Here is a 71,772-nt window from a genome sequence, read left to right on the forward strand (position 1 = left end):
TGCTGTTGTCCTGTCCACATGATCATGGTCACCTTTTGAGCACATGTCCTGGAAAGGTGAAGGTGAGGGAAGGTAGAGGTGAGGGAACGTGAGGGTGAGGGAAGGTGAGGGTGAGGGTGAGGGAAGGTGAGGGAAGGTGAAGGTGACTTTCTCACTATACCCCATCAGTTCGGTTCTGTCTCACTGAAACACCCTGAGGAGTTTAGTTGGACATTACAAGCTCGCTTTAAAGTAGGTTTAGAAGTGAGGAGACATAGCGAAACAACTAGGACTCTGGAGGAATAATGTGGGAGCTTCTGGCCCAGGCCAGAGTCACCTGACACAGCAGGCGATGCCACCGGCAGCAGTCCTGGCTCAGGGACAGACCAGTGTGTTTGTGGGCTGCATTCAGGCCAGGAGCAGTGTAGGGACGTAGGAAGGCAGGAAGGAGCAGGGCTGGGAGCTGGGTGCCTACGATGCCACATAAAAACTAAAGCCAGGCATATGCAGTATGTACTTGTAAGATTTAAACTCACGATGGGGACATTCTGGGGAACGTTGAATTATTGGCATACCTTAGCAAGCCAGCCAGAAGGTGTACAGAAGATGGACAGGCTTCCGTCACTGTATTTGACTGGGACACACCAACACATAGCAGGCAAAAGCCAGCACTCTTACCTAAAAGGGACATGTGTCATACTCAGCTGGGCTCTGGCTCTGCTGAGAGGTCTCCATGGCCAGCTTGCAGCGCTAGGCAGGAGGGTTGGTTTGGCAGCAGTCCCCGGAGGCTGCCGGGTGACTGCTGTGTGTTTGCCAGGCAGTGCTTGTGGCTGATGCCTCTGTGGGCCTGTCTGAGGGTCAGGAGCACGCAGCCTCCAGCACTGAGGGTCTGGCTCTTGTCTCCCCGCAGCAGTCCGCCCTCATCGTCCAGGGGCCCCAGGAAGTGAAGAAGCGGGAGCTGGTATTCCTCCAGTTCCGCCTGAACCAGAGCGACGAGGACTTCAGTGCCATCGACTATCTCCTCTTCTCCTCCTTCCGGGAGTTCATGCAAAGGTGGCTGCTCAGAGTTCACGGGGCCGCACCGTGCCCTGCCTAGCACATGGCCACGTGGAAATGGAGGGGTGAGGGCAGGGAAGGGGAGTAGAGCTGGCCTAGCACAGGAAGTGCCCTCAGATCCCAGTGCCCATTACACTGACTGCAGCTAAGCAGGCGTGCCTCTGCACCCGGGCTGCTGAGGAGCAGAGGTGCTGCCTTCCACATGGCCCGTGAGCCTTCTTGCCTGCAGAACACTGCCAGCTGACACCTCCTATTGGCTCCCAACACCGGGCTGCATTGCAGTGCCATCTCCAAGGCCTAAAACACTTGGTGGAATAGGAGCCTTCCTGCCTGCCCCTGCCTAGTCTTGCTGAGCAGAAGGCTCCATTTTTGTGGTGTAGGAAGATACATCACAGTGGCAGTGTGGTGACAGTCCAGCTGAAGAGAAAGTGACACACCACTGCCTCTGCTTTCCCTCCACCTGGGACCTCCTCGCCAGCACTTTCCCTGCTGATAGGGTCTGTCATTTCCCTCCTGGAAGCCGTCAGAGGCTTGTCACCCCGGGCCACTTTAGTCAGGTCCCTAGCACGGCACTGCTGCATTGGTGTGTTTATTCTTTAACAGGTTCACACACGTATATAATGCATTTTGGTCATTGTCACTCTCACCCTCCCCTGATCCCCATCCCACCCCACCGAAACCCGTATTCTTTCCAACGAGTCTCCTACCTACTTTCGTGTCTTTTTCTGTGTGGAAGACGGTTTAATTAGAGTTGCCTGCATGAGCAGGGGTGGGACTGCAGTGGTTACACCACTGAAGGAAATGACAGCCTCTCTGCCATCAGCCAATGATGGCTAATGGTCCCCAGGATGAAGTGTTGATAGGCAGCACTGCAGTGATGTCAGAGAGGTCTTGTTGCATATGACGTCATCTTCTGGGTCTTGCGTTCCTCCTGTCCCCTCTTCTGCAATGCTCGATGTCCCCTGACCCTTCAGGTAGGCTGTGTCACAGCTGTCCCTTTTAGGGCCAAGCACTGGTTTTGAGTAGGATGTTACTGTAGCCCAGGCTCTGCCACCTCAGCCTCCCAGGTGCTGGGCTGACTGGTGTGCACCTCTGCGGGGCTCTGGCCTGCGGTTTGCAGTCGTTCGTTCCTGCTTTTCTCTGGCTGCATGTACAGCTCCCATGGGATGCTCTTCCCAAGTGAGGCCGAGCTCACCGAGGAGTACGGCAAGCCACGCTTCAGGGATCATGTGGGTGACTAAGCTGCAGGAAGGGACACTGTGGGAAAGCGGATGGTGTGCCCATCGTGGAGGTGGGGGCTGGGGGCAGGAATCATGCCACTGCCCTCCTACCGGTGGAACTGTCTGGAAGCTAAATGGAGGTGTGGACGGGTTGGCCTTTGCTCTTGGTGCTGGCTAACAAACATGGTGGGCAGGCAGATCTGAGGGAACAGGGAGTCCACAGCACCCTGACTGTACCAGAAAAGGTTAGCAGCTTGAGACGGGACTAGAGTTTGCTTTGGCCACATTAGGCTCCAGCTGTCAGGCCTGGATTAACCTGGACCTCCCTTCCTCCTCTCTCTCCTCCAAGCCCGGACAAGGCGGGCTTCATGCAGGCCTGTGAGAGTGCCTACTCCAGCTGGAAGTTCTCCGGAGGCTTCCGCACCTGGGTCAAGATGTCACTGGTGAAGACCAAAGAGGAGGACGGGCGAGAAGCTGTTGAGTTCCGCCAAGAGGTAATGGCGCTGCTTCCTTGACACAGGTGATCTCTACACTTGAGTCTGGGGTGGATGGAGACCTCGAGGGAGAGGGGCTTTCAGGTGGGACCCAAGGACCAGGAGGCTCTCAGTAGCCCCTGTGAAGGCTTCCTGCGCCTGAGGCCTTCCAGCAGTACACTGTTCTTCACAGAGCCATCCCTGTGCCTCATAGAAGCACAGCGTTTCCTAATGCTGCCATGGATTGTTGCAGATGAGAGGACACCGGGCACAGCAGGGGTGTGATGACCTGTTAGGATGCAGGAGAGCATGAGCTCATCAGAAAGCTTTTGGTTCCCTGGCCGGAGCCAGATGCTGGGTGTTGAGGCAGGAGGATTGCTGGGCATCTATTCCTGTGATCTCGGAAGACTGAAAAGGCAGGGCTGCGGGGATGGAAAGGGGTGTGGCGTGCTTCCCTGGGAGTGCTGCCGTGTCACAGCAGGCTTCCGGAGCGTCCACTGCTCTCCCTATGCACGTAGGGCCCTGTACCTGGGTCTAGCCACGGGGACAGGATTTTTCCTGCCTTAGGTGGTAACCACCCCTGAAAACAAGACTACGACAACTGCCTGGCCCCACAAAGGCTTGAGGTGTCCTTGGTCACCTCACTCATTGGCAGCCCTGCAATGAATCTCAGAATCACCTTCCTGTAGCCAATGCGAGCGTCAGGTGGCCCCGTGCCGCTGCAGCCTGTCTTCCGTCCATTGTGTGCCGCAGCTTCTGTGACAGTTGACTGGCTGATCCTATCATGACCGCTTACTGAATGTTTATAGAGTTGCTGGTATGGAGTGGAGGCTACGTTTTGTCCCTGAGTTCTAGCTTGGCCTTTCATTGTGTTGGATGCCTTCTGTAGTGGACTGAGTGTGGCTCACGTATGAGTCCAGACACCCGATGGCAGAGTTCAGTGACAGTTGAAGCTACTCAGGCATCGTGGTCCTTTTTATCCCTAAGAACTGAGGCAGCCGCAGTGAAGTCCTGGCTCTTGTACAAGTTGAAAGGTCTTGTACATGAGGCTGGACTTTCCCTCCAGAAGATGCTTCTAGGAGAGCCGAGGCTGAGTCTCTGCCTGCTCTTGTTTCCCGGGCCCAGGCAAAGGAGGGCCCAGAGTGGTAACTCTTCTGTTCTGCACCCAGACCAGCGTGGTTAATTACATTGACCAGAGGCCTGCCGCTGACAGGAGCACTCAGTTGTTCTTTGTGGTCTTCGAGTGGAAAGATCCCTTCATCCAGAAGGTCCAGGATGTAAGTACTGCTAAGAGTGGCCTTCCTCATATTAGCCCAGGGCGCCTCAAGGTGACCACGACAGTGGGGAAGAGATTCTAAATCTCAGACACGGGCACTTCAGATCCCAGGATCGAGTCTACGGTGTGGCCATATTTTGCTGCCACCCATGACCCTGAAGATTGGCCCAGGCTTTGTGTGAGAGGTGGGTGAAGGCTTGAAGCTTACTAACACGACTAGGGTGAAAGGGAATGATTTGTAGCTGTGTGTGCTCTGGTTTTCTTTAACGTGAGCCATCTGTCATGAGAGGCTGCTTATGGGCCAAGTAGGCAGGCAGAGGTGATGTGAATTATAACGTGGCAAGGGAGTGCCTTTGACGGGCCCATGCCAGGTGTGCCCCCGAGTAATGCACCATGCTACAGACCTGGTGTGAAGGAGGGTTATTGAGGAGCAGAGGGGAGTGTGATCCCGGGGAAGGGGTAGAGGCGGCAAGTGGACATGTAGACAGACAGACAGACCGACAGGAGCAGGAGCATGAGGGCAGGGCACTCTGAACAGAGACAGCTGCGGTCGGGGTTGGGCCTTTTATCCAGCACTCACACACCTATCGCACCCGGCAGCAGGTTATGACATAAGCAGTTGCCAGGTTCCTGCAGGCATGGCAGCAGGATTGCGCATAGGCTAACAGGAGGTGTGGCCATTGTGCCTATGTGAATGTGGACTCACCCTGTCTCAGACCCCACCCCACCGAACCAGGCTGACAAGTGGGTTGTTGTTGTTTCTCTTTAAACCACATGGGGGGGAGGTTTCCAAATGTGGGAGCTCTGCCTAAGGGAGTAGACTCCATGGGAGAGAGCGTGTCTAGCACACACAAGGCCTGCAGTCCATCTGTGAGCACCGCAGAGAGATAAGAGTGTTGAAACAAGGATTGCGCTCGTGCCTTAGAGCATTAGCAGACAGTAAAGAGGCGTCAGAGCTCTGTGGGATCAACAACTCTGTTAAAGGAAAAGTGTTTTGGCTGAGTGGATGACAAAGGGAGGGTTAGGACAACGTCCCAGCAGGGGAAGAAGGAGACAGCTCAAAGCCTAGGTAGTGATGACAAAGAGACACCTGGCTCTTTCACCTGCCCGAGTGCGTGCCTGTGGGCCCGTGTGTGTCTGTGTGTATGCAGGTGAATGTGTGCACGTGTGTGTATGGCTTGGGCAGCTGGGAACATTTAAGTCTGAGCAGAAGCCTTGTCTTTCTGTTGGCTCCACAACCTGAGACAGTGTGTCAAGGTTGATGCCAACCAACAACCTCGTTTTTTGTCTGTCCCCAGATAATCACGGCCAACCCTTGGAACACCATAGCCCTTCTCTGTGGGGCTTTCCTGGCGTTATTTAAAGCAGCAGAGTTTGCCAAACTTAGTGTGAAATGGATGATCAAAATCAGGAAGCGATACCTCAAAAGAAGAGGCCAGGCGACAAACCATATAAGCTGAGGTCCCCGAGCCCAGTGCTCTGGACTGCCAGAGCCTCACCCTCACGTTGACGAGCCACCAGCAATCCTGAACTCACTTGAAAGGCTGTTGCAGCCTGCCACACTGGGTGGGCAAAGCTGGCCCAGGAAGAGGCTGTTCTGAGCCCAGAGGGAAGCACCCAGGAGATAACCCGACACTTATTTAAGTACTTAAATTATTAACGGATTATTTAGAGAACTGCATAGTGTTTTGGAGAGGCTCGCAGAAGGCGGCTTCTTCCTGTTTGTTCATTAAATAGTGACGTTCCAGGTTAAGGCTCCTCCTTCACCTTAGTGGTTGGTTAGTTGGTTTGTTTTTCAAGTGGATTGATACGCGCTGTATACAAAGTTCTTTTATGCCATCTACTGTTACTTAACAAGAACATGTCAGAGCCTAGATCAGGCTTTTCTTAAATGTAGCCTTGGTGGAACCTCTGTGTAGACTAGCCTGCCTCTGCCTTCCCACTGCTGGGAATAAAAGCCTCCACAGCCACCCCAAGCCTTACCTGAGACTTTAGAGGCTCTGGAAACCAGTGACTACATTCCTGATGCACTAGAAGCTCTAGCACAGGTGTATACAGTAGGCACCTACTTAGTATTTGATTTCATTAACAGGTAAATAAAGTTGAGCTAATACAAAAGGAACACAAAAGGAATGAGTGTGCATACCCAGTAACCCGACAGGCACCAATACTGGACTCACTGGTGCTAGGACCACCAAACCCAAAAGGTAGCATGAGACTGGACTGACTGCTCGAAGGCTCTGACCCCTGAGGTAAGCTGGGCACTGAGGGCAGAGGCACATCACACTATGAATAAGCTGGTCACGGTCCTCAAGGGAGCAGCTCTGTGTGACTGAATAGCAGCGGCCCTGGAATGCCCACTGCTTGAACAGGAAGCAAAATACAAGCCACTGTTCTGCAAGGAAGCATTTCCAAGAGTCATGGAGGCCGCTGTGCTTGTGTTTAGTTGAAACCATGTTACGGTCTCGCAGCCCTCCACAGACCTGTTGCTGTCATAGATTAAGAGACAGCTTTTCCTCTGGGCTATTTTAATTAAAGCTAGCTTTAATGTCAAACCTGTCCTAGAGTACAGAGGGACATGAAGCCGGAGATTTGATGAAAAGAATTGTTTAAGCGCCTAGATTAATCCATGGACCACAAGCACCCCAATTCTAGTGAGAACACACCCACAAGTTGCAATAGTCTTCTGTGACTATCTTCCAGATATAAAAGAGCAGATGACGTAAGGCAAAATACAAACATAGACTTTATTAAATGCTGCTCAATCCCCAGTGAAGATCTTTCATTATAAAACAGTTTTCCACACAACTGCAAGGCAAGAGGTTGGAATGGTACTGATAACATGATGTGAGAAATACCTGACCCGGTAAGAACACACAGGGCTTCTACACAGTCAGTTCAGAGGACGCCTACTGCGTTTCCTTGCAATAAAGCCAGGCAGTGAGCGCTAGCAATCTGCATCACACCGTGGGACTCAGAGCCTCCACCCTGCAAGCAGGCCTCGGGCAGGTGGGTAGGGGACTGGGAAGGCCCTGCCTCCCACCTTGGAGAGGAATGAAGGGGAGGTGAGCCTGGGGTCCACCTGCCCGTGTCACTCTGTCCTCGCTCTGGGGTGCTGTTGCTGATGGAGGTATTCCGCCGGAACGGTCACAATTTTGGTTTGCTTTCCCTCAGCTTTAATACTTTGTGCTTCAGAAGCCTGGAAACAAAACCCAGAGGATGGCAGTATGTTTAACGAGGCTGGGCCTTTATCCCGCCACCTCTCCAGGAGAGGAGGCAAAGGGAAGGGCGACACCTCAGTTTATCTTACGAAGGTTCTTTCCTCAGATGTAACCAAGGTCTGCAGCAGTGTGAAAAGCACATAGTAAAAGGGCAATGTGCAGAGGACGACTTGATCTGTGTGCAGCACAATCAGTGTTCAAGTCGTGATTTCGTCACTCCCACAATCACCTCACTCAGAACACGGACGATAACGTGACATAATAGATGACTAGACAGAGTTTACAATATACTGTGGCCATGATACAGCACAGGGCTATGTGTAGTCCATATTTCTTTTGCTTACGCTTGCCAGGAGAAGCTGGCCTCCTAATTGTTATACTGATGAGGTCTGCTTTGAGGCGTACAGAGCTGCCGGCGGCAGAGGGGGCAGCCCGCCTTTACTTGGCAGCTGTACCGCTGAGGATGCTGTGCATGTTGTAAGCACTGTTCTGCTTCTCTAGAGCCTTCTTCAGCTTCAGCTCCTCCAGCTTCTTCCATAACTCCTCACGCTCCAACTCTCTCTTTTTCTCTCTGTAGAGAAACCAGCAGTTTTAATGGGGAGCTTGCTGGCAGCTTACTGGGCAATGAGCGTTTTGTCTCCTGTGGTTGCAGGTTTATGTGACACCCGTGGCACCGACTTTGCAAAGTCGCTAGAGTGGCTGTAGGTCAGCTACAGTAACACGTAGGAGGGACAGGCAGAAGTCCCACCTGTCAGTTTATGTTCCAACTCTGATCTTCAAAACTAAGTGAGGAATGTGGGCACGAACATGGGCTTTTATTTCTACATCTGTCTTTGAAGATGTGGTCCATCTACAGGTCCCCACCACACGCCTCTTTCTGCCATCTGAACTCTGTAACTCTGTGAGGTTTTTGTTTGTTTGACAGAGGGGTCTCCACTACATAGTCCCGGCCTTACAGTCAGATACCTGACTGGCGGCCGAAGCTGTTACCACGATGCTGATGACAGCCCTGGAGCCGTCGAGCTCTCAGGAGCCAGTGTGGACAGAGCGGTTTGTGTACATTACAGTGGACATGCTACCAGACACTGAAACCTTACAGCCCGGCATGAGATCAGTGGAAGACCACAGTCTAAGATGTTTATACAAACACCAGGATTACTTTACTGGGCAGTGGTGTTAATGCTCAGAGGCTCTCAAGTTATAGTGCCTAAGGCATTCACCATAGCAACACTAGGAGACAGAGTAACAGCCAAATATCAGGACGCATCACGTACCTCTGTCTTTCGGCTTTGTAGGAACTAGTAAGGTCATCAAAAAGTTTGCCGTTCATCTCCATCAGGGTTTTCAGCACGTTGTACACAAGTGCCACAATAGTCCTGAAAGAGAGACGCCCGTCCTGGGTTAGAGGCCAGCAACGCCGTCACCGGGCCGGTGTCAGCTGAGCACAGAATGATGACAGATGACGTAACTACAGTACAAAAACTGGCCACACGTGCCAGGTGGGAGCAGGTCTGTTCTGAAGTTCACTCCCTATGTTATGCTTAGGCTTAACGCTAAGAATATTCTGATTCTGTTCATTGGTGTTCTGTTGTATCATCTTAGGACATAGGTAGCAAGATAAATGTCACAGAAGTTACAATGCGTGAATCCACATTTCTCTATGGTCCTCAGCTCCCAGCACCAGGTGCTAGCTAGCTCGGCCACATGATGGTCCCACAGTGGCACTGGGCCCCATGTTGGTGAGGCCCTTTGCTGAGGAACATCCACAAACAACTTAGTAAGTGGAGATTAGTAACATCTAAAACTGTGACCGTTGACCTACAGTACAGGTTACAAATGGTTAAAAAAGAAACAAAAGTAATACACAAAGCACATGAGAATTGGGCATGCTGGCACATAGCTATAATCCCAGCACTGAAGCAGAGGCAAGAGACTGAGTTCAAGGCTAGCCCGAGCTATTTATAGGTTAAAGTTAAAAAAACAACAAAAGCTTACTGGTTCCAGTGTTCTTTGGAAATTTTATACAAACTGGCAAACATAATTGGCAGGATTTTATCAATATTCTCTTCAATCAAACTAAGAATATATTCATTGTTCCAGAAGTACAGTGCTCTTTCTGCAACCTACAAAAGACATCAGAAATGTCAGAATCCACAGGGGACAAGGACGGTACGGAATCAGAACGCCACAGAGGCAGGAGTTGGTACCTGGAAGTGAGAACTGGAAACACACTTGGATATCTGCTTAAAAAGTGGCTCCTCAATTTTTTTGAATTGTGTCGGTTCAATGACATCTAAGATTTCTTCAATTTCTCCTAAGAACATCACCTAGGTTTTAAAAACAAGTTCTTTAAAAAAAAAAAAAAAAAAGATTTACAGACGACACTAATTTAGAAGCTGTAAGGACAGGTGGAGCTGCACCTCAGGAAGTGGCTGAGGCTCCGCTGTGCGGACCCACCCCCTCCTCCCACTCTGGAGCAGGCCAGGATCATTTGTTTTTTATTAAAACCCACCTCTTTCTGACTGCATGTTTTTGGCCAAAATTTTAGCAGCCCTCTGATCACCTACAAAAAAAACAAAGTTTAGGATGAACAGTTGGGTGTGGCAGTGCATGCTTATAACCCTAGTACTTGGGCTGAGGCAGGATTCCAAGTTCTAGACCAGCCTGGGACACAGCCAGACCCTGTCTCACTACACTGTGTAGTTAATCTCAAGATATTTTAACTGATTCTGAAGTAAAGCACTCAGTACATAAAAATTCCTACTTGGCTTTAGACTTAGGCGTGGGACATACCAGACGCAGCTAGAGATACTGGACGCGGATGAGCAGGCAAGTCTCTGGTTTTCATGAGAGACCAGCATAAGTGAACACAGCCTGATGGTGTGAGGGAGGGAGGTTGACAAGAGAAGGGTTTTGTTTTCCAAAGACTGTATAATGTGTGTGTGTGAGGGGGTAACCTTGAATTTCTGATCCTTCTGTGTGTCTGCCTGGCTTAGGAAGTGCTGGGGACTGAATCGGAGCCCTGTGCACGTTCGGCCAGCAGTCCACCCGCTGAGCTCAAGCCTGTAAGGGGGCAGTCGGGGCAGTCTAGACAGGTAATTCTCACCATCTCAACTGAGAAGTACACATTTTAAAAGGCAGAGTTCCGGAATTCTTTCATGACTGACAAAATCAAGGTACAATGAAACTTTAAAAAGAGACCATATATTTCAACAGTTAAAGAGATCTTACTAGTCCCAGTACATTTACCAGGGTTAGCTTACTAAATTAGTAGCACACTAACACAAAACCTAGAAATGCCAGGATTGGCCAACTCAATAGGTTAAAAGGAAAAACAGAACTAAACCTTAAAAGCTCCGCCCCACCAGGGCTGCCAATAGGTGTGCATCGCATGGATTTGCTATGTTAATCAGAGTGCTTGTCTTTCTTGTGCATCCCTGAGTGAATTCTGACGTGACTTTAACGTGTGTTGTCAATACAGTAACTACTTTCCGAATGAGAGATGAATACCACGCCTGTACATTTCCAAGCACCCCTAGGGTTGCCTGAAATAGATGAGTTAAAGTGCTTAGATTTAAAGTGCTTAGAAAGCATTCTGGCAAAGCACTCCCTTTACTTAAGGTTACAGTGGTTTGTGTAGTTGGGTGAGCTCAAAATCGCAGCATTTAGGAGGCTGAGGCAGGAGGATCACAGTCCAGACTAAATACAGTTCTAAATCAGGGCTAAGGGTTCATTACGCCCCTCAGCCTTCTGTTCTCACCCGATCTCATCTCAATAACTAATTATTATCCCTCACTCTTCTAAGACTGTAACCCAGTTTGCCAAAGGCGAGGAAACATTTTCAATCTTTCTGCGTTTTATTTCTGAACGTAAACTCCAGGGAATGGTTCTCGGATGCCAGGTGTTCTTACTACAGGTGACAACCATCCTCCAGTGATGATGGCCGCGGCACATCAATCCCCCCATGCATGCTCCCTTCCCAGGCTCCCAGAAGCTGCTTCTACTGTGTGACAACTGACTACACAGGCTGAGGTGAACTGCCATGCTCAGACACTTACAGGCTCCGTCAGCGTTGTGTCTTTCTCCAGGAACTGCACAACGCAGTACGCCAGCTAAAGGGCAGAGGAGGTTTAAGAGGTGTCAGTCAAGGAGCATTTAGGGATAACGGGATCTTAACACACCCGTTTGGTGTAGTGCTCACCTACACTTGCAGAGCATACAGATGTCACCCTCTAACGTTCAAGTCACCACGACCCTTCTAACCGGACCTTAGCCGCGTTCTACATCTGCGTGAGGCCATTCAGTCTAGGCCCTGGACCTGAATACGTTTCTCTATCTAACTTGTAACTGCACTAATAGTACATGAAACAAACCCATAATAAAAAAAAATTGCCAAAACAGATTCCGTAATTATACATGAAACTAGCAACTTCACATCTCTCAAATTCTTGGCCTTTATATTTGTTACTGGAAACACTCATTTCATTTGCAATATTTCTGAAATTTACCTGAGCATGAAACAAAGCCAATCCTTTTGCAGTATGCATAGGAATAAGAACCTTCATTAGAAATTGCTTATGTTCTGCTTTCAGTGGCAATGCAAAGCCATTGATGATACTGGAGGGAAGAAAAGGCAGGGGAAGGGTTAAGTAGTCACTTTGTTTCCAAAAGTTACACTATCTACAGCTGGTGGGGAAAGGCATCTGGTCATGCTGGAGTTGTAAGGCAGGCTGCTGTGGAGCTCTGTCCCTCCAGGCAGTGTGTAATTTGACACCTGCAGACTGTCACCTTAGTTCTGCATTGCTGCCTTTAATTTTCCTCCCTAAAGCAACAGGAGAGTTTGTCTCAATGCTATTAGAATTCCCGACGTGTACAGTGCTAAGTGGGGAGTTTCTCCTACACTTTTGAATAATATGGAATTAAGATAATTCTATCATTGCCTCTGTGTAATGAACAGAAAGGTAATGTGCGCATAAAACCACTAACTGCTGGATTAGGAATGGCCTATCAATACTGGGTAAGACTGAACTTTTGATGAAATGACAATGGCCATCTCTTCCCAGCTAGGAGTTAGGAGGAGCTTCCCCGGGCAAGGCCCCCTACACTACAGTGGTTTATGTGCCAAGGCCCTGAAGTCGTCTTACGCTGTGTTCGGTAGCATTGTGCTCTGAACTCTAAAACGGGAGCTCACTTCTTCAGCTCCAGCTAGTTAGTACATAAAACATTCATTCTGTAACTTAACTCTTAACAAATAACAAACGCCTACCTTCCTAGTATCTCAAGGAGTTCAGCCACACCGTTGAAATGTTCTGTTTCATATATAAACCTGAAATTGAAATAAAAGACAGGCAAGAAGGTGAAGAAAGCAGACCGAAGGGCGCAGGAGAAGGTGAAGGAAGCAGGCCGAAGGGCGCAGGAGAAGGTGAAGGAAGCAGGCCAAAGGGCGCAGGAGAAGGTGAAGGAAGCAGGCCAAAGGGCGCAGGAGAAGCAGGCACTGACTGACTGGTTTTCTCTGGAACTGTTTAGCCCTGAGGAATTTTGTTCACATCAGTCTTTGTTTTGAGACAGGGTCTCACAAATACCAAACTCTCTTCAAGCTTACGCCGTAGGCAATCTTGACCTTTTTTGACCCTGCTGGCATTACAGGTGTGTGCTACCACAGCACCAAACGAGCTGTACCCCAGCTCAGATTCACAGCAATAACAACAGAAGATCTATTTCCCTGAGACTTATGCTAACATTTGCCCCGTGAGAATAACAGTGTCGTTTCACCTGGATTATGTTTTACTTAATATATAAGAAAGATGTATGGCTTAAAGAGACCCTTTCAAAGTAGGAAACCACTACCCACAAAAATCCAAGGGAAATGGTCCATTTTTTCAATTGTTCAGAATTTTTCTGGACTGTAAATGACAGAAAGCTATCTAGTTGTGTACCCCCATGCCTTCCTTGAAAGCACATGGCAGCATGAGGTGGGGCTGACCGGGGGCTGCAGTGGACGAGGAGGTGGAGCAGACAGCCGCCACTCATCGCCCATGCCAGCCTAGTTTCCTACCGTCAATTAATTACGAAAAGGAAAACAAACCTGGAAGCACAGTAATTAATGTGAAATCTGATGTGATGCAAATGTCTCACAAGTGTTTAAATCATAGTCCCATATGGATTTTAATTAGCTTTGTCAGAAAAAAGAGAAGAAAACATGTCTACAGGTATTAGCTTGAATAATGGTTGTTTTAAAAAAAAAAACAAACAAAAACAGAAAAACCAAAAAACAAAACTCAAAGTTTTTTAGTAAATTTTTCTTTCAGCTCAAATACAGCATTACATCACCTATCAAATACCACTGCTGACCTGACAAAGGAGGTCACAGGCATCTACAATGGCCAGGTCACCCAGGAACCATTCCTTCTGTAGCTCAGGAGGGCGGCCCCACGCCATCTGCTCGCGGTGCCCTGGGACCTCGGCTCTTGCTGGAGTTCTCGGGGGTTCTTAAATGGTCTCATTCCCTCTCTAAGTCTAGCTGGACTCAGGGTTAAGTTTATGAATATGAATAAAAAGTGAGTAAGGAAAATGAAAGAAGCTTGTTTAAAGAGGAGGCACGAGGGGGAAAGGGCCCTCAACAGTGAGCTCACCTGAGGAAAATGTTGTTGATTTGCTTTCGGATGAACGCTCTCAGTCCGAGGAACTTCCCATAAACCCGGTGCAGCACGGTCTTCAGGAAGTCCCGCTCGCGTGGATCCTCACTATCAAAAAGCTCCAGGAGCTTTAACAAAAATCTGACAAATTACTTTTAAAAAATAATCGAGCTAAAATCGCTCTTTTTTTCTAATTTTCTTTGTAGGAGTACCTATGAAATCTTTAGCATTTTTCCTAAATATTCTGCCTTTTTTTTTAGCAAAGTTTTATCTCTGCTAAATAAATGAAACTAAGAAGAGCATGAATATTTTTACAAAATTCATCTTTATACAGTCTTTGTATCATTGTAAAGACTATAAACACTTTAAAAAATAAGATGTTTTTAACCTTCTAGTGACTTTAACATTCCTTCCTAACATAATTTTTAGTGCTACAATGTTTAACGTTTTTTGATAGCAAGCTAAAAACTTGATTATTTATATTTGAGACAGGGACTCATTATGTGGCCCACACTGGCCTTGAACTTGCAATCCCCCTGCCTCTGCCTCCTGAGTACTGGTCTTTGGAGGCCAGCCTGATCTACACAGTGCCTTCTGAAGCCACATGGTGAGACTGTCTCAAACAAAAGCCCACGTGCAAATCTAGCCTAAACTGGATACTGGGTACATACAGGGAAGACGACGTGCTCTGGGCCTCACCAGATGCCCCTCTTTCTTCACTTTGTCTTTAATTATGTGGGATTTGAGGTACTAAGTCACATTCATGCCCCCCAAACAAGCTACTTCCTTGTGGTTTGTACTCATTCATTTTTGCTAGGTTAAGGTATCCTGTGAGGCTCTAGCCAAAAATACCCAGAAAGCACTTGTCCAAATTATCAATTAGAAATGGCTAGGCTTCTCATTTTAGCCTTAACTCGTTTACTTGAAAGGTGACTTTGTTCAAAGTAGATTTATCTCAAAGGGGCACTAAAGCTCAAGAGCGGTTGCTAGCTGAGGTTCAAATCTAGACGTATTTTGAAATACTGGAGTTAAATAAACCTAATTAGAAATACAGTTGTACCAGGAAACCTACTTTTTCTGGCTCTGTTGCCCTCAAACTGTTTTGTTTGTTTGTTTGATTTTTCCTTCAAACTGGTTTTAAGAGTAATTCAAGTCAAGGTCAGAGGGTCTAGTTCAGTGGTTCTCGACTCCTTTTGAGTTACATATTTACATTATGATTTATAACAGTAGCAAAATTACCAATATAAGTACAATAAAATAATTTTATGGCCAGGGGCCACTACAGCATGAGGAACATTATTAAAGGGTCACAGCACTAGGAAGGGTGACACTGCTCTAGTTCAGACCCAGACTGTGCCGTTTACTAGCTACGTGGCACTGGATGTGGGTGCTCTCTATGACACATCCAAATGACAGGTCCATGGCACAAAAAACAGTGAGTTTTCTTTGGAGATTCTCTGATTTGAACATAGATTTAAATTATGCAGATTTTCCCTCCCAAACTCTAACAAAAATCCTATTCTTCTGAGTTTTTTTTAACACTTTGAAAGGCTGAGAATTCTCATACAGCGGTTTTTAGAAACACCTCAGAGGCTCTCGGCTTTGGGCAGTGCACAGAACTGTTGGAATCAGCCTTGGCTTCCTAGATACTTTGGGTTCCCGTTGGACCAGGTTTCTCCCTGCTCCCCGAAGAAGAGCCCAGCAGCAAGGACCCCCTCATATGCCGTCACCTGAAACAGTTTAACCTGTGTGGCTTCAGGGGGCCTGAGCACATTCCACGGGTGACCCATACAAGAAAGTAAACGGGTTTCACCTGAAATAGCCCCAAGGACCCCATTTACACTGGACCAGTTTTATTCCTGTCTGTTGTACTGTTAACATCTGGTCTTGTGTAGTTTACAAAGAGCTCCTGAAGGGATAGGCAGGCAGTGTTCGCCATGTATGAGCCAGGAACAGCTCTACATAGGTGGAACCTTTATCACCCAGGACACGCAACAGTGGTCTGAAAGGTCTTCATAATGGAGTTTAATTGCACCCCCGGCATCAAGTTCCTAACAATGCTTACATACCGATAGTGGCTTTAAAAGAGAAAATGGATACAGAATTGTCCATTTTACAGTTCTGCTTAGGGCCAGACAATTTCAAATGACTAAAAAGAGACTGTTAAACTGTCTTTAACGGATCTGGACAATAAAAACAAAGTAATCGCACGTTAATTCTAGAAACCGAGGTAATACCAGTTTCTGAAAACCAAGAAGGCATTTCATGTGCTTAATTACCTCCTCTCCTTAAAGGCCCCTTTTTATTTTACCTGTGACTTAAAGAACTGGATGGGGTAGGGCCTGTGGTGCTACCAGGGAGGGGACGACAGGCAACTGTGTCCAGGTGCTAGAAGTCCAGGCAGGCATACACAGCTCCAAGTCACAATGGCTAAAACATGTCAGGTTCAAAGACTTACACATTTTAAACAGAAGGTTCACCCGTAGATTAAATGGTTACCCCAAACTTTGAGGAACTGCAGAAACTCAACTTCTGAAAGCTACTTGAGAGAGAGAGAGAGAGAGAGAGAGAGAGCACAAGAGAGAGAGAGAGAGAGAGAGAGAGAGAGAGAGAGAGAGAGAGAGAGAGAGAGAGAGAGCGTACTCGTGTGCAGTCAGAAGATAGCACCTGATTAACAGGTTTTTATGAGCTGCCCTGTGTGGATGCTGAGAACTGAATCCAGACTCTGGAAAAGCAGCAAATGCTTTTGACCCAAGTCATCCTGCCAACCCCTGGGACTTGCTTCTATTCTGTTTGTCAAGAATAATTACTAAGTACTTTTAAATGACTACTGTAACAACGACTATTAACAAGCAGGTGCTAAGACACAAACATCTGAGATCTAAGAGGCCCTTACCTGTTGTACAAACTTCTGATCAATGTATCGCTTTGCAATACTGGGCTGGAAATCAGGACTCTCCAAGAATCTCAAGAAGAATTCATACACCAACTGTGTAAGAGAGTAAATAAAAGCAAGGCGATGCTATAGTACCCTGAATTACAGTTCCTGTAAAAACACACCTTTTTTACCAGTCTGAGTTGGTAATTCTTTCTTTTCTTTTGTTTCTGGTTTTGTTATTGGTGGGTTTTTTGTTTGTTTGTTTGTTGTTGTTTTTTGAGACAGGGTTTCTCTGTGCTATTTTGGCTGACCTGAACTTGATTGTAGACCAGGCTGGCCTCAAACTCACAGTGCTAGGATTAAAGGCATGGGCCACCACGCCCAGCTTTTTTTTTTTTTTAAAGACAGGGTTTCTCTTTGTAACAGCCCTGGCTGTCCTAGACTCACTCTGTAGACCAGGCTAGCCTTGAACTCACAGTAATTCACCTGCCTCTGCCTCCAAAGTGCTGGGATTAAAGGTGTACACCACCACATCAAGTTGGTAATTGCTTCTAAAAATAAAGTTTTAATGACCCTTATAGTTTAACTCCTGGTTGGCTTTTTATCAACTTGACACAAGTTGATATCTGTGAAGAGAAAGTCAACTGATAAAATGCTTAATGACCAATGTGTGCCGTCTCTGGGCTGGAGGCCCTGGGGTATGTAAGAAAGCAAACCGAACAAGCCAGAAAGTAGTGTTTCCCTATGGCGTTGGCTTCAGTTCCTGTCTCCAGTCCGCAAGCCCTGACACAGCCTGGGTAGGCTGTGATGTGACCCCCTGACACAGCCTGGGTAGGCTGTGATGTGACCTCTCCTCTCAGACTGTTCTTGGTCATGGTGTTCATCCCAACAGCAGAGGTCCTAACCGCGCAGTCTCCTGAGCCACAGTCTGCATCACTCACTGAACCATCTAGAACCAATCAGAACGCCTATGTTCCTTCTTCCTAGAGCACTGCCAGCCCACCTCAACTTCACCCAGGCTCCCTTAAGCACAGACTCAGAATGAGAGGTGGCAGTGTGGCTAGAACAACTTTGACCAGGGTGGGGTCTGGCAAGGTGGCTCAGCAGGCAACAGGGCTTGCCGCCAACTGCTGACCCATGCATTGGAAGGTGAAAACAAAACCGAACTCCCACAGGCTGTCCCTCTGACCTCCACATGTGCACACACGCACACACTCACAAATAAATGTAAGGAAAGAGCATGGAAAGTGAAATTAGAGCAGTACACCTGGAGAGTAAGGAACCAAACTACACAAGCACGGGCTTGTGGAAGGAACGATTGTGTACCAGAGCAGGTGTGAGCGTGGGTCTTGTATCAAGAAGCTGGACAGCTCACAGCTAACAACGGCCTCGAACCCCAGCTTCAGGGACCCGATGCCCTCTTCTGGCCTCTGTGGGCACCTGTACTACTCTCACACACACACCCCCACGACCCATCCTTAAAAAAAAAAAATGCTAAACAGGTGTGGCGGTCCACTTGTAGTCCCAGCACTTGGGAGGCAGAGGCAGATGGATCTCTGTGAGTTCAAAGCTTGGTGAACTCACAGAGTGAGCTCCAGGCCAACCAAGGCTACCAAGTGAGACCCTGTCTCCCAAAAAAGTTTAACTCCACCTTTACCCATGTAGGTGCAGGGAGCAATGTTTATTTGATCGAGGGATACCTAAGTTTTACTGTCAATTATGCATTAAGCACACAATAAGAATTTTGCATTGGGGCACAAACACACCGAAACACGGGCCTGGGATGCTCCAGAGAGTTAAACTGCGCAGCTCTGCTGATGGCATGACTCATTTGGCGCCTGCTCTCAGGCAGGGCACTGGGTGGGCTATGTGTATGGGGAGCAGGGATAAGCATCACGCAGCTCCAAACGCTCATCCGACCATCCAGGGAAGTGAGGTGGACAGACGCGAAGCTGCAGATGGAGTGCAGGAGACATCTGATGGACAGCTCTACAGTGAAGGATCAAGTCAAGGAAGGTTGAGAGGGACAGGGAACTTGAGCCTTGCATTCCTCTTAGGAAGATCGCTTTTGTAGAAGGGCCACTGTGTGTCTTGCGATGGAGACGATGCAGGGTTAAGGGTGGGTGTGTGGAATCACAGCCTTGGCTCTCCCTGCAGCTCCCAGTACTACCCACTCTCTTAAGCATTCTATCAAATAACTTCGCAGAGAAACAGCGTATCCCTCAGACTTACCTGACATCAAGCCCAGGCCTCAGATTCCCAAACCAATATATGGTTGGGCACTGTACTGTTCATAAACTGTATATGGCTTATTTTTTAGTTGTATTATTATTTTATGTCTGTCTGTGCACCGAGGAGGCCAGGAGAGAGAGAGAGAGCGCATCATGTCTCCCTGGAACCGGAGCTGGGACTCACACTCGGGTCCTCTGAAGAGCAGCTGCTGTCAACTCTTAGGTACTGAGCCGTCTCTCCAGATGCCTAATTTCTTAAATTGATTTTTATCCACATAATTTCCCCGACAACAATGCGCACAAAGTGACTAGTCCAGGTTAGCAAATCCCTGCTGCCAGGAGCTAATTCAGCAGCGCTGAGGAGATGACAAAGGTTATTTGTACCCACTGAATGAGTGTGACAAGCAGAGGAAGAAAACACGGGCTACAGACCTGACAATCTTCAAAATGTCACAGTAAGATCGTGCTTCTATGAAATGAAGCTTGCTCCCAGAGCCACTCTGTCACCTCTTCTCCTACATTATTTCTTCCTAGACCTATCACACCTGACCAAGGATGCTTATTTGATCACTATTCTGGGTGTACACGATAAAGCATATAGTTATTAGGGTGTCGGGGTTGCTTAGTGGTCCTTCACTCCTGATGCTGGAAACACACACACAGAAGCATGATGAGTATTTACCAACTGTATGAAGTCACGGTTGACGAGAGTGCTCCCAAGCAGTTACTGAAGTTTGTCACTATGTCAAACTTCACAGCCTAAAGACTAGAGGTACATAAAAGCAAAGGACTTGAGGGTAATCTTCTGTGCTACTCAGTCTTTTGGAGAAAATGTCACACAGAGCCCAGGCTGGCCTTGAATGCAAAACATAACTTATAATGACCATGAACTGTGGATGGCTCCACCCTTGTCTCCTGAGTGCTGGGGGATAGGGATCCACCCCTACAGCCAATTGATTTGGGGCTCCATGCACACTAGGCACGCTTATGCACTCTACCAAGTGGGCTACCGTCCAGCTCCACTATGTTACTCAGTTCTGAACATGCCTTTCCTAAGGTAGCCCAATAAAATTTAAAAGTTCTGTTCTTCATCACTAAAAAGGTACAAGTCCACCAGAAAACAGTACAAACACTAAAGAATCTGAAAGTAAGACCTATATTAAGAAGCTAAGGAGGACCAGAGAGATGGCTCAGTGGTTTTGGCTCTTCTTCCAAAGGTCCTGAGTTCAGTTCCCAGCAACCACATGGTGGCTCACAACACTACATGTTTAGAACATTGCCTGTGCACAGTGAGCAGCAATAGAAACCCAATTTTCTTCTCTTTTCAAAAAAGATTTATTTATTATGTATACAGTATTCTGTCTGCATGTATGACTACACACCAGAAGAGGGCACCAGATCTCATTACAGATGGTTGTCAGCTAGGTTTTAAAATGTAACAGTCAAGCCTGGGGGTGGTAGCATATGCCTTTAATCCCAGCACTCTGGAGGATGAGGCAGGTGTATCGCCGTGAGTTCTAGAACAGCCAGGGCTACACAGAGAAATCCTATCTTGAAAAAAAAAAAGTAATTGTTTTTCTGTGGGATAAGCTGAGGTGTACCTGTGGGAAACTGAAGTGAAGCTGCCTGTTAGAAAGTTAATTTGGGACTGAGAGATGGCTCAGGGGTTAAAGGCACTATCTGCTCTTCCAGATGGTCCTGAGTTCAATTCCCAGCAACCACATGGTGGCTCACAACCATCTGTAATTAGATCTGGTGCCCTCTTCTGGCCTGATGGCACACATGCAAGCATAATACTGTATAAACAATTTAAAAAATATATATAAAAATGTAAAATTTTAATTACATTTATTTATGTGTGCATACATGCTGAGCACGCTACAGCACACTCAACATATTTTTTTTTTTACAATGTGTGGAGCTCAGAAGAGCACCTGGAGTCATTTTTTTCTTCTTCCACCATGTGGATCTGTACTCAGGAGCCCATTTTAGAATTACATTTGTGTGTGTGTGTGTGTGTATGTGTGTTGCGTTGTGTACTCAGAGGACAACTTGTGGGTAGGTTCTCTCTCTTCACCACAAGGGTTACGGGACTGAACATAGGTCACTGGGCTTTACAGCATGTGCTTTTATCTTGCTGAGCAATCACACCAGCCTCGAAATCCTATCTTGATAGCAACTGCCATCTCCTAAAACACTAGGAATCATTTTCTGTCAGGGAATGTAAAAGGAGCCTCAAGTTATACAAGTGAAAAATGGAAAACACATTGTTTACTTGGCTGAGTTTCTTATGTTAATTTCTATGAGTATATAAAAATATCCTGATGGAAAATCTTTCCTTTTGAAATTTCGAAAACTGAAGGTCTTTTCCAAAGACTACCCAACTACACATAATAAAAAAGGAGCGACATCTTGCATGGGCAACAAAAGCATGAGAATCCCATGCTTTAAAAACTCCCCCATTATTAAACATAAAACCACTAATGGTATACCAACTCTAGCAGAAAATTTCAGACGAATTTGTGCTCAAATCTATTAAAAAATAACTCAAGGGTCTGGCGTGGTGGTGCGTACCTTTCATCCTGGCACGCAGGAGGCATGAAGCAGGCAGATTTCTATGAGTTGAAGGCCAGACCAGTCAACATAGGCAGCTTTAGAGAGAACCTACCTTAGAACACAACAACACAACAGTGAATCCAGCACCTCCAACTAAATGCTGTTTGTAAAAGACACACTTTAGATTCAAAGAAACAAAGAGTAAACAGTAGCCAAAAGTGGAATGGCTGGATTAATAAGAGACAACCTAACTTCAAAAGGACAGAGGACATTGTATAATGGTAGGTCCACCCACAAGGGAGACATAAACACACGCACCTATCAACCAGGTGCAAAACACATGAAGTAAAAACTCAGAAAGTTCAGCATCTGGAGATCATCACCTGTCTTTCGATGAACAGACTAGACCAGCAAGTAATGGAAGACTTGACATTATAAATCAGCTAGGTCCGGCAGACTGCATGGCCCAGGCCACCCCGCCATACATGGACCCTTGACAAGCGCAAGCACAAGTGTAACCTTCTCCAGGCATACTGCACACCACCACAACCTCTACAAAAACTACAGTCGGGCTGGAGAGATGGCTCAGAGGTTAAGAGCACTCACTGGCTGCTCTTCCAGAGGTCCTGAGTTCAATTCCCAGCAACCACATGGTAGCTCACAACCGTTTATACTGGACTCTGATGCCCTCTTCTGGCCTGATGGCAGAATGCTGTATAAATAAATAAATAAATCTTAAAAAAAACAACAAAACTACAGTCATAGAATGCAGAGTTTCTAAACAATGACAATCACATGGGAGACTAGAAAATATTTTTAGATAAATAAAGAAACACAAACATCTTATGTAAAATAAATGTTCAAACAAAACTTACATACGAATGTGTTAACAGCACAAGCTGTAACAGCCAAAAAGGTAAAAATCCACAACTTTAACATTGAATAACTGATAAATGGATTTTTAAAAAGTATACATCCACAACTATAATATTATTTAGCCATAAAGAGTAATGACATGGATGAATCTTGAAAATACTATACAAAGTAAAGGACCTGACATGAACAGCCACAAATTATGATTCCATGTATATGAAATATCCAACTAGGTGAGTAAATCTACAGATAGAAAACAAATTTGTTTTTAACATTTGTTTTGAGCTATGCAATGGGAGACAGAACTGACAAGATTGTATCCACCTGTGATGAAGGTTCTGGAGCCCGCAGTGACGGCCCTTACACAGTTCTCTGATGAATCTAATGCCACCAAGTAGTATTTTATCTTAATGTGGGCGTTTGGTTTCTGGTTTTTTTTTTTTTTTTTTTTTTTTTTTTTGAGACAGGCTTTCTCTGTGTAGCCTTGGACTTGCTTTGTAGGCCAGGCTGTTCTGGAACTCACAGAGCTCTGCCTGCCTTTGCCTCCCCAAGTGCTAAGATTACAGGCATGCACCATTGAGCCTGGCAATGTAGGCTTTATTTTATCATAATCAAAACATTACTCATAGCTGGGCATGGTGGCACGCCTTTAATCTCAGCATTCAGCAGGTGGATTGCTGTGAGTTCAAAGCTTGCCTGGCCCATACAGTGAGTTCCACTCCAGCCAGAGCTACACAGACTGTCTCAAAACAACAAAACACTACTTTTAGAAAACAAAATAATGCTAAGAAAGTATATTCAAAACAAACAAAAAAAATTGCATGTATTTATTTTGTGTGTTTGTGAGTGTGTGTGGGGGAGAGGGTGCATGTGTCACACCTTGTGTCTGAAGGTCAGATGACAACTTTCAGGAATCAGTTCTCTCCTTCCACCGTTTGGTCCTAGGACTGAGCTAGGGTCATCAGGCTTGGCAGCATGTGCCCTTACCCACTGCAACACCTCAGCAGCCATTTTTTTTTGGGTGACAGGTCTTGAAACTCATGACCTTCCTGCCTCAGCCTCCCGAGGGCTGAGGCTACAGCCATGTGACAACATGTGCAGATGAAAACCCTGAGTGTCAGCAGATACTGACGCGAGGACGCATACTACTCACACAGCGCATACCTGTATGTGAGGCCAAGAGGCCTCAAGTGTGGGCTCATCCTCCTCTGGGTCAAAATCTGGATTATCACTTGGAGGAAGGGTGCGGAAGATGTTAGCACTGATCTGAAAAGAGAGTGAGCTTGGAGTCATGTTCTCTGTTGTGTAACTGAATCCAACAGTGAAAACTAAAACATTCTGACACCATATTTTACAGGAAAAAACAAAACCCAAAATGATACAGGTATATACATTTAGCTCAGGTCTATGAATCTCCTCAAGATATGAAGGGCAGGTGTCTCTCTCTCTCTCTCTCAACCAACTTCCTTAGATCCCTGAGCGCCTGATGATTGCAGATAACCTCCAAATACTGACATTACTAGCTGTTCTTTCAAGTTCTGCCTCAAATAAAGGGTGAGGGAAGGGAAGAGGCAGGCAGTCATGGGTGCGAGGCCAAGGGACCAGCTTCGCCTGCTTTGAGTCTGATCGTCCTACAATGCTCCCGAATGCTACCCCCGCCATGTTCTACACCTACAACAGGAACACGCTTCCGTCTTATAGTTGTACAACTTCAGGAGATGGTTCAACTCTAGGTTTTAATACTTTGGGATCTGAGACTTTGAAGGCACAAATCACTCTGAAACAAGGAAGTGCTTGGAGATTCATTTTAGAGTAGTGAAATATGGTGTTTAGCATTTCCTCCTTTGTGTCATCTGTGTCAGCCAGGACCTATGTATACACGCCCTTTTCTCTCCAGCAAAGGCTACACCGTGGTCCCAACCCACAAGTCTTTTTGTTTTTTAGAACTCGCTATGTATGCCAGACTGGTTTCACTCACAGAGATATGGCTGCCTTTGAGGACAGCCTGGGCTACAAAGCGAGTCTAGGACAGCCAAAGCTACACAGAGAGACCCTGTCTTAAAGAGAGAAGGGGGTGGTGTGTGTGCACCACCATGCCCAGCTCAGCTCTCAAAACCAAGTTTAAAGGTAAAGCCAGTAACTGATGGGCACCAGCTTCACAAACAGCAGGATGTCTCCTACTTGCCACTAGTAACATGAAAAATTAACCTTACAGCCACCAATAAAATACCCTGTAGCAAATGTCCAGAAAGCATGTCAAAGACTAAGCTGACCAGATGTCCCAAGAGATAGCACCAGAAATAAACAAAATGGGGGAAACATCTTTTCACTTGTATAAAGAGATTAAATGCCAGAATAATATAGAGAGAATTACAGAGTAACCAATATATCAATATTATAAAACAGTATCTTCCACTGGAATTTCAAAATTCCTCAATAAAAACCACTGGAAATCAGTTAGCAGATGACAATAACCTTTACTCTTAAGATTTTAATAATAAAATAAAAACAGGAAGTTCATCAGCATTTACTATTACATTCCCTCTTACTATCTGTGTGGGTTTAGGAAGCTAATTTTATTCTAATAGTCTCTCTATAACCAATCTTTAAAAACAAACAACAACAACAACAAAACCCCACTAAGGCGTTAATTTCTGTTCTTAGAAATACAACACAAATTCCTAAGTTCCTCTGACAGGCCTTCAAATGTGATACAAAGAAAACTCAACTAATTTATTAGGGCCAAATCTGTCTTTCCTAATACCCACTTTACTCTTGCATGTATCAGGCTGTTTGTTCCTCTGTCCTGGTGTAGCTTATGGTCTGGGTGAAGAGGACGTTAGACCACTAACAGCATCGTCCTAATGAAGGAGGAGGTTAGACCACTCGTGGTCTTATCCTAAACAACCTCCCTGCAGCAGAGATGCCAATGATTTATTTTTTTCACATGAATTATCCTGTAACTTATCTACACCGGCTGAGTGCTCCTCGCCTGAAATGCTTGGAGCAGGACCTAAAACGAGGCACCTAGGCATCTAAGCATGAAGCTCGTTTGTGTCATGAGAGCCTTACACATACAATGTAAAGGCAATTATAGTTGATGTTTTTAGTGCTCTAAATTTTTTCATTTCTGGCTTCTGATAAGGAGGCGTGATGGGAAGTACTACTTAACTCCGTATAGACTGTGAGTTATGCTGTTGTAACCTACACACATATAAGACACAACATAAAAATGTCCTGAGCAGGATTTCTCCCTTAACCGGTGCCTACATGTGTTTCTTTCCCTTCATTTCTCTGCCCTTTACAATTCCCAGTGACTACTCGTTGACATTACCTATTATCTGCATAAACTTGAGTTTACATAGTTGTTTTTTTTTTTTTTAAAGATTTTAGTCTTAGTTACATGCATGTGTTTGTGTGCAGACATGGTGCCCCTAAGTGCAGGTGCCACAGGCCAGAGGCACCCTCCTGCAGCTGGAGCTCTGTACAGGCAGTGAGCTACAGATATGGGTGTTGGGAACCGAGTTCCAATACAAGGACAGCATGCTTGCGCCTGCATCTTTCTCCTAAGTTTAAGATCTGCACTATCCGATATGGTATCCGAGAGCCCCAATAACTGCTAATTTCTCAGACTCCTATAATCAATGGCCACATCAATAAGATAAAAGTGAGCTTCTCTCCCCCTTCCTTTTGAGACAGAATCTCACAAGGCCACCCTGGCTGGCCTGGCCGACCTAACGCCGCCCGCCTGGCCCCAGTGGGATGTTTCCAAGAACGCTCTTGGTGCAGTCACTGTGCATACACCTCAGATCTTTGAACTTACATAAATCTGAGGAATAGAAATCTGGAGGCTTACCATTTTTACTATATCAGAATACGCTGATTCAACAATTACACCACGATTAGTTGAAACATACTCAACCAGTTCATTCAGTGTTGCTCTTTTAATCTCTTTGCTCTTCAAGTCTGACACAGAGTCCATGAAATCAAACAGCACGCAGCACTGCTGCAGCTTCTGGCAGAAAAGCTCTTGCTGCTCATTTGAAGTGGCATCTGTGAACAGAAAGAGACAGACTCTGAACAAACTAGCTTCAACAGTACTTTTGGGTTTGGTTTTTGTTTTTCCGAGACAGGGTCTCTCTGTGTAGCCCTGGCTGTCCTGGACTCACTGTGTAGACCAGGCTGGCCTCGAACTCAGAGACACCCGCCTGCCTCTGCCTCCCGAGTGCTGGGATTAAAGGCGTGCACTACTTTTGGTTTTTTAAAATATAATTTTGTAGAGGTTATATGCATGTGTACAGTCTTCTAGGTGACTGGGTGGTAAACCTATACCTATAATCCTATACTGGGCTGTTCCTGCTGCCCATAACTAGTCACTGAATGTTACTGATTCTAACACACCTTTCTTGTGGCCACAATTATTTTAGATGCTTATCTAGAGTCCAACCACAACAGGCTAATCACTCATTTCTGACTTATTATCTAAGCTACTTAAAAGGTTAAAACTTTCCTAAAAGAATCATACTATCACTGTCTGTAAGATCCTCGCGGCCTTAGCAAATGAAGCCTCTCTGCCTTGTGTGGAAGGGCAGCTGCCTGCCCAGCCCCTCCCAGCGCCCTTGGGGCTCCTTAAAGCACACTTGCTTCCTAAGCCCAGAATCCCTGCTCCCCACTTTACTGTCTTGGAGACTCTACTCACTGGTTCCAGGTTGGCCTAAGTCCTTAGTTGGGAGTCTTCCTAGTAGGACCGAAACTAAACTGGTTGGTTAATCCACCTTTACCCTACATTGTTTTAGGTGTATTTCTCTGCTGCAGTATTTTTTGTATCATACTGTAATTATTTCTTGTATTTTAATATTCCTAATCCTTGAGGTTCCCCAAAGCAGGAATCAAGTGTTCTCTCATTAAGCCTATTTCTTCCTCTCTTCTCTCTAATGCATAGAGCCTGGCACATAAAAGACACTTAATAAATATTTACCTTTTGCTTGTTACAAAAACAAGGTACATTACACTGATCCTAATGAATGTATTACATCTTTTTGTTCTTAGCATTAAAAAATTCCAACATTTAAACTCTGGACTTTCACATCTACCAACAGGGACCTCCTGTAGCTTACTTATCTCAGTCTCCTGAACTACTCAGGTTAAATTCCTAAGATCACATAGCTAAAACCTGGTACTTAGGCTCATAATACGTAAAATTATTTCTCCATTCCAAAACCAGAACCTGAACCTATTTTATATAAATATACAGAAAAGATCTTAAAAGAGATTTAAATCTCACGACAGGTATCTGCATGTGAGCGAGTGTGCACATGTGTGAGTGTACGCGTAGGGCCAAGGCTGACATCAGACATCTTTCTCAATTTCTACCTTGTTGTTGTTTTGGCTTTTTGAGACAGGGTTTCTCTGTGTAGCCCTGGCTGACCTGCACTCGCTTTGTAGACCAGGCTGGCCTCAAACTCACAGAGACCCGCCTGCCTCTGCCTCCCAAGTGCTGGGACTAAAGGCGTGCGCCACCACCACCTGGCTTCTACCTTGTTTTTAAAGTCAGGAGTTGAGCCTGGAACTTGCCAATTTGTCCAGCTGTCTGGCCAGCAAGCTCCAGGACACCCCCGCACCCCTGTCTCTGCCTCCTCCACGTTGGGACTGCAGGTGCCTGACTTCTTTTGTGGGTACTGGAGATTCAACTCAGTCCTGATGACTACAGGGCCCATCCTGAGCCATCTCCCCAGGCCCCATGCTTCTTCACTACGGCAGAGTGTGGATGTAAGAAAGACTGACAGCATTTACAAGCCTTCTAGAGTGAATGATGAAAATTACAAACTAAACTTTGTATTTGCTGTAACAGCCACTTGTGGCCGCGCCCCTGAAAGCTCCTGAGACAGTTCTACACCCACGGAAATTCATCACTTGCTCTATCACTGAGCCACATGGGCCTCTGTGACATGAAGCTGAGGGACAGTAAGTAATATTTTTACTTCTATTTTGATAGTCAGTTTTTTTTTTTTTTTAAACTCAGTCACCTTTTATGGAGCTACTCTGAAGTGGGCGTATTTTAACATACCTTCTTTTTTTAATGGATCATTAAATTTTCAGCCCTTTATGGTAAGTGTCTGTGCTCTGGAATGAGGCATTATTACCCTGTGGTGAGAATGAAACAGATCCGACAACACACACACAGCCAGCAGTCAGGCCAAGCACCCTTGCTCGTCCCAAAACCCCAGCAGGTGTTCAGCAGGAGAAGCTGCTCCAGCTCTGCTAATTTGATGACATCTGAACAGCCTTTTAGAAAATCTTTTGGAGTTTCTTGTTAAATGGTTAATTTCAATTAATAAATGACATTTCCTAACACTGGCACCAAATTCCTTTGTTTAAACATTAGAAGATAAGATACCTTTGCTTTTGTAAACTCTCTAAGCATGTTAAGCTTTTCCGAATTACGCACACCACACAGCTGTCCCACTCTAAGAACCTTTCTCAACTCACACAAAGCCCTCACAGTTCTCTCCATGGCTCATTTCTTTTCAAAAATACTTACATCCTCCAAATATTGCTAGCTTTATTTTATCTTCTCTCAAGCAGACAGCGTGTCTGTATTACACTTTAATCTTCTGTGCGTATGTGACCCTGGAGACTGAGCACAAGGAGTCACACATGCCAGACAAGGGCTCTTCCACTGAGCTACGTCCCAGGCCTCGCAGGGCATCTTTACGTTTATATAAACCCCGTAATGATGATTTGAGGATGACAGGTGCCACCTTTAGAAGCTGACAGTTCTAACTGTCTTAAAATAGCATTGAGCATTTTTCTCCCTGAAGCTGAAACGAACACAAACTCATGCTTTACGCTCCTCCACATGTGATCACTACCCTCGAGCAAGCCCTGTTCTCTCCTTCCTCACACTTCCACACGTGAGACCAGTCCTCCTCCTCCTCCTCCTCCTCTTCTTCAAAAGCCATGTCTCCCACTCAAAACCTTAGCTAGTAGTGGCTCACTCCTTTAATCCCTAGAGTCAGAGGCAGGACAATGTCTAACAGAGGCCAGCCTCTGTTTAATCTATTATAATGCTATTTATCTATTTCAAATGGTGCTATGGTTTGAAAATGCAATGCTCTCCACAAGGCCCAGCTGGTTGGTGGCACTTTCGTGGACGATGGACACTTCTGAAGGTGGGCCTAGCTGGAAGAACTAGGGCCAGGGGCCACGCCTCTGAAAATTGTAACAGCTTCCTGTCCACCCCACCACCATACCTTTCTGTTCCACCCAAGCTTATAAAAAAATAATATCCTTCCTTTATTTGTATCAGGTGTTTTTGTCAGAGCAATGAAAAACACTCAGCACACTGATGAATATTAATCACTTCAAAACACATCACTGAACCCTGCACATATAAGCGAAGAGTATTTAAAACAACAGGCTCTATGGTTTGAGTCTGAACTGTCCCCACTGGCTCATGTGGTCCATAGCTGCTGGAGCTGTGGAACCTTTGGAGCATGGGAAGATGGCAGAGGTAGGTGACTGGGCTTGTGGCAGGTATACTGCTTCTGCAGGCACAGGGTCCCACTGCCGTGCCTGCCTGCCTGGCTGTGGCAGACCAATTCCCTGAAGCCATGGGCCACAACATTTTCTCCCTTAAACTGTTCTGCCGCGTATCTTTGACACAGTGATGAGCACAGTTTACTGACACCCTAGTGAACTCCACTTAATGATAAAATGAAACCAATCCCACATAAGCCCGCAGCAGTATTCAGATCTCCATCAAGTATCCACCAAGGAGCGATTCAGAACTAATGCACGTATACAACACAGTCAATAATTTCAACGCCGTAAGGTTTTCATGTAACCCAGGGAAGAATATTATATAATGGCCTGTGATATCAAACTGTACTCGTCTTCATTAACACCCTCAGAGCTTAGGCTATTGTAAAGGAGCCTTCTAGAAACTATCACTAAGTCACCAATAAGAAAGGACTGTATGGGGCTGGAGAGATGGCTCAGAGGTTAGTGACACTGGCTGCACTTCCAGAGGTCCTGAGTTCAATTCCCAGCAACCACACGGTGGCTCGCAGCCATCTGTAATGAGATCAGGTGCGCTCTTCCGATGTGCAGGAGTACATGCAGACAGAACACTGTACACTTAATAAAAATGAATAAATTTTAAAAAGAAAGGAAGGAAGGAAGGAAGGAAGAGAAATGCCGTCCTAGAGTAGTGTATGGACTGTTACCAACTGGATAGTAATGCCATTCTGCTGCGTCAGAGCTACAGCCCAGCACTGTGTCACTGCATCACTGCACTGTACTTGGACCCTCAGCTGTAAAGCAGGATGTACTTTATTTCACACCAGTCTATAGTTTAAAAGTTTGAAAGGCACCATTCCACCATACTGTAAAAAGCTACAATGTCAGGGGCTGGGGTCTGGCAGAAGACCCACTACCAAGTGTGAGGTGCTGGACTTCACCTCTAGTTACACCAAACTAAAAATACCATCAAGCCTAAGATGATGCAGTAAACCAGTAATGAAGCTGAGATTCAAACCACCTAGAACGCAGAGAGAATGACACTATTGACGGAGTACCCAGTGTTCCTTTAAAACAGTGGTTCTCAACCTGTGCCTCAACCCCTCTGGAGATAAAATGACCCTTACACAGGGGCTGCCTAAGACTATAGGAAAACACATCATAGTGGTGAAATCTCAGTTATGACGTAGCAATGGGGATAATTTTATGGTTGGAGTCACCACAACATGAGGAGCTGTATCAAAGCGTCGCCACTAGGTAGGTTGAGGACCACTGGATACAAACAAGGAACCAAGACTTGCCTAGCTGGCGCCCTCTTCTACTTTCATGTCACATGTATCCAGCATGTGTCCCATTACCTCATTTTACCCCACCTTTCGGAACTCTGCCCTTCCATGGTCTCTCATGGCTTTCTCTCTCTCCCCCCCACCCCCAGCCCCTCTTAACTCTGGGCTCTGCATAAGAGTAAAACAAGTGGTCACTGGCTTTCTGATACTGGCTTGTTTCTCTCAATGATTTGCAGTCCCTTTCACTCTTCTGCCCATGCCGCGGCTTCCCTTGTTCTTTATAGCTATGTGATGGCTGATCTTCACTGCCAATCCTAACTGAGCCAATTAAAACTCAAGTAGCCGAACACACCTATGAAGGACTGTCCATGATTGGATCACCTGAGCTCGAAAGAATACCCAAAATCTGTGCCACAGCTTCTGGTGGCAAACTACAAAAAGGTGTACGGAAGAAGGAAGTGTTTGCTTTTCGTGTGCTTGCCCTCGCTCTAGCTGGCAAGTTCATTTACCCTGCTGCTGCTGCTGCTGCTGCTGCTGCTGCTGCCGCCGCTGCCACCGAGGCACTCGCTCCCTTGCTAGTGTTACAACTCCCTCCAGGGATGAACGTCAGCCTTGTGAAGTCAGCCTTGTGAACAGAACCATCACCAGACTCTTGGCCTTTCCTTCACTGTTGGACTAGCCGGGCCACAGCATGTATGCCACACGCCAATGTGATAAATTTCCTTCTAATATAGATTCATTTCCAGTTCTGTTTCTCTATAGAACCCAAATACAAGGTGAATAATTCTCCATTGTGTATGTGCCACCACCCTTGAAAGACATCTAGGCTGGGTTCGTTTCCCTGCTATTGTGACTGGTGTAGCAGCACTAAGCGCAGGTGTGTACGTTATCTCTGCAATATGCTGATTAGAGTCCTTTGGGTATACACTAAGAGTGGAAGAGCTGGGGTACAGGACAGGTCTATTTTCAGTTATTAGAGAAACTCCCACACTGATTTCCACAGTGGCTGCACACACAGGCCTTCCCACCAGCAGGGCCTTGGTGGCATTGTCGTCAAAAGCTTTAATTTGCATTTTCCTGATGGCTAAGGAAGGCTGCTCAGCACCTTTAAAGCACCACTGGCCTTCTTATATCTTCTATCGAGAACTATCTATTTGGCTATTAAATGTCCATTTACTGCCTGGATGACTTGTGTGTTTAACTTGTGCAGCTCCTTCTGTATTTGGACAAATCTCCATTCTGATGAACACACAGCCACGATTTATTTCTCCCTGTTCAGTAAGCTGTCTCTGGAATTGTTTCCTTTGCTATGGAGAAGCTTGATTTAATGTAATTCCAATTTGCCAACTCTCAATGCTATTTCCTTGCTCCTGGAATCCTTTCCAGCACCCCTTTGCCTGTGATATGCCATGAAGTACCTTATTTCCAGCAATTTCGAAGTCAAGTTTACTAACTTAAGGCCCCTAATCCATCCTGAGTTGGTCACAGTGCAGCATGGCAGGTATGGATCAGGGCCCATCCCTTCACCTGTGGAATCTAATTTTTCTGGCTGTTGTTAAGGAGGCTGTCTTTTCCTCAGTTCTTATTCTTTAAGTCTTTGTCAACAGCCAAGGGCAGTCGTGCTTTACACTTTTACTATGGGCAAAAGGCCAAGAAATGATTGTCATTAAGGAAGAATCTCCCCAGCATGAATCTTACATGGTCAATGTACATTATTCTAACTATATATTTTAGAATTCAATTTGCCAATATTTAATTAAAGATTTTTCAATTTACGTTCATAAGAAAAATGGCTCTGTAATTTTACTTTCTAGTAATGTAATGTTCTTTCTTAATTCAGAATCAATTAAATAGACATTTTTATTTCTTCTTGTGTCATTTTTAGAAAACTATTTACTTCAAGGAATTTTCCCATATCCTCTAAGATTTCAAATATAACTGTATAATTTTGTACCTGAAAGCTATAATATCCTAATTATTACTATAAAACAAGTTAAAATTGTACTAAAGTCAAAGACCAACCTCCAAGAAGACAAGGGTAAGAATTCCTCAGACGCACCCGCTTCCCCCAAAGTTCAGTTTAAAACAACCATTTAGCTGAGTACAGTGGCTCATGCCTGTAATTCCAGAACTTGAGAGGCTGAGCAGTGGAATCACCAGATGTTAAAGGCTAGCCTTGTCTACATGGCTACATCCATGACAGTCAGGGCTACTCAGAAAGACTCTTTTCCAAAATAAATAAAGTTTTAAAATAAACAATAAAACACAATTTAAAGACTGGTGTGAAACTGAATAGACCCAAGGGCAAACACCAAGTCAGGAAACACCTAAGAATGTTTATGAAAACTCAGGGCAGTAGCTCAGTGGAAAAGCACTCACCTAATATAAACAAGGCCTTGGTTTTGACCCCCACACAAATAATTTACAAAAACTTACTAAACAGAACCTGAACTAAGATAGCTCCTTTCCCCATCACTCAGCTAGGCAGGAACTCTACTCAAGAACGGGCGGCTCCCTCTCTGTGAGGCTTCCTGACAGCCTTCTTCAGGTAAGGAGCAGACAGTGACTCTACTCCTCAGTTCTACCAAGTGCAGTAGAGATGAGGACTCCTTCCTTATGCCACTGATACTACAGAGACTGTCCTTGTGGGCAGCAGCACTAAGAACATGGCCCCGTCACCCTGCTGCTGGCCTCGTATGCAAGCTGAAAGACTGCAGGCTATACCCACCTACACATACACTTAGCTCCTCACCCAAAGGACCCTTTAGCTTACAGGTGCTCTCAGAACAGCAGGGGCTGTGACGGCAGAGAATGATAGAGATTTCTAGATTCACCAAGCGCGTGAGGTAATCCTAGGCCCACTCATTTTCAGGAGAGATCTGTAAAGGGGGCAGCTTGGAGGAGCCGTTTGTGAACAAGATCACTGACTTAAATCTCTTAAAGCCTGAATTGGATTGGAATAGATCAACTGTGCCCTGTAGCATTGCTGAAGACAACTGTGCAGTCAGACGGAAAAGAGTGGAACTTAGAGAAATGAGGGTCAGTTCAGGCCAGCAGGGGGGCTCATCCAAGAACAGGCTTCTGCAAGTTATCCTCCGACCCCCACATGCATTTTTTTTTACCTAGGTGTCCATGCACTGCCATATGAACACGCAACAAACAAAGGTAAATTGAAAAACCAAAGGAAGGGCAAAATCAAGAAGATCCATAAACTACGGACTCAGTGCAGTGAAAATACTTAAATTTAGACAAGGACAGCATCTTGAAAATACCAAGATAAAAACAGTTATCTACGGGAGGTAAGATTAATAGTTGAGTTACCAACCAAGAACACAAAGGCCAGAATATACAATCATATTCGAAGTCTCAAAACACTGGACCAAAAATCCTATACCCAGTAAAGCTATCTTTAAAAAGAAAAGTAAAAATAAAGATGTCAGATAGAAACTGAGTGGTGAGAACATTCCATAGCTGACTCTGATGGTGGCACACACCTGTGACTGCATTAAAACCGACTCAATCGTGGGAAGAGGTGGGGTCTCACATATCCAAGCTGGCCTCAAATCTGGTGTGCAGCCAGGGATGACCCTGAACTCCTGATCTTCCTGCCTTAAACCTCCAGGTACCAGGATTACAAGCACACTGCACTGCAGCAATCTGTTTTCTGCAGCCCTGGTTATGTGAACGTAGGTTGTAAATACAAGGCAAGCACTCTACCAACTGAGCCCTGTAAATCTTCAGCCCTGTAAATTTTTTCCTAACAAGGCTGGGGTTTTTTTGTTTTGGTTTGGTTTAGTTTTGGTTTTTCAAGACAAAGCTTCTCTGTGTAGCCTTGGCTGTCATAGACTTGCTTTGTAGACCAGGCTGGCCTCGAACTCACAGTGATCCGCCTGCCTCTGCCTCCCAAGTGCTGGGATTAAAGGCGTGTGCCACCACGCCCGGCTAAGGCTGTTTTTAAAATGTATTCCAGTTCTAGTCTCTCAAATGCTTCCCTGTCAAATAACCTAGCATCACTGAGTGCTGCTAACAATTTAAAGATCAACTGTGGTGATGTCTTTGTCGTATAAATTTCAGTCCACCACAAACATATACAGAACACATGCTTAGATCTCTTTCTTTTATATTTATAAAACATTAATATTTATAATAAGTTGGATTCAATAAAATTTTGTAAAGATCCATAAACAAGAACCCCCAAATCAACAAACAAAATAAAGATATAATAAAAAAATGTATGAATATGGCTACATAGGATTAGTTTGTAGAACAGTTTGCCAAACTCTTAAAAATTAATACAGTGAAGATGGGTGTGGTGGTAACAGCCTTTAATCCCAGCACAAAGGAGGCAGAGGCAGGCTGATCTCTGTGAGTTCAAGGCTAGCCTGGTCTACAGAATGAGTTTCAGGACAGCCAGAGCAAATAGTGAGAACCTGTCTCAAAAAAACCAAAACCAAAATGAATAAATAAATAAATAACTGCAGTGATTTGATTTGGAATTGGCCCTAAAGCATAGGATTGCTATTGCTATCTCAAACACATCGCAGCACAAAGTCTAGTCTGTTTTTGTTTTGTTTTGATTTGGTTTTGGCTTTTTTGAGACAGGGTTTCTCTCTGTAGCTCTGCTGTTCTGGACTTGCTTTGTAGACCAGGCTGGCCTGGAACTCACAGAATCTGCCTGCGTCTGCCTCCCAAGTGCTGGGACTAAAGGAGTGCGCCACCACTGCTCAGCTAGTCTGTGTTCTTACTTCTCAAGGTTTCAAACACCAAATTGAAGAACACTGGGATTTGGATTGGTTTTTTTGTGGGGTTTTTTTGTTTTGTTTGGTTTGGTTTGTTTTTTTTCCTCTCGTAAATTGCTTACCGAGTATGACTTTTACAGACAGTGGGTGCGTTAACAGTAACTGTGGAGATGAACAGCCAGAGCCACCAACAGTGTGGTGAAACGTGTGGCCCTTCCCAAAGCCTTGCAGCTGGCAGATATGAGCCCATGCATCTCTGTGCTTGTGGGCTAGTGCAGTGACCTACTGGGCGTCAGGATCTCTTCTGATGGATTTATGTAATGGGCCAATGCAGATAATCTCCAAGTATTTATATTTGGAATAGTCACCAGCGCAGTGAATTCAGGACTCTCAAAGAGTCACAAAGGCACCCAGCTCCCTCCTCAGCAACAGACTGAGGGCTTCAGGCAAACTTTAGTTGGTCAACACCATGATGGACACATCTGCTCTAAGTTACACCCTTAGGAACTGGGCAATCCTTACATGGCATAACCTTGCTTGGCCTTGTATCCCAGTCTGTGAACTTCATCAGGCTGGGTGGGTGGGGAGCCCTCCCTGTGTGGCACAGACAGCTGTCAGTGTGGCCAGCAGTGGACCCTCAGAAGACAGTGCACAGCACCATACTGCTTCTTCCTCCTTAGCTCCTGGATGTGTTTGTCTCAGCTCACCTGATGGCTGTGGCCAGACAGAAAGGACCAGTGACGTTTGAACAGCCTGCCTTAAAGCTTTCCTCTTCTTCATCATCAATGTGAGAAACCTGGGCACAACCAAGTTATCCCAACCTTTTCATTTGTTAGTGCTATGTTTAATAACAAGTATTTGAAAGAGCAGGTATAATTTGTAGTAAGATACTTTTATAAAACATAACCCCAATTATTGCTGCTCATTTATTTGAAATCTAAAGTAACACCTCATATTGGATTCATGCTACAAATTATAGAACGAGTGCAGTGTCATAGCAACCCAGCACCACCATTCAGTAGCACGCTAAGGATGTGGTCCAGAATTCTAATTTAAGGGACTGACACAGGATATAGGACATGTAGCTTTTTGGCAGTGCCCAAGAACATTATAACTAAGAGCTTACACTAGTTTTTATCTAAAACTAAAGATCAGGCTATAGTAAGGAAACAATGGAAATATTTATATTTATTAACAAATTACTCAGCCATACTATAAGTATGACTTAGTTAGAAGTCTATATTTCATTACAACTGAAAATGGAGAGAAAAGTATAGACACCACACTTTAGGAAACATTCACTGGGTTTTTTTGTTGCTTTTTCAAGACAGGGTTTCTCTGTGTAGCCTTAGCTATCCTGGACTCACTTTGTGAACCAGGATGGCCTCGAACTCACAGCGATCCTCCTGCCTCTGCTTCTTCCACCCCTCCCCACAATGCTGGGATGACAGGAATGTGTCACCAATGCCCAGTGTCAGTCTGATATATGTGTATTAAGATTAACCATTACAATACTAACTAAAAATTAACTGTAAGATGGGTAGGGTGGCATATACTCATAATTTTGATATTTTGAAAGTTTAGGCAGGAGAACTGAGAGCTCCAGGCTACATAATCCAGTCAAGAAAGAGAGGAAAGAAGGAGTCGAGAAGAGGAGGGCATGAGGGAAGCTAATTATACATTACCTTTTGAATTTTAACTATCACTTCTGATAAAGCAGTGACAACAAAAATGAGCTACTAGATGCTGCTTGCTGAAAACTGTCTCTTGGGAGAATAAATGAAAAACTTGTGTCATCTTAATCTCATTTGAATATGAAACCTGCTACTCCTAAAACAATAGAGTATGGGACTTGTAAGGAAGAAATGTTAAATGGATCTTTACAAACGGAATGGAAGGCTAAGGAAGCTATAGCTACTCCACTTGAACAGCTGTGAGGAAATCTAGCTCAAGCTAATCCCTGCACAGGTCTTAAGAAACACCTGCTGTGCTCACCTTCTTAGCAGGTGCTCAAATCTGCAGCAGGGCCCCAGCTCCACACAGGTTCCACTTCCTTCTCCATCACAGACTGGCTCTGCACAATGGCTGGGAGTAGAAACCTAAGGATACTTCATCAACTTTCTTTTTAAAATATGATGGATTTAACTGGATTTTCTAATAGATCTATATAAACTCTTGAAACAAGACTCTTAAGAAACAGTATTCATAATAGTTACTGATTCTCATTCAATCCTCAACACTACAAAAACCCTGAAAATTACAGAAGAAACTATTTCTGAGCCAGAGAGGTAGCTTAGCAGGTAAAGACACGGGTAAGCCTGACCACTTGAGTTGCATCCCCAGAAACAACACAGTAGGACCATCTTTCACAAATCGCCTTTTGACCTCTGTATGTTTGCCAAAGCATGCCTGTGTGAGTGCACACATGTGCATACAGACATGTTAGTGAGGAGGTAAATAAAAATGTAAAAAAGAAACTTCCTTTTAGTATGTGGAATTTACTATTTATTAGCATTTACTTATTTTACATTGGGTATCCGGTCTCAGGGCACGGGGTGAGACAACCTCAAATGCAGGCCACTTTCAATAGCCCATAACCAATGCTTCAAATGACCCACCCAATTCAGCATTTCTAGAAATACATAATTTACTGATTCAGTTCAGAATTCTTTCCTTTCAGAAAAATCATGCTGTTTCTAGCACTCTCCAACGTTAAAGGACGGGGTGAGCAGCCTACAGTTAACCTGTCCCACTGACAGCAACATGTAGAGTGTTAAATGAGAGGTCTGCTCTGAATGAGTTGTTTTGTTTTTAATAACCTACAAGCTCTCTTTTAAACGCCACATGAAAAATTGAAGTAGTTCTAAGAATGATACTTCTCACTGAGTATTCTTTAAATGAGCTTATTTCAGAAAACAATGAAAACTGAGACTCGTGACTCACACCAAGTACTATATCCTAAAATCACCATTACTGCTCTGGAACTAAACCTTTCCCAGTGTGTGCAGGGTCCTCCAGGTGATGACAGAAACACCAGCCATCCCCAGCACCAAGCACCAACTCCATCCCTGGCCACGCAGGCTGCTGCAGCTAAGCAAAGCTAAGCTGCTTTCCCGTGCCCCACTGCATGGCAAGAATTTCCCAGGAAGGAAACAGGACTTCAAACTGACCTAGAAGCACATCTGTTTCAGGTGCTACTCCAGCTGCGCCCACACTCACGTTAGGGCTTGCCCACTAACTGCAGGCACAGATATATCTGAATATGTCATCTCCTCTAGAAACCTTAGGAGACTGAAACTAGTGAAGTGTTTGACGAATTCTCCTAATTATGTTTATATGCCCGTCTCAGTTATCTCATCCCACTTTACTTCAAGCTTTCAAGTTGGGGGGAACCAACAGGAAAGACAGCGCTGTGTTAATTTTCTTAGTGTAAGAAAATTCCAGTACCCTACACACAGCATCTCCAAAAGACAGGTAAAGTAAGCAGCCCTAGTTCCTGACCGTCTGGGACAAGACATCCAAGCTACCACTTTTAGCTCATTGTAACTTTGAGTGTCGGTAACTCGGATTACAAATCTAGCTATGTCACAACTGTGCTGCACCATTAACAATTACCTTACTATCAGGACTCATTCATAAAGCACTCGTCCTCAATTATTTTTAGAACAAGTGTTCGGTTACTTAAGGGCAGTGAAGACAGGGTAAATGTTCACTCATGGCCCAGCAGCTTTCTTGGAAAGCTCTCAAGCACAGTCTTTCTCTTGCACAGACAGAAAACAAGGTGCTCAATTTTACTTTAAGGCAGCCAACATACACCTTCAGTTTTCACTACAGAGGAGGAATTAACAACCGAGAAGATTGAACCGTAAGTAAGTGACCAGCAAAGAATACAACCTACCTTAGGGTTTGGTTTCTAAGGTGTTGGTCTTTCTGCACCTTGCTCGGTTACTGTGGTGGTTTGAATGAGAATTTGGAATATCCACTGCTCAACTGGTGGGACTGGGAGGTGTGGCCTTGTTGAAGGATGATGTCACTGGTGGTGGGATTGGGAGGTGTGGCCTTGTTGAAGGATGATGTCACTGGTGGTGGGATTGGGAGGTGTGGCCTTGTTGAAGGATCATGTCACTGGGGGTGGCCTTTGAGTTTCTAAAGCCCATGCTATTCACAGAGAGTTCTCTCTCTCCTCCTCCCCTCCCCCCACCCCATCTCCTAGTTGTAGATGAGATGTAGGCTCTAGCTACTGCTCCAGCCCCCTGCCTGCCTGCTGCCATGCTCATAGACACTATGCTTATGAACTTTTACTCTCTCAAGCTACGATTTCCCAACAAACCTCTATAAGCTACTGTGTTCATGGTGTCTCTTCATGGCAACAGAAAAACAACTAAGACAGTCATAAAACACAAAATCGTTAACTGTAACATGATATAAAACGTTTTTCTTTAAGGTGACCTAATAGCTTTTGCCTCATTACTGCACTCAGCAAGCTCTAAATGCTGTGTAGGAAGACACAGGTGTCAGCCAGATTTCAAAGCACGGTAGTCAAAAGGCACAAAGCAGGCAGCACTGTGACTTACGCACGCACCTCCTTCTCCCAGCATCTCCCTCTGCTCACAGCCTGCACTACACACACACACACACATCCAGCTATGGACACGTCCTTCATAAGCAGACCTGGGAGTCTTAGCAGGCTACTGAAGGCAAAATAACACATGTAACTGTTCAGTAGTCACAGAAACGTCCTAAGGACACTGCTGGTTCAAATACACAGGCTGGTGAGATGGGTCCGTGGCACAGGCACTGGCCTCTGAGTCTACTGCTGCCCTGCATTCCATCCTGAGGACACACCTGCTAGAGAGAACCAACTCCTTCAAGCTGTCCTCTGACCTTCACACATGCATGAGTGTGCATGCATGCACAAAAACAGGTGTATCCAAGAAACCCAAAGGCCCTTTTGATATTTAGAACTGTATTTTCAAAAAGATCTCAAATTCAAAGTTTATAAAATAAAATGGGATTTTCCCTCCCTATTTGGTTCCTTTTCCAGAACACGCAGTACTGCTGATCACCCAAGTGTCCAGGACAAAGCTCACCTCGAGGACCTGTCCTTCACTTTCTACCTCTGCACACTCTCCTTAGTAACAAGTCCTGTCTGTAAGGTACTTCAGGGAAACCCCTTCCCAGGTCTGGAGCGGCCATGCTGGATGGAGCCTTACCTAGCCTGTTAGGAACATCCTCCTGACAGCCTGTTAGGAACATCCTCCTGACAGCCTGTTAGGAACATCCTCCTGACAGCCTGTTAGAAACATCCTCCTGACAGCCTGTTAGAAACATCCTCCTGACAGCCTGTTGTGCTACAATCCACTCTCCCTTCTGCAGTACGATATGTATGTTTTAAAGCTTTTGCTGTATGTGTACAGGTGTTTTTGCCTGCATGTTTGTCTGTACATCACTATATGCCTGGTGCCTGCGGATGCCAGAAGAGTATGGCAGGTCCTCTGGAGCTGGAGTTAAGAACTGTTAGCAGATATGAACCCTGGATCCTGAGGAAGAGCAGCCAGTAATCCTAACCACTGAACCATCTCTCTAGCCTGTTTTAAATGAATATATATTTACACATATATGTACACACACACACACACACCATACTCTATGAGTTATCCTTTCTTAATTAGACAATTTCCACTTAATCTTTACCCCACAGGAGTCTCACATTTAGTTTATCAACCCTCTGAAATGCCCACAAAACAACCAATGATGTCAGAAGGAAGACTGCCTAAAGCACGGAAATATTTAGTTCTTACCAAGCAACTTTTCTGCTGATACTTGCTCTACCTACCCAGTTTTTAAGCCTCCCCTGCCCTGCTGCCTGGTCCCACGCACGCTGTCTCTCTAGACACTGGTGCGTCCGGCTTCTTCTCATACTAGGTTTCTACTGAGCAGCAGTTTCAACTTTCACTGCCTCAAATGCCACTAACAAGCTGGAGACTCCCAAATTACTACCATATGCACACGTACTCAGCTCTAGGCCCAAGCTAACTTTCTAACAGGCAGCTTCACTTCAATTTCCCGCAGATATACTTCAACGTAATCCCACAGAAGAACAATTACTTTTTAAAGCCTAGCATGGTGGCTCACACCTGTAATTTCAGCCCTTAGGAAGGCTGAGGCAGATTGGCATGAGTTTAAGGCTAGCCTGAACTATAGTCTAACCCTATCTTAAAAAAAAAGATTAGCCAGGCATAGTGATACACACCTTTAAAGCCAGCGCTCAGGAGGCAGAGGCAGGCAGATCACTGTGAGTTCAAGGCTAGCCTTGTCTACAAAGTAAGTCCACGACAGCCAAGGTTACACAGAGAAGCCTTGTCTCCAAAAACAGAAACAAAAACAAAAACAAATTTAAAGCACCACCAACAAAAGCAACAATGATATTTGTCTCGCTGTTTTTGCTGGGTGAGGTGGCACATACCTGTAATTTTAACACTCAAACAGCTAAGCAAGGCAGGATTGTTGAGTCTGAGGCTAACCTGGGCTACCTACTGACAAACGCCAGCTGTTATTATATACCTAGTTGTTCAACTAAAAGCTTCATCACTCATGAGCCAGGCGCAATGGCGCACTCCTGTAATCCCTGCACTTGGGGAAACAGAGGCAGGCGGATCTCTGTGCGTTCCAGGCCAGCCTGGGCTACAAAGCAAGTCCAGGACAGCCAAAGCTACACAGAGAAACCCTGTTCAAAAAAGAAAAACCTGCATTATTCTTGACTTCCTTTCACTTAGTCCTCAGTTTGAGGTACCACTCCATCGCCATTTACGAAGGCGATGTTCGCCATCTTGTGCCCAGATGCCGACATTAGCATCCTTATTTCCATGCCCTGCTCCTCACAACAGGGTTAGGGTTAGGTATAAACGCAGTATAATGCCTGTGCTCACCGTTTACCATAACTTCTTAAGTAAAACCCAGGTCCTAACTGCTGCTCCAGAGTCCCCTATGGCCGCACGAAGGCTGGCGACCTCAGCTGCTGGCCTAACACCTTCTAGCCTTTTAGGTCTCAGTTGATCTCTCTCTCCAGGAAGTTTTCTTTCTCCTTTAACAAAATTTAGGCAGGGCCTCTCTCACACTTCTGCGATATCATGACACTTAGCGAACTCCTCCCTCTCTCTCTCTCTCTCTCTCTCTCTCTCTCTCTCTCTCTCAGACTCTGATGAAATGAATAGTAGAATGCTATTTATTTGGAACACAAGTGAAATCAATTCCCAAAGGAGGCTCAGGAGAATGACTCCTGAGGCCTTCCTGTTCAGTCCTGGAGGGCTCAACCAGAGACCTCACAGCGGCTTAGAGGAGGTGAATTAGCTTGGCTGCTACTCCAGGTGTCTGACCCCAAGAAACCTCTTGCATTCAGTATCCACGTTAGAAATAGGTTCGCTTAGATCCTGTGAGCCTACATAGTTAGCAAACTACGAAAATGACAGTCATGATCAAAACAACCTTGTGTGTGTATGTGTGTGTATACATACACATATGTGTGTGTGTGTGTGTGTGTGTATATATATATATATATATTTATTTATTTCCCCTCCCCCCGGTTTTTCGAGACAGGGTTTCTCGGTGTAGCCTTGGCTGTCCTGGACTCGCTCTGTAGACCAGGCTGGCCTTGAACTCACAGTGATCCACCTGCCTCTGCCTCCCAAGTGCTGGGATTAAAGTTAAAGGCGTGCGCCACCATGCCTGGCTCAAACCTTGTATATTTCTTTAAGGAAATGTGAATCAAAATGATAGGATTTCTAAAAGTCATTCTTACCCAGAAAAGCTCACAAAAACAAATTCTTCAGGGACAAGTTCAAAAAGAAACACATGAAAAATAGTCTTGAAACTGCTATTACTCAATTATCCTACTCACACAAGTAGAGTCTGCTTTACATGGATCCAGCCTGTCATGTCAAACTTTCAGCAATTAGGTTTCTTGTTATGCAATAATGCACTAAAAGTAATTATACATGAGTCTGTTTCTTTTTACTTCCTTCAAAGACATCCTCATAAATTAAGACTGCAGCTCAAATTTTAAGATTAATGTAAACTAGCTGGGCATGGTCATGCAGGCCTGTAATCCCATGAGTTCAAGGCCAGTCTGGGCTACACAGTAGAGAGTCTGAGGTCAGCCCAGGCTACACAGTGAGATCCTACCACAAGAGAAAAAAATTGTAAAATGTAAGTATAAACTATGCCTGTTTATCCAATTTTAAATACATGTAAGCCCATATCTGAGTCAACCCTACACTGCTTTTCCACACAACTGGAGAGGATTGCTTTCCTAGAACAGTGTTAGTTCACACTGTCAAAATGCAATAGCAAGCACTTTTGTTTTAATCCGGCATTTACTGTGCTCACTTCAGCAGCCCATATACTAAAACAAGACCCAAGCCAAACCCGTATTTACTTTTTACTATCAAAGTACTAAGAAATCAGACCTCATTTACTTAGCCCGAACTGTTTTAGGTATAAATATGTTCAAACAAAAAGCAAACAAAAGAGACTAGATCTCTGATAGTCAATACTGAACATAGGAAGACAACCAAGGGGAAACTTATCAAAACAGCAACCGTGTCTACATGACATTTATTATACTGTACTTGGTAGTATGGGTTTTGAAAAAATAAAATGACATCCACTTTGCAAAACAGTTATTTGCCATATCATTCTGGAGAGAAAAGTACCACATATCAACTGAATATTCACCCCCAACAATCAACAAATGCTAGCAGCATTAAAGTGGTTAGCAGAAAGGCTAAAGGCAAATTAGGAAGGCGGATCAAAAGTGGCTCTGGAGTATCACTGCTTTGTTTCACAAAAAGCCATGGCCAAGATTAAGTTAAACATCAACAGGAAAAATGCACTGGAGGAAAACACTTGATGCAAATAAATATAAGGGGAGGGGGCTGCAGTTGGGATATTACATGAATATGGTTAAATTCAACAGTTTGCCTTCCCATTACTTTTTTTTTTTTAAAGACAGGTCCACTACGCAGTCTTGGTTGGCCTGGAATCTGCTCAAACTCAGAGATCTGTCTGACGTTAGAGTGGCAGGACTGAGAGTGTGCAGAACCATTACGTTTTATTCGGTATAGCAGGTACAAATATTAGGCTAAGATCTTCAAGAAATAGAAGACATCGTTTGGATACTCCAAAGTGACTGGTATCACCACCTGATGATGGGTGATCGATCCTGAAGGATGGGTTGACGCTAAGCCAGCCTCTGTCACGTGTTCTCAATTCTTGCCTACTCAACCTCAGCTCTAAAAACATCTGATCACCTGGTACTGAGTGACAACAGTTGGGCTTTCATTTAGATAATAAAGCAAAGTCTCTAAAAGAATCAATCATCTCGTCACACGGAAACTCCAGGGAAGCACCGGTCAGCCAGCCATAGGGGGCAGCAGAGATAAGAGAGTGAACCGTGAACTCCAGAAGGTGAAGTGAGCAGGAAATGTTAGTGGCCTGAGATGAGAGTAAAGAGTATCAGAAAGACAAACCTTCAGCTAAGGAGTTAAACCAGCAGCCCCGTGGATGCTCACTCGGAACTGCACATGAGAATCACCCTGTGAGTCTTTAAAATCAACAGGCCAAGATTCTACCTTAGAGGAACTACACAATGTAGCACAGAGTATCAACTCTTAAAGACAGAAGTAAGTAGACTCTACCCCACATGCTACAATGTTAAAAGCTACATTAGAAAACAAAAACAAAGCAAAACAAGAACAACAACAAAAAACCCCTATTATTTCCCACATGGTATTACTTTGTCTCTAGATTCCAAGCGACGATAACCAGTAATCGCATAGGCGTTAAAGGGCTAGCCCACAGCAATGCGGAGTCATCACTGAGCAGGGAGACAACTCAAATCTGCTATTTACAGGACACACTGCTCTATCTCCCCAATAGTCTCACCAACTTGCCTGGTGTATTTTCCTAGATTATCACTTTACTCAATTAGATGCTTCGAAAAACAATCCAAAATTAGATGAAGAAACATGACCAAAAAAATGAAAAAACATGACCAAAATAATGAGGTGGAGGGGAGATATGGCTCTAAATAGGAATTAGTCTTCAAGGATAAAAGATTTCTTCATGTGGAGACCAGCACTACACACTTTAGTGATTCCTAAGTATATCCTTAAAAAGCAAAATAATAATGATAATGATGATGATTATTTCTAGAAGGGCTATGATAATAGTCAGAAAAAAGTCTCAAAATAACTAAAATGTTACAGCCAGTTGAAAACATTTAACTTATTCTGATGAATTTCAACTTTACCTTAGAGATTGTGTTTGGATGAATAATAACTTGTGAATATCCATGAACCTTAAAAGCTAAATGCTAAGTGTGCCTCTCCCCAAATTAAAAAAAAAAGAAACAAACAAACAAATAAAAACCCCATTATGTCACAATTCACTCAGAAGACCAGATACAAGATGACAAAACAAGCTCACACATTTCCCCCACTGGGAAGCTAGCTCCTTGCAGCAACTTTCTGGCCTCAGCTCTCCAGAGATCAACAATGAAACTTAAGGATTCTCAGAAAATTCTTTACCTCATCTTTTTTTTTTAATTATTCACTTATTTATTTCAGTGTGTATGGGTGTATGTCTGTGTACCACTAGTGTGCCTAGTGTCCTCAGTCAGAGGAGGGCATTGACTCTCCCAGAACTGTTGTTACAGACAGTTGTGAACCACCATGTGGGCACTGGGATCAGAACCTGTGTCCTCTGGAAGAAGAGCCAGAGCTCTTAAACACTGAGCCATCTCTCCAGCCCCTCTGTCTCTGCCTCATCTTAAGAGGAATCCAATTTCAAAACCAGTTTCTGTTTACTGACTGTGTATTCGAGGAGAAACACGTGCCTGTAGAGTCATAATGACTAATTTGATTCCTCTTCTTGGTTAAAAGAAGTCATTGCTACAAGCTGGGGAGAGGGCGCCTAGGCTAAAAGCATGTCCATCCCCAGAGGATCTGAGGCCAGTTCCCAGCACCTCTGTCAGAGCTGCTCACAACCACGTCCAGCTGCAGGGCATCGAGCACCTCTGGCCTCTACAAACACCTGTACTCACGTGTACACACACACAATTAAAAAGAAGACTCTAGGAACGCTTGGATTCAAGTACTGCGAATAATCCTTCGTTTAAAAATACCTTAATCTGGATCTCAAACACAAAAGAGAATGGGAGCTAGCATTCTTTGCTTAATTTTAGGCACTTAAATTATTTCATTTAATCCCTCCAGTCCTGGGAGATAGTATTATTCCCACTATACAGATAAGGAAAATAACTCGGAAAAATCAAGACCTTACTTTCACCCTGGACCACCACCAGTGACCTGACTCGCTAAGCTGTACTACTTCAACGTAGTGTAAAATGAGTTTGCAGCAGAGCTCCTGACATTTGACCAGAACCCCACAATCACATGAAGCACCCCCCAAACAGCAGGTCGGGAACTAACCTGTTGAAGCCTCAACTTTTCAACAGAAAGGTACCAGTGTCACCTGAAGAAAGATGTTTGTGAAAACACACTGAGCCCTACACTGTTGAAGGACGGCATAACAGCATCACCACAGTAGGCATGGAAAGGCAGAAACAAGGGTTAACGCCACACAGTTTTAGCTTGTTCCAGCTGTCACGGGCAATACTAGTTTATGCTGTTTTGCTTTAAGATAATTATTTAAAATACTAAGCTGTTATATACACATAAGGGGCCACCTATTTCACCAAGCCAATCCTTCCAGAAACTTAAACCAAAATAGGCTAAATACACTGAAAGACTACCTAGTTTAAATAACAAGTTTCCTAATTGTTCATTATCAAATAACAAGTTTTAGGCAGAAAAGTTACAACCTACGTGAACATAAGTTTCAAGGCCAGAAGCAATGATTCACATGTAACGTTCCTAGCTTTATTTTCTACTATCTACCTCTCAGGGGAAGTTAGTATTTATTTTTATCATCTTCAGCATTAAAAATCATGCAACCCACTCACCTACATGACTTTGCAAAAATAGACTGAAAAGGCTGGATTGTTTTGTTAATCCTTACTCACAGTCTGCTTTTAAGAAAACTACTGGCACCTTTCCAGTTTAGATCCATGTAGACAGAGTGTAAAGTAAACAGGCTGATACAAATACCTGAAAGACCCTGGATGCCCACAGATATCTGAAGCACTCCACAGTAAGACTGTATGTACTTCAGAACAAGAAGGAAAATTCTCTTTCACACTAAAAGGTTTCCTCTGCTGTTGTTTTTACTGAGCCCACAAATTGAGGGGAGGGAGGAGGAAGGAGAATACAACTGACAGAAAACAAAAAACAAAATAAAACAGGCATCTAGGGCTCTGCCAAAGAACTAAGTAAGCAACTCAATTAAAACAAAAAGACAAACAAACAAAACAAACCACTTTTCAAACATTTTGACAACTTGAATAAAACTGGTTTTTCCTATGTGAGGGTTTTATTTCCAAGTAAAAAGTTTATTTCCTCGATTGAATCTGCACCAGTTTGTCATGGCAAATACCTTATGAGGAACGGATATGTGCAAATGCCTAAAATTAATATAGTTTCATTTTTTTTACTTCTGACCAAACTCAGCCCATAAAAACAATTATGACATCTGCAGCTTCTTGAACCAAACACCCTGTAACTTAGAATCTGATTATCAACTCTATGATCTTGTGTCAGTTGTAAAAGCAAAATCTTTCAAAGCTACATCTCATGAGACTAACCAGATGTTTAAAGTTCAGTTAGGTAAGAGGGCAAAGTGCAGCACTAAGAACAAGAATAACTCACAGTAGCAAATTAAATATGGAAGAAAAATGCTAGTATCAAGACTTCAAACTGAAAATTAACAAGACAAATTAATGAAAAACAATCAAGGTATAAAATAACTTCTAATTAAGTATGAAAACCTAATCTCTGAGTAGCAACTCACTACTCTAACAGGTAGGATAGGGTTATTTTATGGCTGTTGCTGCACTCCACTGACGGTGCTGTGTCAATTTTAACAATTCTAGTATATTAAAGGACAGCCAAGTAATAAATGAGATCACATGCACCAAACACACATAAACTCTTTTCAAAGGTCCGTTTGATTCTAGCTGTGGTATGTATGTCCTTGATTCAGAAGCACCCCAAGAGGCACATGTAGGGTCCAAATGGGGTTCCAAAGCTGTTGCTGGTCAACTTTTGATTTTATCTGGGATTTTTTCTACCCTCCTTGCCAAACTAAGTCAAGATTCATAGACTCAAAAACAAATCAGAACCAGATTGGCCTTGAAAGGGATGCTGGATCTTTGTCAAACGAATTGAAAAAAATCTGCTGATCATGTATCTGTTTTGGCATGACCCTTTAATTTCTTGGCCTTGTAAATCATCTCTAGATTTCTATCAGGCTACAAGAATTTCTAATATCTAGGAACATAATCATCTCTTCCATAACAACACCTAGTTCATTCGATGCAAAGATGTAAAATTATTAAATCAAAAGCCAGTAATTCTCATAGAACAAGCAAGAACACCAGGGAACAACTCATGAAAAGGTTCCAAACCTTGTGGGAAAAGTAAGTGAGCCAAAAGGAGTGCCAAGCCCTCCTGCAAGGCATTAGGCACGGATACCAATTTGAATTACTGTACAAAAACCTTACAAAGTCCTTGGAGGCACAGCCCCGTGAGCCAAGTTCCCGTTCCACTGCAAAGAAACACTCTCCCCTCATAACCTCTCCAAAGACAACCGAGCTCCTCTAAGGGCTAACATTTGCGCCTATCAAGACAGTACGCAGAAGACCCGTCATTTACTCCGGGTTTTAAGCTTTTGTATGTACAGCTGCGTCAAATGGCCAGCTAATTCAGCGGCAGTTTGTTCGGACTCTGGATCTGGCGCCTGAGAGACAACTACAGAAAGTCAAGAATTAGCTAGGCGTGAAGAAAACCAGGGCTGAGGCTCCCCAAGGGGGGAGTCGGAGGACAGGACGATCCAAGGGAGAGCGGTTACCCTGGGCGCCCTGGAGTCGCCACGGCAGGGCAGGTGGGGCAAGCGCTCGGGTGCGGAAGGGGCGCGGGGTTCGTCCCCGGGAGAGCGGACCAACCTTTGAGCTGGGGCAAGGGGTGCAGCTCCGCCTGGCTGCCCTGGCTGCGGAACTGCGACGAGCCCTGCGAGCGCTTCTGCCTCTGCGCCTTGCGCACCGATTTCCGGGTGAAGCCGTCCACTTTCTCCGAGGCCGAGATGGCGGCGCAGGCAGCTGGCGCGGGCGGCGACGGCGACGACATCTCCGCGACCCCGGCGCTCGGCGCCTCCCGCTGGCCCGGGAAATGGGCGAGGGACCGGGCGCGGCGAGCCTGCGCCCCTGCGCCCCAGCGCCCCGGGCCCCGGCCGCGCCGCCCTCGCGCTCCGCGAGCTGCTCCCCGCCCGACAGCGCCTCACGGCCGCATCCCCGCGCCGCGCGGCCGCCTCCCGGGGCTGGCGGAGGGGAGGGCGGGGGCGCGCGGGCCGCACAAGTTGCTGACGCCCCGCGCCGAGGGCGGGCAGAGGCGAGCCCGAAGTTTGGACGGCTGGGGCGAGCGCACGGGTGCGGACGCCCGGCGCGCTTCGCGTCCCCTTAGCGCGCGCGGAGCCCCGGCGGCTCCTCAGCGGCTGCTGCCCGCGCCGTCCGCCCGGCCGGGAGCCTCCTCCCGGGGCGCTTCCATCGCGGGTCCGCGCGAGCCGCCGACGAGCGCTCGCTCTGCTGTCAGCGCTCGCCCCTCATCGCCCGGGGCGGCCACCCGCGCCCCGACCACCGGAGGGTCGCCGCCGCTCTCCCCCACGCGCCCACCAGCCGCCCACGGAGCACGCCTGGCGAGCGACGGCTACAACTTGAGCGGGTGGCTGGCACCGGCGCGGGGGGGCCCGGTGCGCGTGCGTGCGCGCTCGCGCGGCCCGGGGGAGGTCCCCGCGGGGGTGCAGGGAGGAGGAGGAGTTTGACTGACAACTTCCGCGGGGTCCCACCAGCCTCCCGAGGCTCCGGAGGGGGCCGGGGCGGGAAAGCATGCCAGTTCCCTCAGCCAATCGCAGGGCTAAGCGGCAGAGAGGGCGTGGCCTCCCGGATGTCTATCAAGCATGCGAGGGAGGAGTTATGTGACAGACGCGGGCCACAGCCAATGGCAAGTGAAGGCATTGAGCGGTGCCTTGTGCGTCACAACTGAGATGAAAGCTCTCAGGAGGGAGAGAGGGGAAATGCCGCTCCACTGTCGGCCCTCGCGTACGCCTGCGCCAGGCTCCACACAGCGGGTGAGAGGGAAACTGTGCAGGCAGTTCGGAAAGGAGGAGCCGGGGCCCCCGAGAACGCCGTGTGTTGCGTCAGAGGAGCGGGGGCGGGGCAAAGGTCTTGTCAGAGCAGTGTGATTGACAGGCGAAGGAGCCCCGGGTTTAGGGAGTGAACTTGTCCAATCGGAGCGCGGTGCTGGGCTCCTGGGCGGGCCTTCGTCCTCTCAGATCCCAAAACCGTGTAATTGGTGGTTGGGGAGTCCATTTGTAGGTCTCCGAGGTTTCGGCGCCGCGGTGCTCTCGCGTGGGGCTTGGGCAAGCTCGCCTCTTCCTCTTCAAAGTAGCCTATAAGTCCACGCCCTCTGAAAAGAAGTGTCCCGTTTCGAACTTAGCTCAATTTAACCCCTTCAGCCTGAAGACCTTCTGTAGTCACGTTCAGATTCGCTGATTTGGGATCTCGAGATCTCTTCCTTGGAGATCCCGTCTAGATTTTATACATTTAAAGCCAAGGACTGTTCATATTAGTTTTTGTGCAGTGCTTTGCATATGTTGCTTCGGTGACCCCCAACAGTGTCCCCTTATGCAGTCGCTCATGCAAGCGCCACACTTTTCCTTTCGACAAAATAAAAACAACTGAGGAACTGGATTTGTCTGACCGAGTGGGTGAGCAGGAGGTATGCGCAAGTAGAATTCTAGACCTACACTCAAAACATTTGCCAAGTTATGTAACTAACCTAGGTGTCCAACAACAGGAGAGGCATAGAGAAAATGTGGTGTATATGCACAGTCTTTTCCACGATAAAGAGCAAAGTTATGCCATTTAGGAAAATGGATCCAACTGGTTCCAACTGGTCCAAGCTGATTAGGCCAGTCTCAAAAATATAAATGTCTTGTTTCCTCACGTTTATGGTTCCTAGATTTTTACATAGGTACATTAAATCGTGTATGTATTTGAAAACTGAGAGTAGACATAGGTTGTCTAAGAGAATTAAAGGGATAGATGGGAGGGGACAAGAAATACTTCTATGAAATTTCTAATATAAAAAGACAAGGATGTTAACAATCTTCACAGCCAAGGAGGCTCAGACTGTGCTCTCATCCAGTCCAGAGTATCTTGACACTACCTCACAGAGATTTGAAAACTTCTTTAACAGTTTGCAAATGAACCACCATCATAATTCAAGGCTTTCAAGAACACTGGCCTTTCATGAGGACACACTCACACACTTGGTATATGTATTCATAAGTATATAAATCCTGCCCAGTCCATGTAATGGCACTTGTATGTGTGTGTTTTCAGGGTGACTATTTGGGATTGGATAGTCAAGTATGCACTCTTCCCTGGGGAGACCACTTCTCGCAGGACCTGCCACCCCACACTCTCCCAGAAGGCGGTACGCTCCTCCTAGGAAGCGCCAAGAAAGCAGGAACTGGGTTACTTACATGCTCTTAGCATCTCCTGAAATAGGCAGTGTACAGCAATATCACTTCCGGCTCTCAATAGCTTCTCAAAGTGTGCTTACCGGATTCCGTGTGTCAGAATCTTTGAGGGGATTATTTGAAGTTCAGACTTCTGGGCCTCTAATCTGATGTACTAGATCAGGAAATACGGAAAAAAGGTTGGACATCATTTGGAGGGGTTATTTTTTTTTAATTCGTTAACTTATTTATTCACTTCACATCTCAATCATAGTCCCTTCCCTCCTCTCCTCCCTGTCCTACTCTCCCTCTCTCTTCCTCATATCGCCCCCCACCCATCAGAAAAGGGGAGCCCCTCCCCACCTACCCATGCCAGCACACCAAGTTGCATCAGGACTGAGCACATCCTCTACAAGGCCCTGGGTTCAATGCCCAGCACCATCCATCCACAAGTGATAGTAAATGTCTACAAGGCAGGGAAGTGCTGTTTATAATAAAAACAATGGTATATGAGTGTATGTGTGTGTGCACACGCGTGTGTGTTAAAGAGATTTGGGGGAGGGTATAAAGCATAGTGCAACACTGTCTCAAAACAAATCAAAGATCCAGCTTAATATTTTTTATAAGCTGCTAAGTCCAGTCAGTGCTGCCCTTCTGTGCGTGGGTACGGGGCCATCGTCTGGAGCATGTGAATTGGCCCAACTTTAAATGACATCAGTGGTACGATTCTGTCAATCCTGTCATATCTCGCCTTGTGAGAGTCTTGTTTTCCACATTCATACAGCAGTAGGAAGGAAAAGACTGCACAGTCTTCTCAAAGGGTTGGCATGAGTTTTAAATGTGACACCAGAAAGACAATGCTTGAAGAAATGAACCTTCTGCAGACAGCACTTTAATACATAGGTATTTGCCAAAAATCTATTTTCCACCCTCTTTCTTGAATAAAGTATCTGGATCCTCAATAGAAATTTGGTCACTGTGACCCACCAGCATCTGGATGCAATAGCAAACACCTGCACACTGAGCACCTGGGAGGCAAAGGAAGGAAGACTACAGAGTGTTCCAGGGCAGTCTGGTCTATATAGTTAGTTCCAGGCCACCATGGGTTGCATAGTGTGACCCTGTCTTGAACAAAACAAAATTGTCTAAGCAAAGATTTTCATTGCTATATGAAAGATCTTTTGACTAATAATTTGCCGTGTGAGCTGTTAAAAGTTATAGAAATTTGGTTTTCCTAAACCACACTCTGCACTTGGTTTGGGTTTTTTTGTTTGTTTGTTTTTTGTTGTGTTTGAGGCAGGGTCTTTAAACATCACCTAGATTGTCTTTGAACTTGTAGTTCTCCTGCCTTGGCCTCCCATAGTGGTAGAATTAAAGACAGATGCCACACGCCAAGCCCTCTCATAGGTTTTCAAGGACTAGAATTCCATGTGTCTTATCTGAGGGTGTGTGAAGATGGTTTGCATTCCAGTGGCTTCAGAAAGAGTAGAAAGCAGGGCAAGGTGAGTTCTCAGTTTGCTCTCTTTAATTATGAACTTTCAGCTCATCACTCTAACTCAGTTTGTTATGGCCTATTGTGTTAGTCAACCAGGACTTTCCACAGGCCAATGGCATTCGGAATGGTTGGGTTGGACATCTGTTTGTGGCAAGGAGTCAAGGGACCTCTAAGTGGGTTGAACAGGAGGAGAGGTACAAATGTGCCTGAAGATCCTGCAGTGTTGTGCTGCCTGCTGATCACAGGACTCTTTCTTCCCAGCTGGGAAGGCTGGGCTCCATCAATGTGGGCTGAAGGCCTTAGTGTCCGCTGCAGCTGCTATACCCCATCTTTGGCCGATATAGATGAGGAATCAGAAACGTAAAGCTCATGCCATGTCTTTGCAGAGCGCAACGATAAAAGCCTGGGCTTGGCAAACTTCCCATGCTACAAAAATAAAACCCTTCAAGCATTCTATAGGTGTTTTTATGTTGGGCAACATGCCAGTTGCTAGAAATGAAGAGATTAATAACGTGTGGCTCTTACAATCGGCCCAGTAAGAAGGAACAAAAAGCCTGTCTTGCTGGAGCAAACTGCACTGTCAGCACTTGGGAAGTAGAGGCTGAGGGACCAGGAGTGCAAGGCCAGGCTTGGATGCATAACAAGTCTGAGGGCAGCCTGGGCAACATGAGACCCTGTCTGCAAAAACAAAAAACAGAAGGAGAAGGTAAACAGAAACTACCAAAACAAAATAAGTACAGTCACAACAACAAAACCAACAAGCAAAGACTTACCACAGATGTTCTTTATGATACTGTGGGGAAAGATCTCGTTTGGTTTGGGAAGAAAGAGTCAGAGAAAATTTAACAGAAACCATGTTTGAAATAAATGAGACTAGGAGAAAACAAACTCTTCAGACGACAATCAAAATAAAGGAAAAACTTGCCATTTTGGAAATTAGCTTTCTGACTTTTTTTTTCATCACTATAAGGATTTGCATCTCTTATACAATATACAGCCAAAACTGAAGATCCCACTGCCACAGGAAAATACCTTACGCCACATCTTGTATTAGAATTTGACCTGAAGGAAGAAGGGAGGGGTGGGCTTTAGCACGTGACTCCTTTGAGCATATTATGAAAAGCAGTGAAGTAAAAACCTGCATGTCTGCTTGGCACGGATCTGCAGCTCTTACATAAGTCTGTGCGTGGCCTTTCTTCCTTTACCTGGAAGAAGCATCTGCTAGTTGTGAGACTGTCACTGTTCTAAAGTACACAGCTGCTGAATGTCAGCAGTCGCTCCTTGGCTTACTGCTCAGGTTCAGACTTGCAGCGGGAGAAGTCAGCTTGAAAAGCCAATAAACAGACTTTTGTCTTCAGTAGTGTGGTGTTGTCTACCGTTGGATGAAATAACTGGTGTGCGGGGGTTTTCAGGAATCATTGGAAATACTCAGGCATTTTCACAGCCTCTCCCTTGACTTCAAGAACAAAAGCTATCAGTTTTCCAGAACTGCGCAAATCAGAAGCAGGTGGATCTCTGTGAGTTCCAGGTCAGCCTGATCTACACAGTAAGTTCTAGGCCAGCCACGTAGTGAGACCCTGTCTGAAAAACAGCAACAAAAGGCAAACAAACCCTCACTACTCCCAACAAAATGTATGAATCCAGATGTGGTGAGTTCATAAAATCTGACTGTTGAATAGGCTGCAGCAGGGAGGTTGGAAACTTGAGGCCAGGCTGGGCTACTCAGCATATCTTATTGGAGGGAAGGAAGGAGGGAAGGAAGGAGGGGTCACTATGAGTCTGTCAGTGTATGTGAGTATAGTCTCCATTACACATGTTGCACTCCTGTGTATCAGGCCCTTCCCATGAAGAACATGGCAGAAAGCGAGTAACAAAGTGGAGCTTCTCTTAGGGTCTCTCTTACCTGTGTGCCCCCTTGGTTATTTCTGTCACATTCAGGAACACTTTTTTGGAGAATCTTCTGAAATGTACTGTGTAGCCCACAGTGGTGTTAGACTCTCAGCAGTCACCCTCTTGAGCCTCCTGAGTTCCAATGATCACACGCAGGAGTCCCCTGCTTCGGTTTTTTGTTTTGTCTTTTTAAGTATAGTATCCTGGGGTTGTGTCTTTCTCTTCTAAAACTCAGTGTGGAAACTGAAGGCTCGTCATCCATGCTGAACAGAAGTTTTGACGAAAGATGACAACAGGGTGGACTGGATGTCTGCTACGGTAGCCCCTTGTTCTTGCTTAGAGTTCAGCATGCATGCAGACGTGTGTGCACGTGTGTGTGTGTGTGTGTTTTCGAGACAGGGTTTCTCTGTGTAGCCTTGGCTGTCCTGCACTCACTTTCTACACCAGGCTAGCCTCGATCTCAGAGTTCTGCCTGCCTCTGCCTTCCTGAGTGCTGGGATTATAGGTGTGTACCACCGTGCCGGGTTTAGGTAGATACTTTAAACCTGTGAGACATGTAGTAAGTAGTTGGACAGTGACATCTGGCAGGAAAGAGATTTAGAGTAGAGGCAGGTTTGGGAGAGGACACAGAACAAAGGGGCACTTCCTGTCGGGGCAGAGTCGGAGTGTGGGGAGTGAGGAGGACTGACAGTGAGGAAGCTGCCAGGCTTGCAGCAGAGACTAGGAGACAGCAGATGACAGCGTGGGTCCTGCTCCTACCTGAGGGCAGCGTGGAGCAGTGAGGAGCTGAGGAACATTCAATGGAAGATGCAGCCAGAAGCAGTGTTTCCAAAATGGCAGGTTGGGGAAGTAGAAGCCTAAGAAACTGGTTGCAGATTGCAGGTGTCCACGCAGCATGGGCTGGACGGCGCGGTGCTGAGCAGAGTGTACAGGTCCACCCACAGGGCTTCTTCATGCTCCCGTCCCTAGCTCCCAAAGGTAGCTAAAATCATAAAGTGGAAGAAACAAACTGTGTCTTGAAAAAACAGACAAATCTCCCAACTCAACCATTTCCCCAGTTCCTGAGTGATGATGGGCTGAGCTAAACTCGGCTTTGGGGATAGATGTAGGGAGCCGCTGCCAGAGAATCACTAGAGAGTTCTGGTTAAAGATGGGATTTGAGGGATGTCCGGGGCTAAAGATCAGGACCGCTTGCGGAGCTTGTGCGAGGCCTGCACCACCACCACCCAAAAAACACAAATCCAGACAAACAGTAAGTCCCAGATCAGCTTGAGCTACATGGCAAGAACTCACATAACAAAGGGCCAAGGCTGCAGCTCAGCATGTATGCATAAGATCTCTCTCTCTCTCTCTCTCTCTCTCTCTCTCTCTCTCTCTCTCTCTCGCACGCGCACGCGCACACACACGCGCACACACACACGCACGCACGCACACACACGCACACACGCGCACACACACACACGCGCGCGCGCACACACACGCACACACACACACACACACAGTTGGGAAGAATAACAAATGATGCTGAGGTTTTGATCTGTAATCAAGTGAACTGAATCCTTTTCCAAAAGGGCACACACTGAGCCAGCTCTATTTGGGGAAAAAGGTGTCAGAGGAAGGAAGAACAAGGAAGCAAAGATGAGTCCAGGGTTAGTCACGTGGTGTTAATAGAGCTTTTAAGGTCACTGGAGCTGGCGAGCTGGGTCTTTATTTTTAAGGAGCGGTGATGATGTACATTAACTTGGGGAAAGAAGAAGACTCAACATGGCCAACCACCTAGAGTAGGCCAGAGCAGAGGAGAAAACTACAAAAACACAAGCTTCTTTTCCTTTCAGGAAAAAAAAAATCATGACAAAAACAAACTGCGCATGATTTATCATGTGCCTCAGAGTTCTCTGATGCTGAGTGGTCAATAGGACTGTGAGGAGAGGACCCTGGAGCCCACAACAACCCCAATCCTCCTGTGCCAGTGGGCTGAGGGTCAGGATACACCATTCACAGACGACTGAGAGCCGCTGCGAATGGTGTACGCAAGTGTGTATACACAACACAGTGTGCACTCTCTGCCATCCACCTTGTGTTTTCCTTCCACCTTCCACTTAGCACTGTAAGAGTCTCCACAGTGCCTTTATAGGGCAGGTATAAAGTCTGATCTGCCCATCAGTCTCCTCCCAGCATCTTGATTCGCTGTGACCTTGTCCAGGGCCCTTGCCTTGCTCTCGCACACTGAATTATAGTACTGTCTTTCCCAGCTTCTTGGGATCAAGGATGCAGGATGAAAGTGGAGTGTGGCCATAACCTTCTCTAGGATGCAATTCTGTTCTGCGCCCATGCTGGACTGACTCCACATTGCAACATGAATTGTTTGAGTGTTGGTGCTCTGAGGGGAGAAAGTGCTACATCAACTCAAGGACCTATGATCGCGCTGCTTCCTTTTGGACTTTAGGAGAAGCAAAAGTGAGGAGGAAACAGCTTATTGCCCTGGAATTTATAGTTCTGTGGGGTTGGGGAAGGCAAGCACACAGGGTCACAGGATAGTTAGAGACGATAAGGGGCACACAAAAATGCAGAGTTTGGGGGGGGGGCGGAAATGAGTAATGTTCTGATTAGGGGATGAAAAACAAGTGACAAGGAAGACCTGGCCAGTCTAGCCTGAGTGTCTGTGGGATGTCAGTGAGTAAGAAGGGACACCCAAGAGGAAGAACAGGAGCAGGCAGCTGAGTCGGTGGCATTGTGAGGAGCTATGTGGAGACTATATCAAACAGTACAGCTGGCAAGGGCTTGGGAGGAGACCAGGCAATAAAACCAGGTCATTAAAGGATGGGCTGGGAGCTTGAAGTATCAAAAGTGAGGACTTTTCACGTAGCTTTTTGGGCAGTGGGGAGCTAGTGGAGAATTTGGAGCAGGGCAGTCCTGGATTAGAACCGACCTAAGAGGCATCGGCTGCTTAATGCTCTGCCAGTTCGATACTTGCTTGGCTCCGCTGGGAAGAGGAAACTTCACCTGAGAAAATGCCTCCATCAGATAGGCCTGTTGGTGTGTGCGTGTGGGGCATATTCATGACTAATGACTGGTGGGGAGGGCCCAGGCCGCCCTGGGCAGCGATAAGCATGGGCTGGTGATCCTAACCTTGGTCCGCAAAGCTTCCCATTGCCTCTGCTTCAGTTCCTGCCTCCAGATTCCTGCTCTGCCTCCTTAGGGGCAGGGCTGTGATCTGGATCTGGAAGCCAAATTAACCCACTCCTCCCCAGGTTGCTGTAGGTCATGGTCTTTCTTACAGCAAGTAAACTAACACACGGTTTAATTCTGCAGCAGTTAGTTAGGAAGAATTCGGAGTGAGGAGAACAAGGGCAGAGAGAAATTTTGGACATGGTAGGCTTGACACGTCTGTGCATTCTCTGAGTGACTATGCTCACTGAGACTGGAAAGAGGGCTTGGCCTTCAGGAGGAAAACACAGTTATAGTCTCTGCAGTCCCAGCCTCTCCATCTCAAAAGCAGGGCAGGCACACATACTTAGGTTGTTTTGGAAAACAGACACAATGCTTTAGAAAACACTTAGCATGGCATGAGGCAGGTTCCGTAATGATGCTGTGTTTACACCGGCGGTGGTCACACTGTTCATCCTTGTAGCCCTCTTGCTCTCTCCAGAAATCTTCTGCCACTAAACAAAGACACACGCTGCAGCCACAGCTGCCTTTTCCCTGCAGTGACCAAGGCTGAACATTGAAACAACAGTTAACTGCCTCTGACTTCCCTCATAGCAGCCACACTCTAGGGCAGACACTCAGCCTCTGGTAAATGGAATTTTGCTAAAGGTCTTTTTGTTTTGTCTTCTTTCTCCATGAACAAGTGTTAACCTTGGATCCATTAATGAAGAAGGTTAAAATGTGTAGAGTATTATGTATTGCTTATGAATACATGAAAAGTATATATGTGTATATATATGTATATATTATATACAAAATTCATACACAGGAAACTTTATGTTCCATGTCCCTAAGCTATAAATAAATATAATGTACACGCATGCACACACATACACACACACACACTATGGGAACTGAAAACACTGATTCAGACCCAGTAAGATGATTCAGTGGGTAAAGGTGCTTGTTACACAGCCTTAAGACTTGGCTTTGATCCCTGGGACCCAACCCAAGTAAAGGTGGAGGAGAGAACTGCCTGCACAGACCCCGCACGTGTACTGCAGCATGTACACATGCGCACTAGTGATGGAGGAGAGAACTGCCTGCACAGACCCCGCACGTGTGCTGCAGCATGTACACATGCGCACTAGTGATGGAGGAGAGAACTGCCCGCATAGACCCCGAACGTGTGCTGCAGCATGTACACATGCATACTAGTGATGGAGGAGAGAACTGCCTGCACAGACCCCGAACGTGTGCTGCAGCGTGTACACACGCACTAGTGATGGAGGAGAGAACTGCCCACACAGACCCTGCATGTGTGCTGCAGCATGTACACATGCGTACTAGTGATGGAGGAGAGAACTGCCCGCACAGACCCCGCACATGTGCTGCAGCATGTACACATGCATACTAGTGATGGAGGAGAGAACTGCCCGCACAGACCCCGCACATGTGCTGCAGCGTGTACACACGCACTAGTGATGGAGGAGAGAACTGCCCACACAGACCCCGCACGTGTGCTGCAGCATGTACACATGCGTACTAGTGATGGAGGAGAGAACTGCCCGCACAGACCCTGCACGTGTGCTGCAGCATGTACACATGCACACTAGTGATGGAGGAGAGAACTGCCCGCACAGACCCCGCACATGTACTGCAGCATGTACACATGCACTAGTGATGGAGGAGAGAACTGCCCACACAGACCCTGCATGTGTGCTGCAGCACACGCAACAGGCAATAAGGAACAGTTTCCAACACAATAAATCCAGTAAACTGGGTCCACCTGTGAGGAAGGTAGGATGGGAAAGAAACTCCATCTGTAATGTTTTGCATGTTTTTCTAGCTGACTGGATGATAATTATTCTATTCTCTACATAGTTTGTGTTTAAGGAATAATATACTGATATACATGCATATATGTGTATATATACATACATACATATGCATATATGTGTGTGTGTGTGTGTATATATATATGAGAGAAAAAAGTCAGGCCCTCTATTTTTGAAATGGTGAGCTTGAGCTGGCATCTGGGCTCCGACAAAGAGGGAAACCAGAGAGGGAAAAATCCTTTGCCGCCTACATCTGATCCAGCCAGAAGACAGACTGCCAACCCTCACACAGCAGAGGAGGAATTCCCACAAGAAAGAGTGGGATACCGGAAGACAGCCTCCAGCGCCTCCCGGGAGGAAACCCACCACAGAAACAGTGACAAGGAAGTGGTGGCAGCAGAGGGAAAGCCGGAGGGACAGATGGGTCGCTAAAACAAAGACAAGGGAAGTGTGGTTCTTTAGATTTCTGGGGAGAAAAAAAAGCACAGAAGAGGAAGGGAGAGCCTGTTTGTGGTGGCAGGGAAGAAAATAAGAGGCGAATGTGGTTGAAGTGTGCAGAAAAATATTTATATTGACCCCATGTAAGCAGTGCAGACAGTATTTGCTACAGAGACTTCCAGACACAAATGCTCACAGAGCTGGGCTTGCCTGCTCACCAGGAAACAAGGAGAAAACTGAGGGAAATACATGCAACAGTTGTTTTCACTGGGCAACACATAGCATGGGGAGAGAAGTGAGGGACCTGTTTCTACAGCGGCACTGGCTCTCTGCCTGGACGTGCTGTCCAGATCACAGGGGAAATCCTGGAGGACATAACAGTCTTACTGGGATGAAAACACCAGCGTTTGGAAGGCACAGTGGTGTCACAGCCTCCGACCTAAGTCAGATCCAGTTACCTGCTCTCAATAAGCCAATTAAAAGAGCCAAAATCAGAGTGAGAAGCAGAAAAAGGAAATTTATTGAACGTGGCCACATTGACAAAGATGGACAAAAAGACCCAGAAAACTTGACAGATCCATCTTCATGGTCCTGAAGTCTAGAGCCAATGATGCACACAGCTAAGCTGAGGTCCTGTCCACCACTGACTGCCATTGTCCCGGCTTCTGTCTCACCCTGTAAAGGGGGCTGACAAGTTAGAGCTGTGTGGACTGTCTTTCGGGGAGACAGTTTCCCATTCTGGCTGGCACCTGCTCCTCTCCCCAGCATGAGATTCCTGGCCAGTCAGACCAAGAAACACAGTGTCTCTTTAAGGTATCTGAGCTGCAGGCAAGAGCCTGGCAGCTGAGAGGCAGAGCAGGCACTAGAGAAGGGAGCGCATGCTAAAAAGAGCTTCCTGGTGGCTGAACACAAAGCCTCACAAGGTTCAGGCCCGGCAACTGGGCAAAGAAACCCTTGGAAGCTCAAAACCTAACAGTTTCCTGAGCTTGGCAAGGCTGGGAACCATTTCAGTTCCAAGAAGACAGAGTAGGCAGACCTTGCAGAACCCTTGTGGTCTTTAAGAAAGACTCAAGAGTAGCCTTGTTCACCATGTGCTCCTGTCAACGCTTTAAGGGGCCACTGAAGCCAAGGCTCCTTTCTACAGACCCATAGGGACTGAAGAAGCATTCTGGACTTCGGGTCTGGATTTGACTGACAGGTAAGGGTGGTCCTGCTGACAGACAGGTAAGGGTGGTGCTGCTGACTAACAGGTCAGGGTGGTCCTGCCGACTGACAGGTAAGGGTGGTCCTGCCAACTGACAAGTAAGGGTAGTCCTGCCGACTGACAGGTAAGGGTGGTCCTGCTGACTGACAGGTAAGGGTGGTGCTGCTGACAGGTAAGGGTGGTTCTGCCAACTGACAGGTAAGGGTGGTGGTTCCACTGATACTGTCAACACTCTTCCTCCTCAACCCCATCTGTCCACCAGCCAGCTTCTGCTACTCCTAAAGCCTTCACCTGTTATGGCACAGCGAGAAGGACATTGCCCTTAGACTTCTCAGCTTACAAAACAACAAGGGCAAAGTTCTTCTTTATAATTTTCCTAGTCTGTTGTATTCTATCATAGCACTAGAAAGCAGGCAATGAAAACGTTTTATAAAACAACGACTTAAAGCAAGCTGCCTGTAGTATGTACACCTACAATCCTGCCTCTTGAATAGTAGAAGCAGGAGGGTCAGGAGTCTAGGCTAGCCTGGGCTACATGAGCCTGTCTCAGACACTTTCAGTGAAAAGATAGCAACTTTAAAACTAACTTTTCTCCCAACAGTTAAATGAGAATCAATATTAGTTGCCTAAAACTGAAAGCAAATGTTCAATTAAATAATTCTTAGCAGGACCTAGCCATAATATTAGCTACCTGTAAGATGACTTGAATTCCCCCACTCAAAGGAGAACCACTTTTAGATGAGTATGTGGCCAAAGGCATTACCATCTTCATCTTGGACATACTGCTGGAAAAATATAAGGCACAGATCTGAGAGACAGTTTATAGCTAGTATAAGCTCAGCACAGCCTTTAGGGGAAACAGCTTGGAAGTTCCTCAAAAAAAAAAAAAAAAAAAAATTAAAAGCAGAACTACCATTCGGCCCAGCACTCACACGTCTGGGTATTGATCCAAAGGAGATGCGATCAGTGCCTTGGAGAGATTCCTTAGACTCTGCTCTCTGCAGCATAGTTTACAATAACAGAAACACAGAAGCTGCCGGGGCCTGCTGGTGGGTAGATGGATAAAGAAAACATGAGATAGACAGATATATAAAGATACTTGTTCATATCTGCTGGACGTGGTGGTGCACGCCTTTAATCTCACCACTTGGGAGGCAGAGGTAGGCAGATCTTCATGAGTTGGAGGCCAGCTTGGTATACAAAGCAAGTCTAGGCCATCCAGGGCTATTACACAGAGAAACCCTGTCTCAAAAAAACAAAAGCCAAACCAAAAAGATATATGTTTATATCTATATGGTTTGGTCTTATAAAGAAGAAAATACATTTCCTGAAACGTGAATAAACCTGGAAGAAGACATCATGCTAAGTAACACAAGCTAGAAACACTAGAACGAATTGCTGCACCATCTCACTTAATGTGTGGCATCTAAGGAGTTAAAGAACATGGTAGTGAGCCCCAGACCTGCTGACCTAAGCCACTGCCTTTTATTTGTAAGATGAAGATCTAACTCACAGGGTAGCGCTCTGAAAGCCACTGGGGCTGGGGGGCTTCCTCCATGGTAGAACGCTTGCCTAGGGTTCAGAAAAGGATAAAATAGGAATGTCTTGATTAGATACTGATTAAGCATATTAGATCTTAAGTATTCCTACCACTCAGGAAAGGGTCCTGTGGTGATTGTGAAACCCTTGGCTTTGCTTGGTAATCAAGTCACAGTGTCAGTGTCTTATCAAATGTACGCATCTTAAATATGTATGGAGGGAAAACCTGGAAGCTCTTCAGTTACTGACCTTGAACACAGAGTCTTCCTGACAACATCACGTCGAATCGATGCCAATCCAGCTGTTAAGGACTTTCCAGCTACAGAAGAAGTCATGTGATGTCAGGAACACACCCACGATACTTTGGATATGTTTGTTTCACAGGGTCTTCGAACCTATTTTCTTTTAAGTATTGTCATTCTATGGCTGAATATTGAAATCATGGTAGAGACATTCACATTTGTCACAGCACTCTGCCAGAGGTGTCAAGCAGAGCTTCTGTGAAGGGCCCCTGGCGAAGGCAGACCAGGGACTGGGTTGCCTGTGATATTTCCTTGCTTTTTTCACTTGGCTTCAGTGCTCAGGCCAGGACACTTTGCATGCCAGCGAGTGCTCTGCACTCCCGGACTTTAGCTTTTGAGACAGAGCCTCCCAGATGTTCAAGAACTGAGCTTATGTAGCGCCACTGGCCTCCCGCTCACCTCCTGTCTCTGCCGTGGTCCCACCACAGCGCCACTGGCCTCCCGCTCACCGCCTGTCTCTGCCGTGGTCCCACCACAGCGCCACTGGCCTCCCGCTCACCTCCTGTCTCTGCCGTGGTCCCACCACAGCGCCACTGGCCTCCCGCTCACCTCCTGTCTCTGCCGTGGTCCCACCACAGCGCCACTGGCCTCCCGCTCACCTCCTGTCTCTGCCGTGGTCCCACCACAGCGCCACTGGCCTCCCGCTCACCTCCTGTCTCTGCCGTGGTCCCACCACAGCGCCACTGGCCTCCCGCTCACCGCCTGTCTCTGCCGTGGTCCCACCACAGCGCCACTGGCTCCCGCTCACCTCCTGTCTCTGCCGTGGTCCCACCACAGCCCACTGCCTCCCGCTCACCTCCTGTCTCTGCCGTGGTCCCACCACAGCGCCACTGGCCTCCCGCTCACCTCCTGTCTCTGCCGTGGTCCCACCACAGCGCCACTGGCCTCCCGCTCACCTCCTGTCTCTGCCGTGGTCCCACCACAGCGCCACTGGCCTCCCGCTCACCGCCTGTCTCTGCCGTGGTCCCACCACAGCGCCACTGGCCTCCCGCTCACCTCCTGTCTCTGCCGTGGTCCCACCACAGCGCCACTGACCTCCCGCTCACCGCCTGTCTCTGCCGTGGTCCCACCACAGCGCCACTGGCCTCCCGCTCACCGCCTGTCCTCTGCCGTGTCCCACCACAGCGCCACTGGCCTCCCGCTCACCGCCTGGCTCTGCCGTGGTCCCACCACAGCGCCACTGGCCTCCCGCTCACCTCCTGTCTCTGCCGTGGTCCCACCACAGCGCCACTGGCCTCCCGCTCACCGCCTGTCTCTGCCGTGGTCCCACCACAGCGCCACTGGCCTCCCGCTCACCGCCTGTCTCTGCCGTGGTCCCACCACAGCGCCACTGGCCTCCCGCTCACCTCCTGTCTCTGCCGTGGTCCCACCACAGCGCCACTGGCCTCCCGCTCACCGCCTGTCTCTGCCGTGGTCCCACCACAGCGCCACTGGCCTCCCGCTCACCGCCTGTCTCTGCCGTGGTCCCACCACAGCGCCACTGGCCTCCCGCTCACCGCCTGTCTCTGCCGTGGTCCCACCACAGCGCCACGGCCTCCCGCTCACCTCCTGTCTCTGCCGTGGTCCCACCACAGCGCCACTGGCCTCCCGCTCACCGCCTGTCTCTGCCGTGGTCCCACCACAGCGCCACTGGCCTCCCGCTCACCGCCTGTCTCTGCCGTGGTCCCACCACAGTGCCACTGGACTACTACAGTTTCACAGCAAGAAGCTCACCCTTTACTTGTTTCTTTACTTTTGTTCTTTTGTTTTGAGACAGGGTCTCACTGTGCATCCCAGGCTGGCCTGGAACTCAATATGACACCAGGCTGACTAAATTTGCAGAGACCCACCTGCCTTTGTCTCCCGGGTGCTGTTGGGATTGCAGGCGTGAGCCACCAACACCCGGCTCTTGGCTCCGAGCAGCTGATACATATTGAAGATGTTTGTGCTCATCTTGCCGAGTGAGCTCGTGGGTGTAGTTCTTAACGTTATCCTGAAGGTGTGCACACGCTATGATTCATTCTCAGTAGAATGCAGAAATAGAACACAGTTATCTGCACTCTCTGCCAGTGCTCAGTGTGTGTGTGATAAAACTAGAGAGGTGACCACGAGAGAGAGGAAGAGGTCTTGAGGACGGTTGGAGAGTGCAGAGGGTGACGGAAGGCACAGGGCACCTACCTAGTAAGAAAAGCATCTGCAGAGCGCTGGAGAATTTTTGCAAAGATTGCATGGCTAGCGCTTCCTTAAGATTTTCTTGAAGCAAAAGGAATATTTGCTAGATATTCAATAATCCAGGACAGCAGGGTAATTGATGTCTCTCATCATCACCCTGTATATAAATGAGCTAGTTTGAGGCTCCAAGGAAAGCAAAGCTTATCTGTGCTCTAGCTCGGTAGGCACAAAAGCTTATGTTGAAATTGAATTTTTAAATAATACGAATCAATTGTTTAGTATGCAGATTTTCATTGCAATCAAGAACACGATGCAAACAGGCTGCAAAGACTAAAGAATATGAAGCAGACTTTAAAAATTTGTTTTTTTACAAAAGACCCCTTTGAATTCCATGTTGGGTTTGAGCTGACAGAAACCCAGGAAGCTCATGTTTTCTCTTGTATGTTCCATGATGGTTAGTTGCTAATGGGACACGGCTGAGAGTCACTTAAAAGGGTCACAGCGAAGGATTGCTGGTCTCATGTCTCCCAGGGCTCAACTGGTGCTAACCAGTGCGGGAAGACCCAGCCTAAACATGGCGCCACATTCCCTAGGCTTGTGTCCTGGGTTATATCTGAGGAAAAAAAAGCCGCGCTGTGCGCACCTATGTGTTCATCTCTCTCTGCTCTTGATTGTGGACATCATGACCCTGCTGCAAAGGTCCCTGTTGCCTTGGCAACCCCTCAGCGATAGACAAAGCCTGGAACCGTGAGCTAAGGTAAGCCCCTTTTGAGTTGCTTTTTGTCAAGGTGTTTCATCACAGAAACACACCAGGACGTGTGGAATCTATAGTAAAGGGAGACACAGACATGTGAGTGTATTTATATGTGTACGCGTGTTGGCCATAAACTAGAGAAGTGATCATAAGAGGAAAAAGAGGTTTTAGGGAGGTGGGGGAAGGCAGAGGATGGAGGGGACCAGAAAAGGGCAAAGTGAGCGCGAAAATGAAGACTAAACATGATTACGTGTGTGTGCAGAAAGTACCATGTTGTCACCTACCATTTTGTGTGCTAAACTAGCAAGTAAGTAAATGAACAATAATAGTGCAGATTTATACAGAATTAACAAGTTAACTTAGACTGTTTTGAAATCAATGGGGTTTAAAGTCAGTTCTAAAATAAAGTAACTAGACTGTAAAGTGTGAGTGTAGATATTAAGAGAGAAAATTATTTTTGGTACTTAACCTAGATATTGGAAAACTTTTAAGTTTTGAAATGTTTGGAATAAATAAGGTATGTTAATACTTCTTCAGCCCTAAATTATGTGAAATATAAATACAGACCAAGTACTTCTGATACAAATTTAGCATTTGAATGGGAATATGCTGTAGGTTTAAAAATACACAGACGAATTTGGAAGAGTTCACATAAAAAAACCAAAGTGAAATGAAACTTTTTATACTGACTATGTATGTTTAAATGATATTTTTGAGATATTTGGAGAAAGTAAATGTGTTATTAAAATTAATTTTCTCTAAAAACACCAAAAAGAAAAAAGGAAAAAAATCCAGCTGTTTCTCTTTTTACTACAACTACAGAGTATGTTTAATTCTGCATGTGGCTTGCATTCGGCTTCTGTTGGCAGCTTTGCTTGGGAGGGGCCCCCACCCCCCCCCCCCCCCCCCCCCCCACCCCCCCCACCCCCATCTCCCCCCAGGGCAGATGAGTCCAATCTATGACACTTTTTATTTATGCGCAATGGGAACGTTTGTGGTTTTACTTTTAACATCTCTGTGCTTTTTTTGCTTTCTCACCCAGAACTGAGGCTAGTGGTGCCTTTCCCTCGGGGGCTGTTGTCTTAGGAATGAGTGGCTCCTGCCTGGTACAGAGCAAAGGGCCATCTGTGTGGTTCTGAGAGGGTCCTTAACCATCACTTCAGCTGACTGGGAGAAGATGGGCCAAGCAGCTAGGGGAGGGAGCACCGCACTGCATCTTCCTGAACCTTCCAGGCGTGGCTGCTTCTGACCCTTGTGCTCCACGGTGGGTGTGTGACAACAGTTGTAAGATGCATGCATGCTCCTAGTTGCTAAAGAACTTTTGTTTTGTTGTCTCCAGCTGGAAGCTCCTTTGGGAGTAACTGCCTTAGCCACTTGCCTCTCTAACTTCTCTTAAGGTCTAGCCTCCAGCTGCACCCCCCCCACCCCCCCACCCTCCTTCTCCTTACATCCATTAACCATTTCCTGTCTGGTGTGTATATTTGGCATTTGTTTTATGTAGCTTTGTGTTGTTGGATAAGGAAATTGAGTGTATTTTCTCCCTTGTTATGTCAGGGCTAATGCTTTAAAATTTGCAGTTCCCCAACAGGGCATGGTAAATGCTTGGAAATATATATTTAGCCAACAGCATCTGAGGACATTTGGAAAAAATAAAAGAAAGAGGAAAAAAGAATGGACCCGGAGGCTGCAGTGTTCTCTACCAGGAACAAAAATGGTGCAAGTTTGAGAGACACATGAAGGACTGAGCAGAGCTGACAGGGACACAGAGGGCAGTGGCCAGTAAGCAAGTGGATGGCCACCCTGCTGTACAGCCCCACACTCAAGGGGGCCTCCTTTCCCAACTATCCCAACAACTATTTTTGGCCACACTCAATTTTAGAAAACACGGGTCCAACCCAGTCACTGTGGCCCTCAGAGAGCTCATTCCCAGGGCCTCCTTGCTCCCTCCTGCCTCCTGCAGCTAGGCATTTGGAATATTTGGAAAGCCTTCCTACCACTGGAAGCCAGGCCTGGCCTCTGCATGTGAATGAAGTCCCCTGCCTCTGAGCTCACCGCTCTCCCCAACCCCAACATTCTCTTAGCAGAGGGCACATCACTACCTGGGTCACTGCAGAACTTGTCACCTCCCAACGCAGTGCCTGCTCCAAGGCAGCACTGAATGAATTATTGTCACAAAGTTGATTCTTGTTTGGGTCACAGGGGAGGAAAAACCCAGCTAATGTGGAAAGAAAGAAGCCACTGTTCAACTTTGACTCGTGGGCTTAATGCCCAATACAGGGTTCAGCTTTGTTTTGAACTTTTGTGGTTCCAAATTTATGGTGAATTAGGAAGATGAGAGGGAGCCAGGCAGCAGTGGGGAGCCCAGAGACACCATTCACTCCTTGTCACCATCACCGACCACAGTGTGAGTTTGGGCTGGGTGTGCACAATGCCAAGGTGACTTCTCACCTCCATGTTCTGTTATTCTAAAGTTAGACTGTTGTCTCCAGGCATCGAGCACTGAGGACAGTCACACTCAGGTAGAGATGGACACAGTGCATGGAAAAGGGACCATTAATCACTAGGCTTGGTGACATAGGATGTCTCCAACAAGGTTAGGTTAGGCTTGAGGCTCCAAAGCATGGGACTCACAGAGACCAGGGACTGGGGGACTTTGTCCTCCAGGCACTGGCATGGCTGTTGGGGTCATGGTGATTATGATTGCCAGCGTGGGGCATCACAAAACTGTCCTGTTGACATGAGGAAGTGGAAGGACCATTCAGGAGGTAGTAACCAAGCGAGCTCACTTCCTTTCCTGAGGACACACACCTGGCTAACAATGGCTGCGGGGAAGACATACTTTTCCTTTTGTGGTGTAGCCGCCTGTAAGTTTTCCAAGTTCCCCTAAGAAACCCCTCAGCCACACGTACGTGAGCAACTCCAGCTAAATGCATTGGTTCACTAAGCTAGGCTTAGCTTAGTGGCCATGTTGCCTTGGCCTCTGTTGCCCTATCTGGGGTGACTAGCGTTTGTCCATGGCTCCCCGGAAGAGTCAGGCAACACCAGGGGAAATATGGAGAGAGACAGACAGCTTGATCACTCTCATGTTCTCTCTATCCAACCAGGTTCGGACACACCCTTCCTCTCTCTTCCTTTCTAAGTTTGCTCTTGGCCCCCAAGCCAAAATCTGATTATATAATAAGGCATACAGTAACCTCCAATGCTGATTTTTTAAATAATTCATTTGTTTTTATTTTATGTGCATTGTATGTCTGTGGGTGTCAGATTTTGGAATTACAGACAGTTGTGAGCTGCCGTGTGGGTGCTGGGAATTGAACCCGGGTCCTCTGGAAGAACAGTCAATGCTCCCAAAGCTGGGCCATCTCTCCAGCCCTCCAACGCTGATTTTTTAATGAACTTAGTTCCATTTTCTATTTGGAAAGTGATGAGTCTGTTTAAAAGCTGTTCTGTGCCCTGATATCTACCGTGCATTAGAATCAGAAGGACATTTAAACCACGTTAGAGGAAAAACAAACAGCTCAAAATAGGTTAAAGTTCCCACAGCAGAAATTGCTAGCTGTTGAAAAGGGAGACAGTGGCATGAGGACATGGCAATGAAATTACAGCCACGGCAGTGTCTCTGTCTGTTGCCTGTCCATTCACCTCCAGCTTACTCTAGGCTAATAGCAAGCCGATCATGAGTGTACTGGCTCTTTGTACTGGGTACCGCCCATGTCCCTGCTGTTTTGGAATGGCAGGTAGGAGAATAAGGCTTTGGGTGGGCCTAGAACTTAACAGCTCAAAGGAGTGCTTGCCAATTCGTCAGGCATACCCAAGACCCCAGGTTCAACACATCCCGCCCCACCAGTGCCAGAAAAAAAGGCAAAAGAGAAGGAAAAGAAAAGGCTGTGGTAGCATCTTCCAGGCAGGTTGCTTTGATCCCCTGTGACTTGGAAGGGCGCTCTGGATAGCACTGTAGAGATTCCTGTGGGGTGCTACACCAGGCTCATAGTAGTCTTCAGTGGGAGCAGAGTCACCTCCGCCATATTCTTGGCAAGAAGACCGGCCATCCCAGGGGGAAACGTTGCGAGTGGGAAGGTGTGAGGTAAGGACGGACAGACAGACAGTGGGGAGGGTGTCATGTTCTCTGTAAGAGCTGCTTTCTCTTCTCACCCTGTGCTTATGACTACTTCTGCAGACTCAAGCACTTTTCCCCCGTCCAAGACCTTTCATCCTAGCCAGACATATTAGTCCATGCCTTGTAATCCTAGCTAGCACTTGAGAGTCTGAGGCAGGAGAATTGTCACTTTCACTGGCCCTGATCTGTTTTGAGGTAACGCACACCTACCATCTCCCAGTGTACCCTTCATGGAGGAGGAGTTGGTTTGGAATTTGGCCT

At 46.3% G+C, this 71,772-nt stretch overlaps 2 protein-coding genes across 3 annotated transcripts in view; one reads left to right on the forward strand and one right to left on the reverse strand.

Annotated features, from left to right (window-relative positions):
* Pacc1 (proton activated chloride channel 1) overlaps positions 1-5,918 on the forward strand; it is a 23,876-nt gene extending 17,958 nt beyond the window's left edge. The window contains exons 5-8 of one of the 2 annotated variants that reach the window (XM_051148143.1): positions 890-1,032; positions 2,605-2,749; positions 3,898-4,005; positions 5,303-5,918. In XM_051148143.1, the coding sequence (XP_051004100.1) occupies positions 890-1,032; positions 2,605-2,749; positions 3,898-4,005; positions 5,303-5,464 (558 nt within the window). In that variant the 3' untranslated portion in view covers positions 5,465-5,918. Of the gene's footprint in view, positions 1-889; positions 1,033-2,604; positions 2,750-3,897; positions 4,010-5,302 lie in introns of those variants that run through there. The other variant, XM_051148144.1, reaches the window with a different exon arrangement.
* A 1,685-nt stretch (positions 5,919-7,603) lies between these two features.
* On the reverse strand, positions 7,604-50,294 carry Ppp2r5a (protein phosphatase 2 regulatory subunit B'alpha). The gene is made up of 13 exons (XM_051148145.1): positions 50,064-50,294; positions 26,255-26,451; positions 23,563-23,664; positions 16,757-16,849; positions 13,858-13,988; positions 12,492-12,551; positions 11,734-11,842; positions 11,284-11,337; positions 9,738-9,788; positions 9,433-9,552; positions 9,221-9,348; positions 8,500-8,601; positions 7,604-7,796 (listed from the first exon to the last, which is right to left on the reverse strand). Exons 1-13 carry the CDS (start codon positions 50,242-50,244, stop codon positions 7,664-7,666), a joined length of 1,461 nt encoding a protein of 486 aa, XP_051004102.1. The 5' UTR covers positions 50,245-50,294; the 3' UTR covers positions 7,604-7,663.
* Positions 50,295-71,772: the final 21,478 nt, after the last annotated feature.

Source organism: Acomys russatus, chromosome 6, assembly GCF_903995435.1.
Source record: "Acomys russatus chromosome 6, mAcoRus1.1, whole genome shotgun sequence".
In the NCBI taxonomy this organism is placed as follows: Eukaryota; Metazoa; Chordata; class Mammalia; order Rodentia; family Muridae; genus Acomys; species Acomys russatus.

Coding starts and splice junctions, on each gene's coding strand:
- Ppp2r5a (XM_051148145.1), bottom strand. CDS start 50,244: ATGTCGTCGCCGTCGCCGCCCGCGCCAGCTGCCTGCGCCGCCATCTCG. Junction 16,850..23,562: donor CCTCTTGGCCTCACATACAG/GTATGCGCTGTG, acceptor TCTCTTACACAG/TTGGTGTATGAATTCTTCTT. Junction 8,602..9,220: donor TCCAAAGAACACTGGAACCA/GTAAGCTTTTGT, acceptor TCTCTCTTTCAG/GACTATTGTGGCACTTGTGT.